The sequence below is a fragment of the Trichechus manatus genome, unplaced genomic scaffold, assembly GCF_000243295.1.
Source record: "Trichechus manatus latirostris isolate Lorelei unplaced genomic scaffold, TriManLat1.0 scaffold00027, whole genome shotgun sequence".
Lineage (NCBI taxonomy): Eukaryota > Metazoa > Chordata > Mammalia > Sirenia > Trichechidae > Trichechus > Trichechus manatus.
In genome coordinates, this window is record NW_004443963.1 from 17,886,371 (window position 1) to 17,949,749 (window position 63,379).

General features: G+C 48.4%; 3 protein-coding genes across 5 annotated transcripts; 2 read left to right on the forward strand and 1 right to left on the reverse strand.

Moving 5' to 3' along the window:
* The first annotated feature begins 20,294 nt into the window (after nucleotides 1-20,294).
* On the forward strand, nucleotides 20,295-37,769 carry MIEF1 (mitochondrial elongation factor 1). 2 transcript variants are annotated; one of them, XM_004373875.2, is made up of 6 exons: nucleotides 20,295-20,448; nucleotides 22,525-22,880; nucleotides 28,766-28,916; nucleotides 32,324-32,501; nucleotides 32,711-32,973; nucleotides 33,511-37,769. In XM_004373875.2, the coding sequence occupies exons 3-6, from the start codon at nucleotides 28,773-28,775 to the stop codon at nucleotides 34,315-34,317; spliced, it is 1,392 nt and encodes a 463-aa protein (XP_004373932.1). In that variant the 5' UTR covers nucleotides 20,295-20,448; nucleotides 22,525-22,880; nucleotides 28,766-28,772; the 3' UTR covers nucleotides 34,318-37,769. The 2 variants fall into 2 exon arrangements, 1 of the variants encoding a protein (XP_004373932.1); XR_002823660.1 differs by lacking the exons at nucleotides 20,295-20,448; nucleotides 28,766-28,916; nucleotides 32,711-32,973; nucleotides 33,511-37,769 and adding an exon at nucleotides 27,317-27,485 and having other exon boundaries at nucleotides 20,707-22,880; nucleotides 32,324-32,664.
* A 3,041-nt stretch (nucleotides 37,770-40,810) lies between these two features.
* ATF4 (activating transcription factor 4) lies at nucleotides 40,811-42,920 on the forward strand. 2 transcript variants are annotated; one of them, XM_004373876.2, is made up of 3 exons: nucleotides 40,811-40,997; nucleotides 41,593-41,910; nucleotides 42,008-42,920. In XM_004373876.2, exons 2-3 carry the CDS (start codon nucleotides 41,685-41,687, stop codon nucleotides 42,838-42,840), a joined length of 1,059 nt encoding a protein of 352 aa, XP_004373933.1. In that variant the 5' UTR covers nucleotides 40,811-40,997; nucleotides 41,593-41,684; the 3' UTR covers nucleotides 42,841-42,920. The 2 variants fall into 2 exon arrangements, with proteins under 2 accessions (XP_004373933.1, XP_012410298.1); XM_012554844.2 differs by lacking the exon at nucleotides 40,811-40,997 and having other exon boundaries at nucleotides 41,004-41,910.
* A 4,363-nt stretch (nucleotides 42,921-47,283) lies between these two features.
* RPS19BP1 (ribosomal protein S19 binding protein 1) lies at nucleotides 47,284-51,677 on the reverse strand. The gene is made up of 4 exons (XM_004373877.2): nucleotides 51,604-51,677; nucleotides 51,312-51,440; nucleotides 48,969-49,066; nucleotides 47,284-48,620 (listed from the first exon to the last, which is right to left on the reverse strand). The coding sequence occupies exons 1-4, from the start codon at nucleotides 51,653-51,655 to the stop codon at nucleotides 48,486-48,488; spliced, it is 414 nt and encodes a 137-aa protein (XP_004373934.1). The 5' UTR covers nucleotides 51,656-51,677; the 3' UTR covers nucleotides 47,284-48,485.
* Between the last annotated feature and the right edge of the window lie 11,702 nt (nucleotides 51,678-63,379).

Here is a 63,379-nt window from a genome sequence, read left to right on the forward strand (position 1 = left end):
AGAGGAGCAGGGACAGCAGTGTGGTGGCCTGAGCACTTTACAGCATCACTTTGATTGAACTATGATGCCTGAGAGCTGGGACTGCCCAGGTCTGAAAGCACAGGACCACTATGGGGGCAGGTAGCTGGGGGTGGAGGGGTGGGGTGGGCTGAATCCTACAGGACTGGGGCAGAATGGAGGGGATGCAGATACCCCATCTAGCCAGGAGACGGCGATGGTGACCCACTCGCCGTTTAGGATCACGCTTACAACCCGTCCATCATGTCCTAAGGGAATCAGACTCACTATAAAATACTTACAGATATTAGTTATTAAGTACTTATTTTGTATCAAATTCTGAGCTAACAGATTTCCCTTCGCATTGTTCCCATTTTACAGATGTGGAAAGCCAGGCTTAGACACATTAAATAAATAAGGCAGTGAATGGCAGAGTCAGAATTTGCCTAACATGCTGAGCTCTTAGCTGTCAAACTACACTCCTATCAGCACTCACTGGGGAGGGGAATGGCGATGGGGAGAAAGAGAGCAGGGGAGGTTTGGAGGGGAGGAGAGTGGAGATGACGATACCAATACTCAAGCATCATCCAGACACTAACCAAACCAGGCACAGTGCCGGTTCAGGGGACACAGAGGACAGTCACTGCCATCAGGAGGGTCACAGCCAGTGGGGAACACAGTTAAGCACAACCTCAGAATGGTGACCCACTGAGAAGGTTGTGAGGATGCTCAGAGCTTGGAACAGTGCCCGGAGCACAGTGAGAGCTGCATGTGTGTGAGTGATCATCATCACGACAACACCCTCGTCCTCCGTTTCCTTCTCTGTGACACACTGACTGCGTGCTCACACCTTCCTTCTTGAGACGCCTTCCTTTGACCTCTGTGACTTGGCTGTCTCCTGATCTCTTCTTCATCTCTCTCTGACATTCCTTTTTGGCCGCCTTCCTGGGCTCTCTTTTCTCCACGCACCCCTTCAACAAGAGGGCTCCCCAGGGCTTGGTCCTGCACACAGTGCGCTGCCTACAGTTCTTGGCTTTCGCCAGAGTTGGGCTGGCTCCCTGTTGCCACTTCTGTTGACTCTCATACTGAACCAGCCCCCATGGCCCTGTCTGTCTTGCCAGGCTACCTTTATGAAGACCACCCCCAACATGCATCACACCAGAACTTGGCCAGGACACTTTGCTTTCTAGAGGGTCATGCCCATCATGTATTGTCAGCCCATTGCCCTTCCGGACCAGTCCCTGGAGAACAACATCATGCTTGGTAAGGTAGAGGGTCAGCAAAAAGGAGGAAGATCCTCAACAAGACAGATTGACACAGTGGCTGCGACAATGGGCTCAAATGTAGCAATGATTGTGAGGATGGCACAGGACCAGGCAGTGTTTCATTCTGTTGTTCATAGAGTCGCTATGAGTCAGAACTGACTCAACAGCACTTTACAACAGATGCTCCACCATTTGGTTCTACAAGCATTGGCCAAGACCTAGGACACAGGCTAGGGGTGGGGAGAAGAAGACATAGCTTCCTTGAGAAGTGCAGGAGGCAGAGAATTTCCTAATTCAGTCGTTCCCGTTCACTGTGACCACTTTCTGGAACAGGAGGCCTGGAAGTGGACACTCAATTCTATAAAGCTCTTAAAGGGTCAGCTTGATCTCTAGCACTTAGAGTAATCTGACTAGGATGCTCCGGGAGGTGGTTTTGTTTTTGCAAATCGAGTTTGGTTCTCAGGAAGCCACCATGCAGTTAGGCACGGAGGCTTGCTTCCTGATGATTTGTCCTTCTGGTCTGCACCTGCCGACCCCACCAACCATGTTCATGCCACCCCTGTTGCCTTTCGTCTCAATCATACAGTCAATAGCTGACTGCCTACTGGCACCAGGCCCTAAGAAAGGGACAAGCCATATCTGCCCTTGAGGAGCTCAAAATCCACGGGGAGTAGGTCAGGGTCACTGCTGACATTGAGGGCTGGATGGTTCTTTGTTGTGGGGACTGTCCTGTGCATTGCAGGGTTTTAGCAGCATCCCTGACCCCTACCTCCTAGATGCAGTCGAACCCCACTCACACCAAGTGTGGCAGCGAAAAATGCCTCCAGACATGGCTAAGTGTCCCCTAGGGTGCTATATTGCCGTAGCTGGGAATCCCTGAAGTAGGAAGCTCACAACTGTTGAGCGTCTACGTGCATCCAGTTGTTCTGCACACAATTAGTCACTTCGTTTAATCCCATGAGGTAGTGGTTAATTGTCACTGGAGTATCAGTTTGTCCGTTGTGGAACTGAATGGTATTTGGAGGGGTTCTCCCATTTTCCAGCCTATGAGATTGGAAATGAGGAAGCTAGGACTCAGGGAGATTAAGGATGTAAATTGCTCAAAGGCACACAGCTATTCAAGGATAAGGCTGAGTTTTGGGTCCCGTGGTCTTCCACACTCTTCTCACTGTACTGCACTGCCCCCTAGTGGGAAAATGTGGCATGCCCGTGACCAGAATCCTGTCTGCTAGCTTGCTTTCTCTCCTTTCATCTCTTTTTTCTCATTCCATGCCACATAGGATCTGAGGCAACTTACACAAATACATCTCCATGTAATAAAAAGCAAATATGTAAGAATTAGAATCTTGGCAAATTATAAAAAGAAAAGAAAATCAAGCCTCGGAAACTAACACAAGATAATGAAGGTCAAAGCATTGAAGGAATGCAGAAGAAAAGGGTGTGACCTCATATTCCTTTTACCAGCTACCATTTGCTGTTGAGTCTCTTCTAACTCATGGTGACCCCATGTTTGTCAGAGTAGATCTGTGCACCACAGGGTTTTCAATGGCTGAATTTTTCTGAGGTAAATTGCCAGACCTTTCTTCCAAGGTGCCTGTGGGTGAACTCAGACCTACAACCTTTTGGTTAGCAGTTGAGCATGTTAACTCTTTGCACCACTGAAGGACTCTTTCCTTTTACAGATGAGGAAAGGCAGTTTCCAGAACTTGCGCAGCAAGTGGCCAAGCTTTGAGGGTAAACAACATAATGGAGGCACCTCTGGAGCATCTGTTATCCCTACACGGCAGGACTGTGTGTCTCTTCCTCACCTGTGTCCCCAGAACTTAGCCCAGAGCCCCACCACAATCACTAAATATACAAACTGTACTGCCAGGATGTGCATGTAGTAATCCACCCTTCCTAGGACAATCTGTCTCGCAGTCTCCAGCTTGTGTTAGTAGTAGGTAGATGTTGATCCTGCCCTACCAGTTTGCCCCCAAAACCCCTGCACCCTGGCAGACCCAGGGCAGCCAACCCTCTTAGTCTGGGTTTGCCTGTCCCCTTTGCCTCTCTGGGGACAGAGGCCCATCGCCCATGTGTCAGGAGGAGGCTTTGCCAGGCAGAATCATCAACACCCTTAGACATTACTGGGCCCAGTCCCAGAGATGGTTCTGAGTGTTGTCTCACTGATCTGATAAGAGGAGTCTACAGACCTCTTCCTGCTGGCTGCTCTCCCAGCCCAATTGAATTTCCTCCTCTGGCTATCTGACATGAGAAGGCGTTTGAAGCATTGGCTTTTCCACGGTAGATCCCAATGGTATTTAGAGAGGGTTCCTCCCATTTCCAGTCTCTGATGGGTCTGGGAGATTGCCAAGACACTCTAGAAAGGAAAGGCATTTTGCCAACATGAGGGCATTAGTGGGACACACGGTGACAAAGAAAGGGTCAAGAGTGATATGTACAAACCTCACGCTCATCACAGCTAAAACCACACTCAGCATCTTCCCAAGCTCTGAGTCTTCCAGAATCTATATTGTCTTAATCGCTGGTGTTGCCATTCACCCTGGACCCTGATCTGGAAATGCAGAAATCATCCCTCACTCGTCCTTCTCTCTCTTCTAGTCTCTCCCTGCTCAATCCATCCTCCATGTATGGCCACTGCCAACCCATGTCGGGTCTTTGTGCAAACTGAGAAGAGTGTCCTTTCCTCAAGACGTTTTATTTCCATCAACTGGCAAATTTTCATAATATGTTGATTTTGTTGGAATAAGACACTTGACTGCCATCTACTGAAGAACTGTCATAAGAAACATAAAATTCCATGAGGTCTATGATGTGAAAGTGCTCCTTGGTTGTGGCACCCTTGTGCAGTGTGCAATATGAACAACCACACCCAGCGACCTTACCTCTACATTCTACATAGAGATCCGTTCTATCACGCCACAAGTTTAAAATAGTCTGTGGCTCCCCATCATCTACAGGGCCAAGTTAAAGCTCCTGATGTAGCTCCAAGGAATTTCTGCTTCCCTACGCAGCCACATTTGGTATCACACTACCTTGCCCTGTCTCCTTGGACCAGAGTAGATACCAGATTTAAGGAGAGCTAGAAACCCACTTATAAGATAGACAGCGCTACCCATGACATGGGGCCCAGCTAGAAGAGGTAATCTGAGCCAATCAGAGGAAACACAGGAAGCTGGTTGGAGAGGGGCAGATAGAGCAAGTGCAGACAGAAGCAGCCATTAAAGAGACCAGCCTGTCCCCTTTGCCTCACTGGGGACAGAGGCCCATCACTCATGTATCAAGAGGAGGCTTTTCCAGGCAGAATCATCAACACCCTTAGACATTACTGAGCCTAGTCCAAGGGATGGTTCCGGGCAGTCCTTAAGACAAACACAACCTGAGCTGGCCAGAGTGGAGCTCTGATCCATGAACATGAACTCAAAGTAGTCCTATAAGAGCTGTGACATGGGGGAATTCATACTAACCCAGGAATCAGCAAAATCAATGTTGTCACAATACTTTGAAGACAGAGTCTTCAGATGCACACAGGAATTTGGTATATGATAGAGGTGGCATTTCATGGCATTGAGGGAAAGGATTATTTCATAACTTTCCACAGTCATTTGGAAAATAGGCTAATTTCAATCACTACCTCATCCTTACACCAAAGTGAATTCCAGCTGGTACACTAAAGATATTAAAAAACAAAACCACCAAACCCACTGCCGTTGAGTCAATTCTGACTCAACGGTGCCACATCTTTCCCCACAAAGCGACTGGTGGGTTCAATGGCCAACCTTTCAGTTAACAGCTGAGTACTTTAACCATTGTGCCACCAGAGCTCCACATTAAAGATACAAAATTTAAAAATGAATCTACATAGGTCACAAACTAAGTCTCAATAAATTTAAAAAGATTAAAATTATACCAGATATCTTCTCTGGTCCCAGTGGAATGAAACCAGAAACCAATAACAGAAAGAAAAATGGAAAATTCACAAAAATGTGGAAAGTGGACAACACACTATGAAGCAACCAATAGGTCAAAGAAGAAATAGAAGTCTGTCGAGCTCATAGGTGTCCTTAAGTCTGGTGCCTACTCTGGAAAATTAGAAAGTACTCAGAAACAGATGAAAACGAAAACATCACATACTAAAACTTCCAGGATGCAGCGAAGGCAATGTTTAGAGGGCAATTATAGCTATAAACGTTTGCATTAAAACGGAAGAAAGATCTCAAATCAATAACTCAATTTTATATCTTGAAGAACTAGAAAAAGAAGAGCAAATGAAGCGCAGAGCTACCAGAAGGAAGGAACTAATAAAGATTAGAGTGGAAATAATTAAGAGGATTGTTGTTTTTAGGTGCCGTTGAGTTGGCTCCAACTCATAGCAACACAGTGTACAACACAATGAAACACTGCCTGGTCCTGTACCATCCTCACAATTGTTGCTATGCTTGAGCCCATCATTGCAACTACTGTGACAATCCATATTATTGAGGGTCTTCCTGTCTTTCGCTGACCCTCTACTTTACCAATCATGTTCTTCTCTAAGGACCGGTCCCTCCTGATAACATGTCCAAAGGACATGAGACAAAGTCTTGCCATCCTCTCTTCCAAGGAGCATTCTGGCTGTACTTTTTCCGAGACAGATTTGTTCGCTCTTCTGGCAATCCATGGTATATTCAATATTCTTTGCCAACACCGTAATTCGAAGGCATCAATTCCTCTTCGGTCTTCCTTATTCATTATCCAGCTTTTGCATGCATATGAGGCAATTGAACATACCATGGTTTGGGTCAGGTGCACCTTAGTCCTCCAAGTGACATCTTTGCTTTTTAACACTTTAAAGAGGTCTTTTGCAGCAGATTTGCCCAGTGCAGTACATCCTTTGATTTCTTGACTGCTGCTTCCATGGCGTTAATTGTGGATCTGAGTAAGATTGTGGTTCCAAGTAAGATGAAATCCTTGACAAAATAGAGAATCAATGAAGCCAAAAGTTGCTTCTTTGAAAAGACCAATAAAATTGACAAACCATTAGCCAGACCGACAAAGAAAAAAGAGAAGACACAAGTAACCGAAATCAGAAATGAAAGGGTGGACATTTCTACCAACCTTAGAGAAATAAAAAAAAAGATTATAAAAGAATACTATGAACAATTGTATGTCAACATATTAGCAATCTATATGAAATGGATAAATTTCTATAAACATGCAAACTACCTAAATTAACTCAAGAAGAAAGAGAAAATCTCAACAGACCTGTAACAAGTGAAGATCAGAAATCAAAAACCTCCCAAAAAGAAAAGTCCAGGACCAGATGGCTTCATGGAGGAATTTTACCAACCATTTAAAGACTTAACACCAATGATTCCCAAACTTCCAAAAATAGAAGAGGAGGGAACACTTCCTAACTCATTCTATGAGGCCAGCATCACCAATACCAAAGCCAGACAAAGACAACACAAGAAAAGAAACTAAAGACCAATATCTTTTATGAATATAGATGCAAAAATCCTGGACAAAATGCTAGCAAACTGAGTCCAACAGCATATTAAAAGGATTACACAGCATAACTTAGAGATTTATCCCAGAAAGGCAAAGGTGGTTCAACATTAGAAAATCAATCAATGTAATGCACCACATTAATAGAATGAAGGAAAAGAACCACATGATCATCTCAATGGATGCAGAAAAAGCCTTTGACAAAATGCAACATCCTTTCGCGATAAAAACACTCGGTAATCTAGGAATAGAAGGGAAATTCCTCAACATGAGAAAGGGCATTTGTGAAAAACCAACAGCTAACATCACATTCAATGGAAAAGACCAAATGCCATCATTAAGACCCAGGAACAAAACAAGGATGCCTGCTCTCACCACTGCTATTCAACATTGTACTGGAAGTCCTAGCCACATCAATTAAGCAAGAAAAAGAAATAAAAGGCATCCAAATAGGAAAGGAAGCAGTAAAACTGTCCCTGTTTGCAGATGACATGGTTTTATATATAGAAAATTAAAAAAAAAAAATCTACCAGGAAGCTGCTAGAGCTAAAAAACAAATCTAACGAAGTTGCAGGGTACGAGATCAACACGCAAAAATCAGTTGTGTTTCTATACACCAGCAATGAACAATCTGAAAAGGAAATTAAGAAAACACTTCAGTTTACTATAGCATCTATCTTAGTTATCTAGTTTGCTATAATAAAAATACCACAAGTTGGGTGGCTCTAACAAACAGAAATTTATTTTCTTACCGTTTAGGAGGCTAGAAGTTCAAATTCAGGGCACCGGCTCTAGAAGAAAGCTTTCTTTCTGTGGGCTCTGGGGAAAGGTCCTTGTCTCTTCTCAGCTTCTGGGTAATGGTTTGGTTCCTTGGTGATCTTCATGTGGTGTTTGTCTATCTTCCCCCAACTGTGCTTCCTCACTTCCTTGCTTAATCTGCTCCTTTTATACTCAAAAAACATTGACTCGAGAAACTGTACACTAATACTGTCTCATTAACATAACAAAAACAACCCATTCCCAAATGGGATTATAAACACAGGCATAGAGGCTAGGATTTACAACACATATTTTTGGGGGACACAATTCAATCCATAACAGCATCTAAAAGAATAAAATACCTAGGAATAAATTTAACCAGGAAAGTGAAAGACTTGTACACCAAAAGCTATAAAACGTTGCTGAGAGAAATTAAAGAAGACCTTGTTGTTGTTAGGTGCCATCGAGTTGGTTCTGATTCATAGTGACCCTGTGTACAACAGAATGAAACACTGCCTGGTCCTGAGCCATTCTCATGATCCTTGTTGTACTTGAGCCCATTGTTGCAGCCACTGTGTCAATCCATCTTGTTGAGGGTCTTCCTCTTTTTCGATGACCTTCTACTTTACTAAATAAATAGAAAGACATCCCGTGTTCATTGATTAGAAGACAACGTTGTGAAGATGTCAGTACTACTCAAACTTATCTACAGGTTCAATGCAATCCATATCAAAATTCCAACAACTTTTTTTGGAGAAATGGAAAAGCTAATCCTCAAATTTATACGGAATTAAAAAACAACAACAACAACAAACAAACCCATTGCCATCAAATCAATTCCAACTCGTAGCAACCCTACAGGACAAAGTAGAATCGCCTCATAGGGATTCCAAGGAGCAGCTGGTGAGTTCAAACTACTGACCTTTTGCTTAGCAGCTGCAGCTCTTAACCACTGCGCCATTAGGGCTCCATGGAATTTCCGGGGGCCCCAAATAGACAAAACAATTTTGAAAAAAGAAGAACAAAGTTCTTCTAGGAAGACTCACATTTCCCAATTTCAAAATGTACTATAAGGTACAGTCGTTAAAACAGTCTGGTGAGTCATGAATACTAGGAAATGGAATGTGTGGCTAATTGCCTCCATGAACAACTGCCTCTTTTGCCATGAGACCAGAAGAACTGGATGGTGCCTGGCTACCGTTACTGAAGGTTTTGATCAAAGATTCTATAGAAGAATCCTGATCAAAAGAGGGAAAATGCAGAACAGGATTTCAAATTATCATGGACTCCAGACTTTCTAAAGTCATGAAGGCTGGGTGAACCCCTGAAAATATTACCCTGAGATAATCTTTAAACCTTACACCAAAAATATTCCCCAAAGTCTTCTTTAAATCAAACAATAGTTTAGCTTATCTAGTAAAGAATGTCTACCTTGAGCACTGTACTCTTTTAAGAACTATCTATATTAGATCGAATTGACAACAGCAACTAGAAAGATTAGATAGGAAATTTAGGGGGCAGTGAGTTTATGTTAATGGGGAGAAACAATTCGGAAAAGGAGGGTGAAAAGAAAAAAAATGTGGTACTGGTATAAGGATAGATGTATAGACCAATGGAATAAAATTGAGAGTCCATAAATAAGCTCATACAAGGTTATGAATTAAATTGTGTCCCCCAAAGACATGTGTTGTAAATCTTGACCCCGTACCTGTGGTTATAACCCCATTTGGGAATGAGAGTTCTTTGTTATGATAATGGACAGTATTAGCATAGGGTGTGTCTTAAGTCAATCTCTTTTGAGATATAAAACAGTAAGTAGATTAAGCAAGCAAGCAATCAGAGATGGGGAAAGTTAGATGCCAGGCCACATGGTATCTCCAAGGAACCCAGAAACAGAAACTGAAAAGGGAAGCTTTTCCCCTAGAGCCAGCACCCTGAATTCAGACTTCTAGCCTCCTAAACTGTGAAGATTACAGTCTTCAGTATGGATTACACTTCAACATAAAGAAAACAAAAAGTCTCACAACTGGAACAATAAGCAACATCATGATAAACGGAGAAAAGATTGAAGTTGTTAAGGATTTTTTACTTGGATCCACAATCAATGCCCATGGAAGCAGCAGTCAAGAAATCAAAGGACACATTGTATTGGGCAAATCTGCAAAAGATCTCCTTAAAGTGTTAAAAAGCAAAGATGTCACCTTGAGGACTAAGGTGCACCTGACCCAAGCCATGGTATTTTCAATTGCCTCACGTGCATGCAAAAGCTGGATAATGAATAAGGAAGACTGAAGAAGAATTGACGCCTTTGAATTATGGTGTTGGTTAAGAATATTAAATATACCATGGACTGCCACAAGAATGAATAAATCTGTCTTGAAGGAAATACAACCAGAATGCTCCTTAAAAGCAACGATGGTGAGACTTCCTCTCATGCACTTTGGACATGTTATCAGGAGGGACCAGTCCCTGGAGAAGAACATCATGCTTGATAAAGTAGAGGGTTAGCAAAGGAGAGGAAGACCCTCAACGAGATGGATTGACACGGTGGCTCCAACGCTGGGCTCAAGAATAGCAATGATTGTGAGGACGGTGCTGGATCAGGCAATGTTTCATTCTGTTGTACATAGGGTGGCTGTGAGTCGGAACTGACTCAACGGCACCTAACAACAACAACAAACTGTGAGAAAATAAGTTTCTGTTGTTAAAGCCACATACTTGAGGTATTTCTGTTATAGTAACAGTAGATAACTAAGACATACATCTATGGCCAATTGATTTTCAACAAAGGTGCCAAGTTCCTTCAGTGGGGAAAGAATAGTCACTTCACAAATGGTGCTGGGACAACTGTATTTCCACATGCAAAGGAATGAAGCTGGATCCATACTTCACACCATACACAAAAATTAACTCAAAATGGATCAGTGACCTAAATATAAGAGCTAAAATCATAAATCCTTTATAACAAAACATAAGGGTAAAGCTTCAGGATCTTGTTTTTGGCAATGGACACTTAGTTATGATACCAAAAGCATGAGCAACAAAAGAGGAAACAGATAAATTGAATTTCATCAAAATTGAAAACTTTTGTACATCAAGGAACATTATCAAGAAAGTCAAAAGATAGCCTATTGAATGGGAAAAAAAGTTTGGCAACTACATATCAGATATAAGGGTTTAATACCCAGAATATGTAAAGAACTCCCACAATTCAACAATTAAAAGACAAACAACCAAATTAAAAATGGGCAGAGGATTTGAATAGACATTTCTCTGAACAAGATAGACAAGATTTACAAAAAGATGCTCAACATCATTAGTCATTGTTGTGCCATCCTCACAATCGTTATGCTTGAGCCCATTGTTGCAGACACTGTGTCAATCCATCTCACTCGTTGAAAGTCTTCCTCTTTTTCAATGATCCTCTACCAAGCATGATGTCATTCTATAGGGACTGGTACCTCCTGATAATATGTTCAAAGTATGAGAGACAAAGTCTCGCCATCCTCACTTCTAATGAGCATTCTGGCTATACGTCTTCCAAGACAGATTTGTTTGTTCTTCTAGCAGTTCATAGTATATTCAATATTCTTCACCAACACCATAATTCAAAGGTGTCAGTTCTTCTTTGGTCTTCCTTATTCATTGTCAAGCTTTCACATGCATATGAGGCAATTGAAAATACCATGGCTTGGATCACGTACACCTTAGTCCTTAAAGTGACATTTTTGCTTTTTAACACTTTAAAGAAATCTTTTGCAGCAGATTGGCCAATGCAATGCATCACTTCATTTTTTAACTACTGCTTCCATGGGCCCTCATGAGTCTGTCAGTTTGTCATACTATGGGGGCTTGTGTGTTGCTGTGATGCCGAAAGCTATGCCACTGGTCAGTAGGGTCAGTAGCCATTACCAGCAGGGCCAGTAGACATTAGGGAGACTCAAATCAAAACCACAATGAGATAAACTTCACACCCACTAGAATGGCTATGATTTAAAAAAAGGAAAGTAACAGGTGTTGGGGAGGTTGTGGAGAAACTGAAACCCTCATCCATTGTTGGGAATGCAAAATGGTACAGCTGCTGTGGAAAACAGTTGGTGGTTCTTCAAAAAGTTAAACATAGAACTATTATATGACCTAGCAATCTCAATCCTAGGCTGTTGTTCTTAGGTGCCTTCAAGTTGGTTCTGACTCATAGAGACCCTGTGTACAATAGAACGAAACACTGCCTGGTCTTGCACCATACTCACAAACTTATTATGATTGAGCCCATTGTTGTAGCCACTGTGTCAATCCATCTCATTGAGGGTCTTCCTCTTTTTTGCTAACCCTCTACTTTACCAAGCATGATGTCCTTCTCCAGGGACTGATCCCTCCTGATAACATGTCCAAAGTATGTGAGATGTAGTCTCACCATCCTTGCTTCTAAGGAGCATTCTGGTTGTACTTCTTCCAAGACAGATTTGTTGGTTCTTTTGGCAGTCTTATTATATAGTTAACATTCTTTGCCAACACCATAATTCAAAGGTGTCAATTCTTCTTTGGTCTTCCTTATTCATTGCCCAGCTTTCACATGTATATGAGGTGATTGAAAACACCATGGCTTGGGTCAACAACACCTTAGTCCTCAAGATGACATCTTTGCTCTTTAACACTTACAAGGAGGTCTTTTGCAGCACATTTGCCTAATGCAATGTGTCATTTGATTTCTTGACTGCTGCTTCCATGGGCATTGATTGTGGATCCAAGTAAAAAATCCTTGACAACTTCAATCTTTTCTCCGTTTATCATGATGTTGCTTATTGGTCTAGTTGTGAGGATTTTTGTCTTCTTTATGTCGAAGTGTAATTCGTACTGAAGGCTGTAGTCTTTGATCTTCATCAATAAATGCTTCAAGTCCTCTTCACTTTCAGCAAGCAAGGTTGTGTCATCTGCATATCGCTGGTTGTTAATGAGTCTTCCTCCAATCCTGATGCCCTATTCTTCTTCATATAGTCCAGTTTCTTGGATTATTTTCTCAGCATACAGATTGAATTAGTATGGTGAAACAATACAATCCTGACGCTCATCTTTCCTGACTTTAAACCACGCAGTATCTGCTTGTTCTGTTCAAACAACTGCCTCTTGATCTATGTACAGCTTCCTCATGAGCACAATTAAGTGTTTTGGAATTCCATTCTAGGTACATACCTAAAAGAATTGAAAGCAGGAACGCAAACTGAAACTTGTATACCAGTGTTGATGGCAACACTATTCACAATAGCCCAACGGTGGAAACAACCTAAATGTCCATTAACAGATGAAACGTGGTATATGTGTACAATGAAATATTACTCAGCCATAAAGAGAAATGAAGTCCCTATGAGTGCAACAACATGAATGAACCTTGAAAACATTATGCTAAGTGCAATAAGTCAGTCACAAAAGGACAAATATTGTATGATCCCACTTACATGAAATAGGCAAATACATAGAGAATGAAGTTTATTAGTAGTTATCTGGGGTGGGAGGGAGGTGGGGGAAAGGAAAATCATTGCTTAGGGGGCATGGAATTTCTGTTAATGGTGGTGGGATGATTTGGAAAAGGACGGTGGTAATGGTTGCACAGCATGATGAACGTAATCAATGTCGCTGAATTGTACATGGAGAAATTGTTGAATTGGCAAATGTTTTGTTATACATACTTTCCCTACAATAATAATTTTTTAAAAAAACCTTAAACACACACACACAACTCTTCGTGGAGCAAGCAAAACATCTTTTGGTCCAGTCCAAAATGTAGGCCTCCAGTTTGCCTCTTGAGGAGGTAGAAACTATAATCAGACTGAGTGGTGACTCCCTCATCTGTAAAATGGGTACGTTGATACCCATCCCTCACAGGATTGCAGTAGGGCTCAAAGGAGATCAAGTACATAAAGGGTGTCTTAGTCATCTAGTGCTGCTATAACAGAAATACCAAATTCAGGGCATCAGCTCCAGAGAAAGGCTTTCTCTTTCTGTCGGCTCTGGAGAAAGGTCCTTGTGATGCATCAGTCTTCCCTTGATCTGGGAGCTTCTCTGCCCAGGAACCCCAGGTCCAAAGGACGTGCTCTACTCCTGGCACTGCTTTCTTAACGGTATGAGGTTCCCCTGTGTCTCTGCTCGCTTCTCTTTTATAAATCATAAGAGATTGGTTTAAGACACTATCTAATCTTGCAGACCTCATCAGTATAACTGCCGCTAAGCCATCTTATTACATCATAGTGATAGAGTTTACAACACAAGGAAATCACATCAGATTACAAAATGGTACACAATCACACAACACTGGGAATCATGACCCAGCCAAGTTGACAGATATTTTTTGGGGACACAATTCAATCCATGAAAAAGGGAATCTGACCAGCATTCATTTCCTGAGCAACTGCTTTGGGCTGGGCACTGGACTCAGCCTGCCCAACCTTCTTCTAAGTCGAGAAACCCATAGACATGCACAGGTAGGGAACGGAGGGGCTGGGACCTGGGCTCAAAGCTGCCTCGGCCAGCTACAAGCCCTCCCCCTCCTGCTGCCTGGCAAAGAGAGGGTATTCAGTGATCAAGCTACATTCCATTTGCCCTTTGCAACACCGCCTGGCACAACGTGGGCAGCACAGATTTCACAGAACGAGAGAACCTCACTCCTGTCCAGGGATATCAGATTTTAGTCTGGTAAATACAGGATCGATGGCATCTGATGACAGCAAACCCCATTGAGGGGAGGCAGCTCTCTCAGCCACAGTGATTTCCGGGTCCTTAGCCAGCTCACAGCAGATCCGGTTACAGCCAACTCTGCCATTACTCCTTTGGCCTGGACGATGAGTTGTCTGGTCCTCACTGCACCCTCTGGCTGGGGTGAGGGAGGGAAGACAGCTGGACTGAGCTTTCAATCTTGTCATCCAGTAGCAATTTCCCTCCAATTCAGTGCAACAGACATTTCCTGAGGGTCTCATTGTGTATGAGGTATCCTAGTGGGCAAGGTCCCTGGAGAAGGACATCATGCTTCGTAAAGCAGAGGGTCAGCGAAAAAGACGAAGACTCAGTGAGATGGATTGACACAGTAGCTGCAACAATGGGCTCAAGCATAACAACAATCATGAGGATGGCTCAGGACCGGGCAGTGTTTCATTCTGTTGTACATAGGGTCGCTATGAGTTGGAACCCACTCGACGGCACCTAACAACAACAACAAAAACTGGGCAAGGTAAAGGGGATGAGACCTAGATCTCAGGGGTAGCCTGGGTACCCTTCACTGCCACCCTAGGGACAAAGGGCACCTCCTACTCCCTCACTCTTCCCTCCCCTCCTCTGTGACATCACTCCCCTGAGGGTGCTCTATCCCTGGCATTTTCTACTGGCTCTTTTCTCCATAGGGTCCTGGTGGCACAGTGGTTAAAGTGATCGACTGCTAACCGAAAGGTCATCAGCTCCGCGGGAAAAAGATGTGGCAGTCTGTTTCTGTAGAGATTGACACCCTTGGAAACCCTATGGGGTCACTATGAGTCAGAATGTACTCGACAGCAGTGGGTTTTCGGGTTTTTCTTTTCTCCCACCTTTCAGGCTATGAACAAGCACTGGCCAACCCCAAACAAAACCACATACAACTCAAACAGCTTTCGTCTCTCTCTAGCTGTCCTTCAGGAGCCCTGATGGAGCAGTAAAGTGTTTGGCTGCCAACCTAAAGGTTCGCAATTCAAACCCTTGTAAACCCTGTGGGGTCAGTTCTACTCTGTCCTATAGGGTCGCTATGAATCGGAATCAACTCAAAGGCAACGGGTTAGCTGTCCTTCCGGGAATTTTGGGCCATGGTTCAAACCCACCCAGAGGCACCTTGGAAGAAAGTCTGGTGATCTGCTTCTGAAAGGTCAAAGTCTTGAAAACCCTATGGAGCAGTTCTGCTCTGCACACATGAGGTCGCCATGAGTCATAATTGAATCTACAGCAACTGATTTTGATTTAGCTGCCCTTCTATCTCACTGCTTCCCTTCCCAGCAAAATCACTGCCTCCCTTTTTAACTCGCATTGACTCTTCAAGGGCCTGGGTTTTGCCCTGCCTCTCCCACTGACTGAACTAAAGACCAGCTCCTAGTTGGGGAGTGGACAATATTGGAACCACTCCCTCCTTTCTTCCGCAGGCCTCCAAGGCACCCCTGTTTTCTGATCATTCCTCCCCAGTGTCCTTTGTCCAGGAGCCTTGGTGGCACAATGGTTAAGTGCTCGGCTGCTAATTAAAAGCCCGGCAGTTGAAACCCACCAGCTGCTCCACGGGAGAAAGATGTGGCAACCTGCTTCCATAAAGATTTACAGCCTAGGAGACCCTATGGGGCAGTTCTATAGGCAGTCCTACTCTTTTCTATAGGGTAACTATGAGTTGGATTTGACTCGATAGCAATGGGTTTGGTTTTTTGGTTTTGGTCCTGTGCTTTCTGGGCCTTAGATGTTGGGTCCCCATGCTCCCCCTTTTCTCCTCTTTCTCTATCCTCAACTGGAATAACTTCATCTGTCTCCTTGGATGGTTCAGAGCTCCAAACCTGAGTTCAAATCATAGCCCTACCACTTACAGCTCTTTAAGATCCCATTTCCTTAGATGTAATTGGGACAATAAGGAGCTGTGGTGGTGCAACTGTTGAATATTCGGCTGCTAACTGAAAGGTTGTCAGTTCGAACCCACCCAGCAGCTGCACAGGAGAAAGACCTGGCAATCTGTTTCCGTAAAGATTGCAGCCAAGAAAACCCTATGGGACAGTTCTACTCTGTCACATGGGGTCGCTATGAGTCGGAATCAAATTGATGGCACTCAACACAACAAATCGCGACAATGATAGTCCTTATCCTCACAGGATGGTGGTGAGGATCAGGTGCATTGGTGCATGTAAAGTGCTGGCCCAGCACTCGTCCGTCAGTTTGTCATACTGTGGTGGCTTGACTGTTGCTAAGATGTTGGTGGCTATGCCACTGGTATTCAAATACCAGCAGGGTCACCCATGGTGGACAGGTTTCAGCAGAGCTTCCAGGCTAAGACAGGAAGAAAGGCCTCATGTTCTACTTTCAAAAATCATCCATTGAAAATGTTATGACTCACAACAGCATACTGCCTGATGCGATGCCAAAGATGAGTCCCCTAGGTTAAAAGGCACTACACAACAATGGACTCAAACATACCAACAATCATGAAGGTGGCACAGGACCAGGCAATGTTTTGTTCCGTTATACATGGGGTCCCTGTGAGTTGCAGCCAACTAGATGGCAACTAACAACTCCCAGCACCTGTCTGTATATTTGTCTGTCTCTCCCCTCAACCCTGACCTTGATGAGGACAGGAACTGCATGTTTTATGTCTACATTCCCACCTCTAGCCCTGTCCATAGTAGGTGCTCAGTAAGTGCTCAAAGAGTGACTACCCGGCTAACACATTGGAAACAATATGCTGGCTCCCATCGGCCGTTTGGCAAAACTGTCTTGTTCGTTTAGCCCTCGGGCCCAGACCACTGGGGTTTTCTGAGACCAGAGGAGCCACAGCTTCAGGCTCCCCTGAGCTCCTGCCCTGGAACTGGTATCCTGGGTTTTCAAAGTTTATTTGTGGGCTAATATTCTCATGCACCCATCCATGCAAGAGTGACAGTGACATCCTATAATAATACAAGCCACCCCTTGCTATGTACTAACCGTATGTCAGGAGCCCTGTCAGCCCCTTACATGTCCTATCTCATTTAAAAAAAATTGTTGTAAATATATATATAACACAACATTTGCCAATTGTCCTATCTTATTTAATCCTCTGCAGCTATAAAGCAGTTCTATTATCACCCTCTCTAATTCACCGTAAACACCAAAATCCATTTCCAGCTCATGGCAACCCCATGTGTTACAGAGCAGAACTGAGCTCCCTAGGATTTTCTTGACTGCAGTCTTTGAGGAAGCAGATCACTGGGCCTTTCTTTCGAGGCACCACTGGGTGGTTTGAACCACCAACCTTTTGGTTTGTAGCTAAGCGCTTAACCGTTTGCACCACCCAGGGACCTAACCAAGGCACCCATTGCCGTCAAGTCGATTCCAACTCATAGCAAGCCTATAGGACAGAGTAGAACTGCCCCACAGGGTTTCCAAGGAGCAGCTGGTGGATTCAAACTGCTGACATTTTGGTTAGCAGCCGATCTCTTAACCACTGGGTTAAATCACTTGCCCAGGGTCACAGTGCTAGCAAGAGGCAGAGCTGGGATTTGCACTCCAGAACCCTCGCTCAACATCACCCCACATGACCCTTTCCAGTTAGACGGAACTTGACCCGCCTGACTCAGAGAAAATGGTCCCTTTCTTTCAGGCCCTCTATCTTTCTGGAACAGAGTAGAACTGCCCCCATTGGAAACCCTATGGGGGCAGTTCTACTCTGTCCTATAGGGTCGCTATGAGTTGGAATCAACTCGACGGCAATGGGTTTGGTTTTTTGGTTTTTATCTTTCTGGGAAGTGTGCACTCATCCATCCATTCAACAATTAAATGCCTACTACATGCTACTCACTGTCTGGGTGAACAATCGCTCTTGCCCTCCAGTCATGATCCCATAAGAAGCTGTTGCCATCATCCAGAGCTGAGACCAGGGGTTATGTCAAAACTGCAGCATCAATCCAAGAGATCCCAGGGTGCCCCTTGTCCTGTGAAGCCTGGCAGAGCCCTCAGATTTGGGGCAGTGCCCCTTGCCAGGAGTCTGCGGCTGATAAAGGCACCATAGATACACGTGGCCAGATACCCGCCCATACTGCCCCCCTCCATTGCCATGGGAGTATAGGGGCCAGGGAGGAGCCTTGTGAGTCTAGAAGTAACGAAAAGATCTGAAGAGTAGGAAGAGTCTGGGGGAAGTTGATCTGAAGGGCAGACCCCCCAGGGGACCTCCATCTCTTCCCGTCTCCTAAAAACAATATTTTATAGAACAGGAGGGTCAGGAGGGATATGAAAGGGCACCTGGTCCTCCAGCTGGAAGTGTGACCAATTAGACTTATTTGGGTCACCAAATTATTTCTTTAAAGAGCAAAGTAGGGCAGCCTGGAAGAGTGGCAATAGCACACTTTGGGAGTAAGACAGACTTGGATTCCACTGGGAGCTTCTCCACTGACTAGCTCAGGGTCCTAGAGAAATTCCCGAACCTCCCTCGGTCTTGGAGTCCTCACCTATAAAATCGGGATAATGACGCTTACCAAACAGGAGCGTTGGGATTAGACATAATACAGTGTTTGTAAAGTACACAGTTCAATGTGTGGTACACAGTAAGTGCTTAATCAAGGCGGCTCTAGGTACTGGTGCTGGTGTGAGTGTTGAGAGGGAGACAATTGCTGAACTTCATCCTTGTCTTGTCTCTTCCAAGCCAAGCCAGCCCTGGTGAGGCCAGAGGAATCATTTCGAAAGTCTGAGACTCCACACCCACTATTGATCTTAAGTCTTAAGCCTGTCAAGGCCCCCACACAGACCCTCTCTTTTCCAGAGGCGGCAGGGGTTCATGATCTTCCCTAAGTTCCTATCTCCCTCTAGTGGTGACCTCGTTGTTAGCAGCTATCCAGTCGGCCCAGAGTCATGGCTACCCCAAGCGCAAGGGAAGGAAATGCTGCCTGGTCCTAGGCCAACCCCATCAGCGGCTGCAGATCAGATATTGTGATCCCTAGGGACTTCATTGGCTGACTTTCTGAAGTAGATCGCCAGGCCTTTCTTCCTAGTCCATCTTAATCTGGACGCTCCAATGAAACCTGTTCAGCTTCATAGCAACACGCAAGCTTCCACTGACAGACGGATGGTGGCTGTGTGTAAGGTGCATTGAACCCCGGTCTCCCTCATGGAAGGCAAGATTTCTACCCCTGAACCACCACTGTCCTCTGTCCCAAACATTAGATTCTCAACTGGATACCACTGAAGCCTCACAATAACCCTGAGGGTGACAGAAACTAGGAAAGTTGCCAGGCAACAACAGCCCTTAAGTGATGATGGAGCTGCAACTGGCAGCCAGCTCAGCATGACTCCAAAGCCTGTTCTCCAGAAGACTCCGTTCCTTGGCTCACTCTGAGCTGGTACTGGGCACTGCGAGGACGAGGCTCCCGGATTCCGTGAAGACAGGGCCCCTGCCCGCAAATCCAGTGAGAAGACGGAGACGCAAATGAATAATTTAAAAACAGTGTCTGCAAAGGATAGGCACCAGTAAACTCGCTTTAATGCTGAGCAGGTCAAGAGCCATAATGGCGGTGCGTAGACATTAGAGTGCGTGGAAGAAGGAGGAGAGAAGGGATGTGGGAGGTGGTTTGAACGAAGGGTAGGAGTTTGCGAGGACCAAGGGGCCGGGGAAGAGGGAACAGCAGGGGAGGATGGAAGAAAAAAAAAAAAAAGACCTGAAAACATGGATTCGGAAGAGTTTTGAAAATCATGATAGGGAATAACGGTGTTAGAATTCCCTCAGCATCCCCATGGCCCCTGACGGGCTACGGGGGCCGGCAGCAGGTGAGGAACTACCCGGCACAGCAGCCTTGTTGGAGGGCGAGGCTGCCCCCCGCCCCCGCCCTCTCCGCTCTCTCAGGGAACCACCTCGGTGGCTGCAAAGTGACCCTGTCCTGGGCGGCCTTTCGCGGGGGCGGGGCCAGAATGGCTTTAGCAGGCTCGACTTTAGGCTGACGTCACGCACGTAGGCGGGGCTCAGGGCTGTGGGGGCGGAGTCTCTAAAGGGGCGTGGCCCGACGAGGCTCCGGCCCCGCCCCGAGAGAGAGAAGGAGGAGGGAAGACCAGAAGTCTTTCCGCCTCCGCCCGCCTCCATGCTTCCTTCGGTCCCGCCCCTCAGCTCCCTGGGCAAGGTCGTGTCCCGGAAGTGAAGGGGCCATGTTGGCAGGTGACCCTGGGAGAGGTACCCGGTGAGAGGCGAATCCTGAGGAGTGGTGGCGCGCGCGGTCCGCGGGTGAGTGAGGGGAATGAGGGCCGGCGGCGGCCGGGCGCCCAGGGGCTAGCCGCGCCTCCTTTCGGTGCCGCCGGCGGCCCTCCATCCAGCCCGGCCCCCCCGTCTGCCCGCTGTGGGGGTGGAGGAGAGTCTCACCCCAGCCCCCCCTCGGCTTTCCCCTGGGAGACGCCTCCGTGTCCCCATCCCGCCCCAGCCTCCCGGAGGCCTCTCCCGCCCCCCGAGTCGGATTGCCCAACCTCGGGGTCTTCGCAGCCCAGCTTGGCTCTGCCGCCCCGAGGGTCCGGGGAGGAACTGCACTGGCGGTGCTCAGCTGCCCACTCGCCGAGCGACCTTGTAGTAACAGCCCTCGTCGTGGCGATTTCCTTCTACCTCATAAAGCACTTTTCCTTTTCCTGGTGATTTTCTAGATTCATCTCTCCAACTATGGGAGCCTCTTAGGGCCGAGCGGAGCTGTCTTGTACAGTTGAGGAAAAAGGGAGAGGGACAGTGGCTTGTTAAAGCTCACACACGAAGTTAGCAAGGCCGGAGGCTAATGGCTGGCTGGCTGGCTGGCTGGCTGGCTGGCTGACTTTGGGCCCAAAGGCCAGATCTTCTTTCCAGTCAAATACCTCCCCCTCTCAGTCTCCTTTTTTTATTTCTTCAAGAGGGTAACCATTTCTCCACCTAGGGACGTTATGCGGATGCTCTCTTTCATTCAACAGAATTTTTTGAGCCCCTGATATGTCCCAGGCACGTGCAGGGCAAGTTTGTAGAGCACCCAGAAGTGCTTTGCACATGGTAAGAGCCCAGCAAATGGTAGCTGTCATCACAGAGGCAGAGAGTTGGGGTCAGGGGTGCACCCTTCTGTTTACAGCTATGTGCCTGTGGGCAAGTTACTTCCACTTAAAATGAGGTAATGATGATATTGGGGTTGTTGATAGAGAGACGGATCGTTACTTGGGAAGTGCTTAGAGCATGCATGGTATGTGTAAGCACTCAATAAATGTTCACTATTATTGCTGTAGGGGCGCTATGAGTCAGAATCGACTCGACGGCAATGGGTTTTGTTTTTGTTTATTGTTCTGAACCCTGACCTGACTACCTCATTAGCTCCTTGGTTTAAATGTGATAATGGATGACAAAGCACATTACAAATGACAACACTTGGCTTGTGTAAGGGTTTATTGTTACTGAAGGAAGGTGGTGGCATTTTATGTATAACTAAATCTAGTATTCATTGAGCACTTATATATCAGGCTAGGTAGCACCAAGAATAGCTGTCGCTGATAGAGTGCTTGGTAGATGCTCAGCACTGTTCTAAACACATTACATACATTAACTCGTTTAATCTTCACACTGGCCATATGGGGAAAATGTGATTATTATCCTCATTTTATAGACGAGTAACTGAGGCAAGCGCAGACAGGTTAAGAACCTTGCTCAAGGTAATGCAGCTCATAAGTATGGCTCAGAGTCCCTGTCTTCAGCCAGTCTGCTGGTAGTTGCCATCGAGTTGGTTCCGACTCATGGCATCCCCATGTGTACAGCAGAACTGCTCTGTAGAGTTTTCAAGGGTTTTGGAAGCAGATGGCCAGGCCCATCTTCCCAGGTGCCTCTGAGTGGGTTTCAGCCGCCCACCTTTTGGCCTTTGCGCCACCCAGGGCCTCCACTCTAGACCGTCCCTTATGGTGAAGTTCTATTACAGGAGTTATACAGGCATTATCTCATGCAGCTCTCAAAATACTTCTATGTGGTAGGTACTGTTACTATAATATTATCGTTATCTCCACTTTACAAGTGAAGAAACTGATGCTCAGAGGGATTGAGTAATTTGTATAGTCATATGGCAAGTAAGTGGCAGAGCCAGGATTCAAGCCCAGGCAGTCTAGCTTCTGAGCCCTGGCCCTTGGCCATAACCTGTGCTGTCCCAGGAGAGGGAGTTGGGAGGCTGGGGTCTAGTTCTTTTCCTGCCATTAACTCATAGTATGACTTAGGAGTTTCTGAAACGTAGATTGAGAACTGAACTGGATGTTCTCTAAAGGCCCTTCTGACTTTAATTCTGATTCTAGACTTCTGTTTCTTCCCCTCTGCTTATAGCTCGACGCCCAGCCCCTACCAGTCCCCCATGGCCCCATGGAGCCGAGAGGCGGTGCTGAGTCTCTACCGGACTCTGTTGCGCCGGGGCCGAGAGCTTCGCTACACTGATCGAGACTTCTATCTTGCCTCTATCCGCCGTGAGTTCCGGAAAAATCAGAAGCTAGAGGATCCTGAGGCCCGGGAGAGGCAGCTGGAGAAGGGCCTGTTCTTCCTCCACAGTAAACTGGGAGGGATTGTTTAGGATCATCTTCTTTCCCATCCTACCCCAGTTCCAAGGAAAAGAGGACAAAGGTGCCTTCTGTAGACACTCCAGCTCTCTGCCACCCCCACCTCACAGATGCATTAACAAGCCTCAGGTAGGTAGGCCCTTGTTCAGGTAGGTTTCATTTTTTCTGATGCAGGAGACCAGGAGAGGGAGAACCTTTCCTTTTAGTGACCTTCCTTTAGGCATTAGTAATCAATGAGCAAATACAGACATATTTAACAGAAGCAGATTCTCTTGTTGAGGAAGAAAAGGCCCGCCAGAACAGAATTGCTAACACCATTTTATTTCATACGACATTTTACATGTGAAAATGTTAGGAAAGACATTGGTTAAAACCACAGAGCTTAGCTACAAGCCAGCTCATCCTTCAGTGCAATCAGTTATCTTGTGTGTCAGATTATGTCCTCCAAAACATAACTGTATTCTGTTATAACACAGCCTAGAAAGCAAGCATGGTGTGCAGATTCCAGAGTTACAGTGCCTGAGTTCAAATCCTGGCCCCGCTACTGGTAGCTGTGGGATTTAGGGCAAGTCACTTAACCTTTCCGGGCTTCTGTTTCCTCATGTGTAAAATGGAGATAATAGTACTTACCTCTTAAGGTTATTATGAGAATTAAATGAGATAGTGTGTGTACAGCACTTGGAATGGTACTTGGCAAGTGGTGTGTTAGCTCTATTTACACGTAATGCCAGTGTTATCAAGGAGTCCCACTGTAACGTTATAGTTATAATTAATTCAGCAGCCGTTCCCAGAGGGCCTTCCTTGGACCTGGCTTTTCTCATAGGCTCTGGGGATAGAGATGAATGATACGGCCCATCAAGGAACTCAGTCTAATGGAATCATGGGAGGTCATTCCAGTGTGTTTGGCTGTATATTAGAGCATTGTATAAAGATTATAGAGATGGGGATGAGAACGGAATTCTGCCTTGGGCAGGCTGGTGGGGAGGGCTATAAAGAGGGCATTTGAGGTCTGCCTTGAATGCGAGAAAGAAGCTTGCCAGGCAGAGGGGCAAGAATAAACAAATGCCTGGAGGTGGAAAATGCATTTTGTAGTCTGGAAACTTAAGACTGGCATGGCTAGAATGGCACATCTGTAAGGCAAGTGGCTAGAGTTGAGGCTGAGGCCAGGTTTGAAGGACATTAAATCCCCTGCTAAGGAGACTGTATATGTGACAGTGGGGGGACATCACAGCCTTTAAGCAGGGAATGACGTGGCCACATTGGGTTTTAGAGGGATCATGCTGGTGGCAGTGTGGAAGATAGATTGGTGACAGGTACTAGAAGCAGTGGATCTGGCAAGATGAGATTGAGGGAGGTGGCTGCACACAAATGCAGCATGTACAACCTTGGGGGGACTTGGTGACCAGTTGGCTGAGGCAGGAGAAGCAGAGAAGGATGAATGATATTGTGAGGACTATGGCCTGCCTGCTGGGTGGAGGGTACTGTATATAACTCAGAGGGAAAGTGGGAGGAGGGGCCTTATGTAATGGCTTTTGGTTCCCCTCAGCCACTTACTCTGTTGGCAGACCTGCCTTTGGCAACGCAGAGCCCAGGGTGGGATGGGAGCCTGCCTGCACAGGGAAGGGTAGTGGACTGGGAGGGACATAGTGATTACTGAAGTCTTTTTATTCTTAATTTAACTGAGTTGGGCTACACATCGCCACCACCACCCCCTCAAAAACAAAACAAAAGTAACCTGCCATAGGGTTAATAGTTCACTTATGCAACAAATATTTATTATGTGTCAAGCACTGCTCACCCTGGGATGTAGCAGTGAAGGAAACAAAGTGTCCCCTAGAAGCAACCCTCTAGTGGTTAGTGTTGTTGTTGTTAGGTGCTGTCAAGTTGGTTCCCACTCATAGTGACCCTATGTACAACAGAGTGAAACACTGCCCGGTCCTGTGCCATCCTCACAATCGTTGTTATGCTTGAGCCCATTGTTGGCAGCCACTGTGCCAGTCCATCTCGTTGAGGGTCTTCCTGTCTTTCGCTGACCCTTTACCGAGCGTGATGTCCTTCTCCAGGGACTGGTCCCCCCTGGTTAGTAGGAGATGTGAATAGGTGGGGTTGCAAGCCACTTAGGAGCCCTTTAAACTAGTTATTCCCAGCAGCATGAGCTCTGGGTTCAAGTCCTGGCTGCACAACTTACTGACATGGTGAGCCTGGGCCAGTTACTTAACCTCTACTTCAGTTTCTTCATGTGTAAATTGGAGCTGATAATACTACTGGTCTCATGGGATTGGCATCAGGATAAAGGAAGTAATATGTGTAAAACGTCCAGCACAGCACCCAGCACATGGCACACACAGTATATATCTGCTGCTGTTCTCATGTGTAGTTAAGCCAGAGATGGTGGCTTTAAGTCACATGACTATTTCAAGTAAAATTCCTGGATAAATTGGAATTTTCATAGTTCAGTGCTGTCATCCTAGGAAGCCACAAGGCCGGAGACAGGTTAAATAACTCACCTGAAATGTTGGTAGAGCTGAAACTCTCCATCCTCAGCCCTGCCTACCAGGTCAGTGTTCCTTCTGGATTGACTGCCTGGCCCCTATCTCCTTGCCAGCTGGAATTCCTGCCTCCTAGATGGCTCCAAGATAGGACAGCAAGAAACCATTTGGAGGATGTACAGTGGATAAGCAGAAAAAGGCCTCGTCTCTCCCTGTTGGAGCTCATAGGTGCTTTCCTGTTCCAGGCCACCAGCTCTAGGACAACTATTGCACTAGAGGTGGAAGCGCTTTTAACACGCCTGCCCAACCTTCTGTTTTGATCTCAAGCCCAGATAGCATCAGTGTGAGTGTAGAGGCCATTCTTTAGCTCAGTCTCAAAGGGTGAAAGGTAACTCGGGACAGTCCAGATTGCCAACTGCCTTCTGGAAGCTGGTCTTTTGTCCTGTGGGTGGGAAGCTAAAGAAACTTAATGACAGCCCACATTTGTGTAGCACTTTAGAGTTTACAAACTGTTAACATACAGTATCTTAGTAGAGGGTTTTTCCTTACATCAACCCTATGATTTAGGCCATGCAGGGATCATTCTCGTCTCTTCAGAGCTAACCGTAACTCATTTGAGGTTACCCAGAGCTCAAAGGCAAGTACTCAGTCTCAGCATTTCCGACTCTAAAACCCACGTTCTCCTCCATCCTGCTGCACAACTACCTCCTTCTTACCAGCTATCAGAAGGCCCAGGGAGGCTCCTTCCAACTTCTGCTCAGTTCATTTTCAGGGATTACGTAGAGGGTAGGTGCAGCCAGGGGTTCTCCTTTTTGTATTATTCATCAGTAAAAGTTTTTTGTTTTTTTAAAATGAAACTAGAGTCATCATTATGTGTGGGGAAATGTGTGAAGTCCCATTTTTTCCTGATGGGCTTACTCTGCCTCAGCTGAGTTTGACGTGTCCCGTCTGTCTTCAGTGGCCACTGAAGGGAAGCTGACTAGCTTTTTTTGCCTGACCCCACCTATAAATACAGACCGTAACTCTTCTCCTTGGTCTTGCTTGCTCCGTGCAGTTGAAGTAGGGATGGACTTCATTTGCCCAAATAGTCTCTCATTGTGTCCCTAAACTTGAAGCCTCTGTTGACTATGAAAGGTGCCACCAAGGTTGTGAACTCTAGTTAGGGGGAAAATATTTTTGGACTTGTGACAATGACTCTTGGTTCACTCAGTTGCTGGAATAAGGGGAGTCAGAAATATTTTTCTTTTTTTATGTGTATGGGGGTTATAGACAGGAGACATGAGATATGAAATTAGCAATCCCCAGTTGTAACACAGATAGTCACCAATTGACGACATATTTGACTTGTGACGAACCTTACTTATGACCAGCTATCTGGTTTTTTTTTGTTTTTGGTACATCTTATTGTTAGTAATACGTACTACATACAATGTTAAAATATATATGTAATGTTTCCAATCTCTAAAGACAAATAATGATTGGATTTATAAAGATACTGATAATAAAAGGCAATAATAATGAAAACTAAAAAAAAGATATTTGACTTATGTCAGAACCAACTTACAGTAGAGTCATGGGAACAGAACCCCGTCATAAGTCGGGGACTCCCTGTATTAGGAAGAATGTTATTTTACACTGGAAGGTGTTCTCAGTGATTCTGTTTTTTGGTATCCTCCCTTTCTGGAGATACTGGGACCCTGAATGGTATACAGCTGTCTTTCCTTGTATCATTCCTGTGTATAGGACATGGAAGGTAGAAGAGTGTAGCAGTGTTGGGAGCAATATTCAGATCTGAACCACATTGCTGTCCTTTATCTGGGTCAGCCCAGGGTTCTGACTCCAGGGGAAATGGCGTATTTGGGGGTTACTGGCACTTCCATCAGGATGACTCCATTGTTGCCAAGGAGCAAGTATGTGCCTGCCTCTTGTGACTGCTGTATGGGAAGCCCAGTGGTGTCTGCGTTGGTGAAGAGGCCAGCTGCTTCTGTAGTGGGCCCACGAGCTCATTTTTGGTGACCACATTTTTAATCTTCCAGGTGCATTGATCAAATGCTTTTCTGTTTGTTTGTCTTACAGTTAACAGCCAAGTCTACCAGCGTCCTTTGTGCTGAATCTCACAGTGCCATCCTCACCTGAGCCTTTTGTAGTCCTGCTACACATTTGCCCCAAGAAACAAAGCATTTGTCAGGTGGGAGCAGCCACAGAAAGTCGTTTGCTTCTTTGGACCTTCCTCACATATGGACTGGTAATTATGTCTCCATGTGCAAGGTGTCTGGCCCGTGTTATTTTGAGTTGTTTTTTTTTTTTTTCCCTAGAAGATAGATAAAATAAGGACCAATTTGATTAGTTTAAGGTTAGGAACAATATAGGAGTCCCTGGGGAGTATAACAGTTAACGTGCTTGGCTGCTAACCAGAAGGTTGGAGGTTCAGGTCCACCCAGAGGCAGCTTGGAAGAAAGGCCTGGCAATCTACTTACAAAAAAATCAGCCACTGAAAACCCTATGGAGCACAGTAGTACTCTGTCACACCTGGGGTCGCCGTGAGTTGGAACCAACTCAGTAGCAACTGGTTTTAAGCAGTGTTTTTTTTAATACTGTACTTAGGTGAAGGTTTTTAGAACAAATAGTTTCTCATTAAATAGTCAGTATACATATCGTTTTATGACATTGGTTAATAACCCCACGACATGTCAACACTGTCCCTTCTCGACCTTGGAGGACCTTTCTTTTGGTGAAAATCTACATAGCCAAAGAGACACCATTTCAAAAATTGGTTTTAAGTAGAAAAAGCATCATACTAGTAGTTGGGAGTCCTGAGGTCTGGGGATGATGCTGCCATTCCTTTTCTCTGGGACCTCTGGCCAGTCACCTCCCTATATGTGAAGTGATGGAATGTCACCTCCCTATATGTGAAGTGATGGAATGGGATTAGATGAGCCTCAAGGCCCTTCTCAGATCTAACCAAAAGGAAATCTTTGTGAAGGGGTAGAGGGGGCTGTCTTGAGTGGTAGGCTACTTCACTCGAATGTGAGAAAGTGAGGTGGTTGTTGTGTGCCATCGAGTCGATTTCAACTCACAGTGACCCCATAGGACAGAGTAGAACTGCCCTGTAGGGTTTTCTAGGCTGTAATTTTTACTTCAGGTCTTTTGTTCTGCAGAGCCGCTGGTAGGTTCAAACTGCCAACCTTTTGGTTAGCAGCCAAGCACTTAACCAGTCTGCCACTAGGGCTCCTTCAAACAACAAGGTTAATACTTCTAGAATCTCAATAGATTAGTGGAGAGGTTTTCCCACAATAAGCATGATCAGCTCTCCCTTTCATCCAGATCATGGTGTCTCCCTCTAGACCCTAGAATATGGAGCATGCAGTGCCGGAGGCAAGAGGATTTGGGTTGCCAGAACTCCACTGAGTACCCTGAACTTGTTGGGGCTGGCCTGCTGGGAAAGGGAGGGGAACGGATGGGTTTTGAGTGACCACTACCTTTGACATCCCAGTGGTGATGGCTGTGCTCTGCCTTCATCCTCAGGTGAGCAATGGCAGGCGCTGGTGAGCGCAAAGGCAAGAAGGATGACAATGGCATCGGCACGGCCATCGATTTTGTGCTCTCCAATGCCCGGCTGGTGCTGGGGGTGGGTGGAGCGGCCATGCTGGGCATTGCCACGCTGGCGGTTAAGCGGGTAAGTGCAGACAGCCAGGGCCAGGGATGGGAGAGGTGGTGAGGCACCCTTGGCAAGGTAGAGCTTGGTTATTTGGCATTATTAGGTGAGAGTGTAAGAGAATTACAGTAATTCTACTTCTAGGACTCTGCCCTAAAGAAATTACTGGAGATACAAATAAAGAAGCTTATCCCAGTGAGTGAAAAACTGCAAATAACCAAAATATCCTTCCTGGAGTATTGCATCGCTTCTGACACCAACTGTGGGGCTGTAGTTCTCTCTCTGACCCTAGCCACCTAGAGCCAGGTCAGATCTCACAAGTTAAAAGGACACTGTCCTTCAGACTGCCAAATAGGAAGCCGCCAGCCGTGAGTTTGGGAGTCCACATGACATCCTCACTTCTGACCAAACCAAAAAAACCAAACCCATTGCCTTCAGTCGATTCCGACTCATAGCGACCTTACAGGACAGAGTAGAGCTACCCTATAGGGTTTCCAAGGAGTAGCTAGTGGATTTGAACTGCTGACCTTTTGGTTAGCGCCTGAACTCTTTAACCACTGCACCACCAGGGCTCCCACTTCTGACCAGCTGGCTATAAATTTGGGGTTTTCTTCTACCCCTTCAGGATGCCAGCTGCAAGCTCGGGAATCTCTCCTGAGCTCCGTAACTTCTGATATGCTGGTTACAAATTCGGGGTTTTCTTCTACTCCTTTAAGATGCCAGGTGCAAGTTCTGGAGTCCCCCTGGGCTTTCTCTCTCTGACCTGCTGGCTTCCACTACTCCTTTGGGTTCGATAATTCGCTGGAACAACTTAGGGAAGGTGCTGCATTTAACCGTTACAGCATTATTGTGGGAAAAAAGGATACAAATAAAGAGACACATAGGACAAGGTCTGGGAGGGTCTTCAGTGTGGAGCTTCCATGTCCCAAAGGATGCACTATCCTCTTAGACCATCAGCATCTTTCACCAACCAAGAAGGCCATGGAGTTTCTCTGCCAGAGCCTTTATTGACTTCATTACATAATCAAGATGGATTGTATCAGCCCCTCCATCCCCTGAGGTCAGCTGATATCAGGCCAAGTGGTGGTCTTTCTGGTCAGGCCCAGCCCCCACCCACTAGCACAAACCTTCAGGTATGGTTTAGATAACAAAGGCCCTTTAAATACTCAGGAACCAAGGACAAAGCCCAAATTACTTGAGGTAAAGTAATTCTACTTTATTTTTATTAACATTTGTCTTTGTCTACACATTTTATATTTAACTTGTTTATTATTCATTGTTGTATCCCCCTACTTGACTGAAAATTCCAAGAGGGCAGGGATTTTGGTCTATGGGTTACTGCTTTATTTTTAGCACCTAAAACAATGCCTGTTGTTGTTGTTACGTGCTGTCGAGTCGGTTCCAACTCATAGCCATCCTGTGTACAACAGAATGAAACACTGCCTGGTCCTTTGCCATCCTCATAATCATTGTTACGCTTGAGCCCATTGTTGCAGCCACTATGTCAATCCATCTCATTGACGGTCTTCCTCTTTCTTGCTGACCCTCTACCAAGCATGATGTCCTTCTCCAGGGACTGATCCCTCCTATCACATGTCCAAAGTATGTGAGACGGAGTCTTGCCATCCTTGCTTCTAAGGAGTATTCTGGCTGTACTTCTTCCAAGACAGATTTGTTTGTTCTTTGGCAGTCCATGGGATATTCAATATTCTTCGTCAACCCTCCAACTCAAAGACGACAGTTCTTCAGTCTTCCTTATTCATAGTCTAGCTTTCACATGCATATCAGGCGATTGAAAACACCATGGCTTGGGTCAGGCACACCTTAGTCCTCAAAGGGACATCTTTGCTTTTTAACACTTTAAAGAGATCTTTTGCAACAGATTTGCCCAATGCAATGCCTGGCACATAGTATTTGTTGAATAAGTGAATCAGTGTTTAACATTATGGTACGGTAGTCCCCTTTTATCTGTGTTGTCACTTTCCATAGTTTCAGTTACCCGTGGTCAACCGTGGTCCAAAAATATTAAATGGAAAATTCCAGAAATAAACAATTCCTAGGTTTTACATTGCGCACCATTCTGAGTAGCGTGATGAAGTCTTGCGCTGTCCTGCTCAGTCCTGTCCAGGAAGCGAATCATCCCTTTGTCCAGCATATCCACACTGTGTACGCCACGCACCTGTTTGTTCGTCACTTAGTAGCCGTCTCAGTTATGAGAGCCACAATCGAGGTATCCAGTGTTTGTGTTCAAGTAATTCTTATTTTACTTAATAACGGCCCCAAAGCACAAGAGTAGTGATGCTGGCAATTTGGATATGCCACAGAGAAGCCGTAAAGTGCTACCTTTAAGTGAAAAGTGAAAGTGTTCGACTTAATCAGGAAAGAAAAATCATATGCTGACGTTGCTGAGATCTAGGGTAAGAATGAATCTTCTGTCTGTGAAATTGTGAAGAAGGAAAAGAAATTCGTACTGGTTTTGCTGTCGCATCTCAAACTGCAAAAGTTAAAGCTACAGTGCATGATAAGTGCTTAGTTAAGATGGAGAAGGCATTGAATTTGTGGGTGGAAGACATGAACAGAAAATGTGTTCCAATTGATGGCAGTGTGTTGCACCAGAAAGCATTGAGGGTACACGAAGACTTCAGCAAGGGGTCCCCTGAAACGAGGGACACCAAGCTGTTTACTGCAAGTAAGGGATGGTTACAGTGCCTACATCATTCACCTCACTTCATCTCATCACGTAGGCATTGTATCATCACAGGAAGAAGAGTGAGTGCAGTACAATAAGGAATTCTTAGAGAGGCCACATTCGTATAACTTTTATTACAGTGTATTGTTTTAATTCTATTTTATTATTAGTATCATTGTTAATCTCTTACTGTGCCTGATTTATAAATTAAACTTCATTGTGTATGTATAGGAAAAAACGTAGTATATAGGGTTCGGTACTGTCCTTGGTTTCAGACATCCACTGGGGGTCTTGGATCGTATCCCCTGCAGATAAGGGGGGACTACTGTACATTCATAAGGTACAGTGTTGCATAGTCATAAAAATGTTGACGTATTCTTAGTGATATGGGGAAATGATCAAAATGATGTTAAATGAAAAAATCAGTTTCCAGAAGTATATCTAGAAAATGATCCTAATTACATAAATATGTATTTCCAGAAAGAAATATAGCACAGTATTAACAATAGTTCTCTTTGGGTTGTGGTGTTATGGATAAATTTGCTTCTCAGCTGTATTATTTAGTATTTCCTCAGTTTTTCTACACAGAACAAAGTATTGTATAATCTAGAAAAAAAACAAAGTTATTAAAAATCATTAGTTGCACTTGCCAGGGTAAAGCTTCTGGGAAGGAGGGAAGTTGGAAGGAAGTAGAGGACAGAAGGAAGGTGTATGTCTTGTGTCCTCTCTGCTCTTTCAGATGTATGACCGGGCAATCAGTGCCCCCACCAGCCCTACCCGCCTGAGTCATGCCAGGAAAAGGAGCTGGGAAGAGCCAAACTGGATGGGCTCCCCCCGACTGCTGAACAAGGACATGAAGACAGGCCTGAGCCGGTCCCTGCAGACCCTCCCTACGGACTCCTCGACCTTTGACACAGGTGAGAAAGGCAGTTACCCATTTTGGGACTCACCTTGGCCTTTCTGCGCTGCTCTTGCATTTGACAAACATTTCTTGAGCACCTATGTGCTGGGCACCATGCTCACACTTGCCGTTTGCACCAAGCCCTTCTCCTTTCTGGGGCTGAGGCGGCTGTGGACCGAGCAAGCATGGGAAGAGCTCACGTGCCTCTCTCTCTTGCTTTGGCAGATACATTCTGCCCACCCCGGCCCAAACCATTGACCAGGAAGGGCCAGGTAGACTTGAAGAAGTCACGGCTCCGCATGTCCCTGCAGGAGAAACTTCTTACTTACTACCGGAACCGGGCAGCCATCCCTGCCGGCGAGCAGGCTCGGGCCAAACAAGCTGCTGTGGACATATGTGCCGAACTCCGGGGCTTCCTGCGGGCCAAGTTGCCTGACATGCCACTTCGGGACATGTACCTGAGTGGCAGCCTCTACGATGACCTGCAGGTAACAAGGTGGTTCTCACCAAGGGTGGGCTGGGTACTGACTGAGATGCTCCTCAGTAATGCCACTGGTACGGAATGTCGGTGCCCTGGCCTCGTCAGAAAGACTGATGTCTTCAGCTTCTGAGGCTCGCACACAGTGTTTGGAGAGCCATGCTTGTCATTTTTTGCCCTTGTGTTTTCTTTAACCCTTTCTCATCTTTTCAGTCATACTTATCTCTTTTAAGAAGCTATAAGAGTTTCCTCCTTCCCATATTCTTGGCCCCGCCTGTCCTTTCTAGCTTTCTCTCCTCTTGAGTCTGCGCTCTGTGTTTCATGGCATGGGGGCAGTTGTGTGCACTTCTGTGCCCAGAGGTGAGGGGCCCTGGTGGGATGAGCCGTCTCTGGTGTCCTCACTCCATGTGAATTGATACAGTGGCATGAAAGATATCTGAGTTTCCTTTCTTATTGGAGTGAAGATGGTAGGACCTACATTTGAGGAAGCATGTCTCTTTAGTAGATTGAATCCCTCAAAACCTTTTTAATTCTTCTGCCCTGACAGGTGGTGACAGCCGACCACATCCAACTCATTGTGCCCCTTGTGCTGGAGCAGAACCTGTGGTCATGTATCCCTGGTGAGGACACCATCATGAACGTCCCTGGCTTCTTCCTGGTTCGTCGTGAGAACCCAGAATACTTTCCTCGTGGAAGCAGTTACTGGGACCGTTGTGTAGTAGGAGGCTACCTCTCCCCAAAGACAGTGGCAGACACGTTTGAGAAGGTAGTGGCTGGCTCCATCAACTGGCCGGCCATAGGGTCCCTCTTGGATTATGTGATCCGACCAGCACCACCCCCAGAGGCCCTGACGCTGGAAGTGCAGTATGAGCATGACAAGCATCTCGTGATTGACTTTCTGCCATCAGTGACACTTGGTGACACTGTCTTGGTTGCCAGACCACACCGACTAGCCCAATATGACAACCTGTGGCGGCTGAGCCTGCGTCCTGCTGAGACAGCACGCTTGCGGGCTTTGGACCAGGCTGACTCGGGCTGCCGATCTCTGTGCCTCAAAATCCTCAAGGCCATATGCAAGTCCACTCCGGCTCTGGGTCACCTCACTGCCAGCCAGCTCACCAACGTGATCCTCCATTTGGCCCAGGAGGAGGCTGACTGGTCTCCGGATGTGCTGGCCGACCGTTTCCTGGAGGCCTTGAGGGGACTTATCAGCTACTTAGAGGCTGGAGTCCTGCCCAGTGTCCTAAATCCCAAGGTGAACTTATTCACAGAGCTCACCCCTGAAGAAATAGACGAATTGGGATACACTCTCTATTGCTCATTGTCTGAGCCAGAGGTGCTGCTGCAGATGTAGAGCAGGTGAAGGCCAGAGTGGGTGTTGGGTGGTCAGGCCCTGGATTCTCTGTTAGAAAACACTTGGCTACATAGTTGGTGCCTCACAGGGTTCCTGGGTGCTTCCTGTCCTGCTGGTCATTGCCCTGGTCATGTCACGCTGAACAGAACGACATCTCTTCAGTTCCTGTTTTCTCACCCAACCCTTTCTATTTTTGCTACCAAACACTGTGCTTCCTACTCCTCCCCCCTCTCCCCCCCATCCCCCTGCTACATTTTCACAATGAATTGGAAGGCGGAACACTGACCTGTACTGTTGAGACAACTTGGTGTTTTGCATTTTGGCCCAGGGTCCTGCTTCTGTCCATCCTGCCTCTGCACTGGGGCCTGTTCCTTTTTCAGTGTCTTGTCTTTGCCATCCTTTCTTCTCTTTCACGCCTTCTGTTTTGCCTTTTTCCCTGGAGCACATCTTCTTAAGCTGCTGCTTCCAGCTGAGTGCCATTGAAGAGCTGTGGCTGCTTGTTTCCAAGTAGAACTCTAGAGTGAGTGCTAAGACAGTATTGAAAGTTTCTTGGGGTCACGCTAGCGCTTCGACCTGGAAAAGAAGCCCATTCCCCTCACCTCCTGACCAACTCATTCGTAAGTGCTAAGAACGTCATGGGAACACTGTTATTGACCCACACCGGAGTGAGGGCTCAAGATAAACTGGATGCAAAGTGATTGGAAGACTATTTCTTAAGGGCCATCAGTGAGAGTATGGCATGGGGCCACTGGAGGTGGTGTAGAGGGGCTGTGCCTCATGTCTGTGTCTCATCCACTGTGTCTCATCCCTGGCTGGTGCAGGCCAGTGCTGCTGTGTGCGGAGATCAGATGACAACAAGAAAGGAAGGAGGCTGCCAGGGCGGCACCACACCAAGTATGCTGTTCTTCACCCCTTCCTTGCCTTATGCCAATTAGGACAAGGCCTTTAAGGAATGCAGCCTTAGCAGTAGAGGTTGAAGGAGGTCAGCCAGAAGCTGCATGTCAGCTGGAGAATCCTGTCACCAGTTGAGGCTCAGTGACAATGTTTTGCCCCCAACAGGCCCTGCCTTTCTAGGATGTTGCCTTAGAGCAGAAACAGGCCCAACAGTCAGCCCTTTGTCCCCAGTGGATGTCACAGGAATGTGAAGGGGTGTTGGCTGAACTCTCCTGGCACCTCCAGAGGCCAAAGGGCAACCAAACACATGCAGGCCTCTTTCCCCATGTCCCGTCTCTCACTCACACCTGGGGAGATCCCATCTCTCACCCGCACCTGGGGAGGTCAGTGCTACCCAGGAAGAGCACCTGGAGAAAAACATATATAAGAGGGAGATGGGGACTTCTATGCTCCTTTTTATTTCCTGCTGCTAAAGTTGCACTATTTATTGTGATGTGAAAGTATCCTGAGAGTGGGAAGAAGCGTTGAATACACGATGTCAGTGCGTCCTGTTTTCTGGGTTGTTTTTTTTCCTGTTTGTGGCAAGAGGCTGATAAATTCTGTTTCTTATCTGCCCATCAGTATTTTGTCCTCCCATCAAGTATGCTCCCTCTGCATCAGTGAGATTCTGGTGAAGCTCTCTGCAGCTGTCTCATTCCTTCCCAACAACAGTGACATGAAATGACTTTAAATAGCTCTGAAGCCTCAGCTACCCTCTGAATTTAGGGTAGAGATTCTTGCGCCCTGTTTGTCATAGACTGGGAGGTTGAGAACTAGGGTTACTCTTGCTATTCTTCCTGCCTTTCTCCCATATATATGCAAGGGTGCTTTAAGGTGACTCAGTTGGTTGTCTGTATGAAGTATCGAGATAGAAAGATCGAGCTCAGAACCTTGAGAGACATGCTAGTGCAGAAATTTCCCACCCTGGCTGTTCATCAGAATCAAATGGGAGTTTAAAAAAAATACATGTGCCCAAGTGCTGCTGGGCAGACTGGTGCAGTGGGTGTGGGTGAAGCCTGGGCGTCAGTGGCTTCAGGCACCCACCAGGCATCTGTCACAGGGGAGGGCTGGTAGTGTTGCAGAAGCGGGGATTAGTCTTCATGGAGAGAGGATTTGGTATCCCTGCTGTGACTATTATAAAGTCTATAGTTTTCCCACTCGCCATAGAAAACATTGGAAGGAGAGCTCAAAACCGAAATGATTTTTAAGACAGTTCCAAACCGTCAAAGGCAAGTGTAATTGTGACTTTAGGAAGGGAAACAAGTTTACCTTCTCTCTTAAAGAACATCTCTGTGTTCTAACCATGTCGGTCACAAAATCAAACACCATAGTTTTGACGTTTTACAAGCAAGTACCAGTTAGAAGTCCTGAGAACTGCCACCAGCGGTGGGAAGGCTCTGTCCTGTCCTGGTGGGTTTGTTGATTGGGACTGGGCAAACCACTCTTTGCTGCCATTTTCCTCCTCATAAAAGGTGGAAGATAGTTTAAGTGCTTTGAGATTCTTGGATGGAAGAGGAGGACATCATTCTGCCTTGTTTGTTTGTTTAAACTTTAGTTAAGATGCAGTGGCTTTCCCTTCCTCGCTGCCTCTTTGTTCAGTAACTCCTACCTTTGCCTGAAGTAATAGCATCTGCTCCTGCTTCTCTGTCTGGAGGGTTTTTGTACCATTTAGGTTAGCAAACCACACACTGAGCCTCAGACTTGAAAAAGACACTTGTTATTGTCCTGAAAACCTAACAAAAGGTTTTTTTTTCGGTTTTTCCCTGTTGCCCCTTCCTAAAAAATGAGTTCAGAACAGTAATGTCTTTGTTTTTACAATTGGTTGGGACTGTTTTTTTTTTTTTTAATAAATTAACATCAAAGCTCATGTTTGGTAAACTTGCGTTTACACTCCAAATTAGCTGATTTTGCTCCCATATCCTCCACTCCAGTTGAGAGCTCAAGTGGTTTTGATGAGGAATCAGCTTTAAGATCAAAGGGCCCTGGAGAGTCTCTGCGGGTGATTTTCCAGTAGGGAATTTTGCATGTGTCTGGGTTGCTCTGCTCAGGTCCTTAGGACTAGGGCCCTGGCTGTGAACTTCTCAGAGGATTTGTTAGAGCTCTGCCCTTTCTTCCTGAAGTTCAAGGACAAGGGTAAGAGACATTTAGGCCAAGGCTGACCCTGCACCAGGCTGTAAGGCTGTAGCCCTGTTAGACACTGCTGGACTAACACAGTGACCAGAATACCAGGGGTTATTCTCAGGTAACTGCAGTCAGGATGGTGTTTACCTTTTCATTGTGACCACCTTGTAGACTTTAAACTCTTGGTCCTGAGACCAAGTCCACAACTTGCCTTCTAGTCACTTGTCTAGCCTTCAGTGGCAGTTGATATGTATATCTGGCTAATTTGGAGTCTGTCACCAGTCTTTCTGTCCTGTCTTGGCTAGGTCCATGTAGGAACAGCTTAGTCCTGAGACCCAGAGAACCACTATTCTTTTTCTCCTTGAGGGAGGAAATACAGCTGGGGAACATGATCCTTCCACAGCATGGGAAGAAGAAAATAAAACCATCCTTTCCAACAGCTTTGACTTTTTGTATGCGATAAGAAACACTTCCCTTTCGGAGTGGAACTGGGTCTCCATTGTCAGCAAGCATAAGCTTTGAAAGACTTGACCTGGGTCTCCATAATAGAATGGATGGGGCAGGCTGCACCTGGAGTCATTCTTCTGTGACCTCTGCAGTGCCAAAACTAGGGCAGTGTTCAGTGAATCAAAACCAAACCCGCTGCCGTTGAGTTGATTCCGGCTCATAGCAACCCAACAGGACAGAGAAAGACCTGCCTCAGAAAGTTTCCTAGGCTATAAATCTTTACAGAAGCAGACTGCCACATCTTTCTCCCATGGAGCAGCTGGTGGGTGCAAACCGCCAACCTTTGGGTTAGCAGCTGAGTGCTTTCACCACTGCCACGCCACTAGGGCTCCTTAATTCTCAGCCATCTGCGTGATCATCAGGCAGGAGGAACTGGCAAGTCTTGTGATAGAGCAAGAGGAGGACATGCCCCTAGGGGCCCTTAGTTACACTTTAGAAGACTTGTATAGTGGCTCAGGGGCTCTCACTGCCTTTTCCTGAAGGATTACACAGCTTCTGTGTATTTCAACACTCATGATTCCCCAAGGGGAAAGAACCACTCTTACATCCCAGCATCTAGTATGCCTTGCATATCTCAGATGTTTTGTAAATAGTAAAGAATAGTGAAGTCCCCGAGGAAGCAGGATGATATAATGGAGATAGGGGCAGGGGGACTGGGAGGTCAGGATCAGAAGACCTGAGTTCTAACAGTAAGAATAGTAACCATTTACTGAGCACTTACTGTGAACCAGGCACCATGCTAAGTGCTTTACATATATGATCTCATTTACAGACGAGGAAATTGAGGCTCACAGAGGTTAAGTCAGTTAGTCAAATGTCCCAGCTAATAAATGGTAGAGCCAGGATTGTTAGGTTTAGCCCCCAAATCTGTCTTCTAACCCCTAGTCTGGAGTCCCTGGGTGGTGCAAACGGTTAATGCACTTGGTTGCTAACTGAAAGATGGAGATTCAAGCCCACCCTGAGGTGCCTCAGAAAAAAAGTCTTTGAAATCACGCATTGGCACATCAGTTGACTTGATGGCCTACCCCATACTGCCTCTAGTAGGAGCTGTGTGGCTTTGGGCAAAATGCCTCATCCCATTAGGCCTCAGTTTACCACTGTAAAAAATTTGTTGGGCTACATTGAATACAAGTCAACAAATGGTCTGTAGTTCTCTAGGATAGTGCTTCCCATGTTTTTTTTTTTTTTTTTTTTTAACATCATAGCCCTGGTAGAAATGATAACTATATGGCGCACTGATGAATGGAGGAGGAATTAGGCCTCTGCCGAGCAGGGTCCGACTATGCAGGGGATTAAAGGATGGTGGCGAGGTTTCTCCGCGCACTCTACAGCTCCACTACAGAGAGCAAGCAAGTCGCTAGCCCTGACTGAGATGGCAGCATCCAGACATACCAAACCCCAGCAAGTGGACATAGTTCTCAAGCTTCTCACAGGGTCACTAGGATGACTTGGTGTGAAGTTGGTTATGCTTGGGAGTTAACAGAACTGGGAGTTAATTGAAACTATCCTAGACTGAGAGATGTCAGTAGAATAAAATCTGTGTTCTTAGGGGAGTTGAATCTACATAAACTGGAAGAAATTCCCGATAGACTGCATACTTTAATAGCATAGAAAACATAGTTTCGCAGAATGGATATTGTAAAAACACAGGTTGGGCTATAAAGTTACGCATCTTTCCTGGCACAAGGAGTTCGGGGTGAGGACTCCGCGCTGGGCCTTGATGGTAGCTGCGCATGGGTCAGGTCATGTCCGAACGGAGGTCCCAAGATTTAGCGCCCTCTCATCGCCCCTCTCAGCTGCGTGAGGGCCTGCACGTGGTGAATACACACATGTAATGACGTTTCCCTTTTGACTTAGTTTTATCTTAGGGCCAGGAGCGGGTCAGTAATTTATGTCCGCGGCCCCGGGTGCTCTCATCTCCCCTGAATTCATGTCATTGCCTCAAGGCATTTTTATTGGAAGTTAACATTTTTTGTTTGCCATTTTTCTTTGCTATAGTTACAAGACTCCCCGAGACTTCTGGAGGCAATTTTGTTAGCTATTAATAGCTATCTCTGGTGGACAGTCAGCCGCCCATGTGGGATCGCTCGGTTTAGATAAAGGCGTTGCACTAGGTAACTTCAGGGCTTTCCAAGTCGGAAGTGAACCCCATCTGTATAAACGTAAGAACAAAAGATGGGCGGAGGAATTCGGGGACCGAGAGTACGGCTTGGCGCTAGTTCGTGGCGTCAATGACGAAGGGAAGGGGCCGGGCCCTGAGGCCACTGTCTGGGGCGCACTAGAGCTGCCCGGAGACGGGAGCCGGCGCGGTCGTGGTTGCTGAGCGGCCCGGACTGAGAAGGGCACTCCAGCGGCCACATCTCAGAAAAAGGTCAGCGAAAGGCCGAGCCCGACGGCGGGAACCGCCGTGACGGCTCTGTCCCTTCCCGCGCAACCCTGGGCTAGGTCATCGAGCAGCCCGCCCACCTAGGACCCTGATCCAGTGGGAGCTCGAGACACGTATAACTCACCATGCCAGGGCCAATCAGCTCGACGCGCGCTCCCCGCCAGCATCTCGCGCGATAACCAGGCCGCCTCGGACTTCACAATAAAAACCTTATGTGAGATGAAAGGCCTCTCCCCGCCCCTCGTGCTGACGCCGGAAGCGAGGTGACCGAGAGATTCCTCCGCGCTCCCCGGAGCCGAGGGAGGTGTCTGATCTTAGAAGCCTTGTAAAGTAGTGCGCCTTTTCTTTTTGTGAGGCCTTGAAAATAACTGATTTTATTTTTACTATTACGCCCTGGACATAAAGGTCGTCGGTTGGAAAAGATAAGGGGGTCAGATAGGTGAACACTCGGAGGTAGGAGGTGAAGGTCACGTGACCACGGCGGAGGGACATGTCTGCGATCGGCATCACAGACGCGAAGTCTATAAAGGGCCGGCGTAGACAACGCGGCCATTTCTTCTCCGGTCATTAGATGTAGAGCACGTTCGCAGCACCGCGCCTTTTTCCCTCGCGCAGGGTCCGCAGCCGCCATGGCGTATTAGAGGCAGTAGTGCCTGCGGCAGCATTGGCCATTGCAGCGGCGGCAGCAGCACCAGGCTCTGCAGCGGCAACCACCAGCGGCTTAAGCCATGGCGTAAGTATTGGGGTGGGTCGCGCTGGCCGGGAGTCCTGGGCCGAGCGGAGTTGGCTGGGCTGGGTGCGGCTTTGAGGCCGGGCGGCGTCGCAGAGGGAGGAAGCCGTTTTACGAGGCGTCTGCGACGCGTAACCCGTTTGGGTGTCTCGGAGACGCTAGTGCTTCTAGGTCGGGAGGGCGTAGCCTGGCGCCACGGGGAGAAGCCCCCAGCAGCCTCGGCACCGTCTCGGTCCCCCGAGCCCATCGAGTGTCTTGGGCTGTCGTCCTGTGAAACGTGGCAAGCGCCAAGATGGCGGCAGGCAGGGCGTTGGCTGTAGCCGGTGGGGGCGGGGCCGCGGTGTCGTGGCCGTATTTGGGCGGGACAGAGCACCTTCCCCCGGTGGCTGGGTAAGGAATGGCCCAGCCTGCGTGGGCGTCCATTTTGTGCAGCCATAGCCGGGACGCAGCGAAGGTTGGCCCAGGGCCTGTGAGGCCACGTGTGTCCCATTCTCTAAAGCCAAGTGGATTTCTGTTTGGCCGTCTTGATTTAGGGTAAAAAGATGAAATTTCTAGACAAGTCAGCTTATGATGGGATTTTGTTCCTGGCTCCTTTCAGGCTTTTCACAGCATTCAGCAGCAGCGTTGCTGTAACCGACAAGGACACCTTCGAATCAAGCACATTCCTCGATTCCAGCAAAACCTCGCAACATGGCCGAGATGAGCTTCCTGAGCAGCGAGGTGTTAGTGGGGGACTTGATGTCCCCCTTCGACCAGTCGGGTTTGGGGGTTGAAGAAAGCCTAGGTCTCTTAGATGACTATCTGGAGGTGGCCAAGCACTTCAGATCATACGGGTTCTCCAGGGACAAGGCTAAGGCGGGCTCCTCCGAATGGCTGGCTGTGGACGGGTTGGTCGATGCCTCAGACAACGGCAAGGGTGAGTAGCCCTCCATCAGCCGGTGTGGTTTGGGTCCATCATGGTGGTGTCTGGTGTTCGGGGTGTGTTGATACCACCTCTTCACTGTCTTTTGCAGAGGATGCCTTCTTCGGAACAGATTGGATGGTGGAGAAAATGGATCTGAAGGAGTTTGATTTTGATGCCATATTGAGTTTAGATGACCTGGAAACCATGCCAGATGAGCTTTTGGCCACATTGGATGACAGCTGTGATCTCTTTGACCCCCTAGACCAGGAGACTAATAAGGAGCCCTCCCAGACAGTGAACCCAATTGGCCATCTCCCAGAAAGTTTATCACAAACCGACCAGGTTGCCCCCTTCACCTTCCTACAACCTCTTCCCCATTCCCTAGGGGTCCTGGCTTCCACTCCAGACCATTCCTTTAGTTTAGAACTTGGCAGTGAAGTGGATATTTCTGAAGGAGACAGGAAGGCAGACTCTCTTCCTTATGTTCCAGTGGTCCCTCAGTGCATAAAAGAGGAGGATACCCCCTCGGATAATGACAGTGGCATCTGCATGAGCCCTGAGTCCTATCCAGGATCTCCCCAGCACAGTCCCTCCACCTCCGGGGGCTCTCCAAATAGGAGCCTGCTCTCTCCAGCTGCCCTTGCTGGCTCTGCTCGCCCCAAACCTTATGACCCTCCTGGAGAGAAAGTGCTAGCAGCAAAAGTAAAGGGGGAGAAATTGGATAAGAAACTGAAAAAAATGGAGCAGAACAAGACAGCAGCCACAAGATACCGCCAGAAAAAGAGGGCGGAGCAGGAGGCCCTCACTGATGAGTGTAAGGAGCTAGAAAAGAAGAACGAGGCTCTGAAAGAGAGGGCAGATTCCCTGGCCAAGGAGATCCAGTATCTGAAAGACTTGATAGAAGAGGTCCGCAGGGCCAGGGGGAAGAAAAGGGTCCCCTAGTTAGGGTAGTCAGGAGTGGGTGCTTGTACATAGGCCTATGCTGAAGCTATGTTGTAATAAATTCTTTTGTAGTGAAAGTACTTCTGCAGGTGTTCCTGTGTTTGTGGTTTCTTGCCTAGTAAGTTCACTTAACATTCCCAGGAGTGGGTTCTGGCACTTCATGTGAGACCAGAGGTGGGGGAGATTTAAGCACTAAAAACCCAAAGTGATTGACCCTGCTGGGGGTATAGATCATGGGAGCTCGTGGCTTGCATTGGAACCCTAGTTTGGGGGAGAGGTGGGCTTTAGCCCAATGGCTGGCTGGGTGTTTTTCCCGAAAACTCCATGGGGTTCCTCTTAACAGGAACCTGCTGGGGAGATCAGCCTGAGGGCCTACAGGGTGTCTGCAAGGGTAGAACTACCTTATGTCCACCTGTTGACACAATCTTGGCTGTAAGTACCCAGATGAGGTCACAGCCCTTAAGCCTAGAACTCAAGGTGATTGTTTCACTTCTAAGCTTTGCCAGCTCTGTTAGAGGTCTCTTCCTGAAGAGAGTGCAGAGAAAAGGCTTTAGATTTCTGTATCAGGCATTTAAGGGCTGGAGATTGTCCCCACTGTTCCCATGCGGTGGAATAAAATGCCCACCAGGTTGGTCTTCTGAGAATGCTGCTGCTGGGCCAGCTGAGAGGCCTGACCTCCCCATCAAGAGCCGTCAGGATGAGCCTGAGAGGTCTCAAAAGGCAGCTCTTGGGAGCCACGCAGTCTCCTTCCAATCCTGGACTTCTGTGTGGCTGGGTGATACACAATGACTACTTTGTAAGACAAGGCAGATGAACAGTCAAATACAAAACAGCCCATCAAGTCCAGGCGGGGCGGGGCCGATCTGTGTGAAGGAGATTGAGATTGCTGGCAGAGCAGCGAGGGTGAAGGTAGGCAAATGCATCACCATCTCACCCAGTCCCCGCAACAACCAATGAGGCAGGCATGGTGATGACCCCATCTTTAAACAGGAAACATGATCCTGGGCACAGTGGTAGAGCCAGAATTTGAACCCATGGGTCTGTTTCCTGGGTCTGGCCTCTGTGTTGTCTCTTGGAAGGGCTTGGAGTCAAGGAGCCTGCAGGGCAGGGCAGCCATTCTGGCCCACGTTGCCGAGGCCCAGCAAGGAGTAATTGCGGAGAGCAATTCCAGAGAGCCAGATGTAATGAACACAACTGGAGGCAGCTCAAATGGGAATGGGTACCTGCAGGCACCAGAGGGGTGGACATCACATGGGAGCTTTGGACCTGGTGATGTTTAAGGTCTTTTCTTCCCAGAGAATTCCCCCACAATGCCATGGGTCCTGCCTGTTAGCCTGGGAGTAGGGAGCCACCCATGTAGGTGCTATGGGGAGGGGTGTGGCTAACAGCAGAGGTTCTAGAACCAGACCCTGGCTTCCCTACATTTTGGCTGTGTGACCTTGGGCAAGTTACTTAACCTTTTTCTGTGCCATGTCTCAAGGGGCTTAGATGCCGGGTTCCTTCCTTTCTCCCTGCTTTTCACAGCTGACTCAGGCCTCATCCTTCGGTTTAAAATCCTTATTGAGGAGCTCACCCTGATCACCGCATCTAAGCAGCTTAACTGTTATCCGCTAAGTAGATGGGAATTTGCTGATTTAAAAAAAAATAGCACGGAATCAGCTATAAAAAACGAAAAAATCAAACCCATTGCCGTCAAGTTGATTCCAATTCATAGCAACTCTATGGGACAGAGTTTCCAAGGAAGGTCTGGTGGATTTGAACTGCTGATCTTTTGGTTAGCAGCGGTAGCACTTAAACTCTACACCACCAGGGTTTCCAGAATCAGCTAAAGGCATTGATATCATGAAAACTGAGTTCTATGCTAAGTGCTTTTTTATAAGGATCACTTCATTCTCATTTTACAGATAAAACTAAGGCTCAGAGAGGTTCAGTAACTTGCCCAGTCAGTAGATGGTAAATTCAAACCTAGGCAGTCTGACTCCAGGGTGCACACTTATAATCGGGGGTGGGGTGGGGTGGCTCCAGAATTTCTTACAGGCAGGGCCCAGGGGCAGCCATCTAGTTGGAAGGGGGGCCCTGGAGGCTTGTCTTCAAGCTAGGTGTTACACCCCTAAGCATTGTAGCCTGCTTTGACCAAGGGGGAGCTGGCCCAGGCTGGGGGACATGGGGTGGGGGCAGGAAGAGGATACAGTTGAGGAGGGGAGGTGAGAGACAGCAGCCCTGGACGTGCTCCAGCCACCTTGACAAGGCCCACCCAGAATCATCCTGGGCCCGTGCAGGCTGGCCTTGGAAAGAGCAGTGGTCCACACCTCATGTGGCAGGCTGGAAACTGAGGCCGGGGCCTGAAGCTGGGATGCTGGGCCAGTCCTTTCCCAGACCCCTGCAGCTAAGGCCTCCCGGGACCCAAAAGCCAGGGAGGGGACAGGGCAGCAAAGGCACTGGCAGAGTCCTGTGGGCTCAGCCCTTGTCCACCTCCCTAACCTCCTCCTCCTCCTCTACAGTGCTCCAGCCGCAGTGGCCTTCTGCACCTTTCGGCAAGCTCATTCCTGCCCCGGGGCCTTTGCACTTGCTGTATCTGCTGCCTGTGAGATTTTCCCACAACTTCTCCCTCTCTACATGCAGGTCTCTAATGTCAGCCCACCTGAGACCTTCCAGGACTGCCCCTGCTAATGTCCCAGCCCCTCTGCTTTACATGGTTTGAAGTTTTACATAGCCCTTATTTCTAGTTAGAGAGCCCTGGTGGTGCAGTGGTTAAGTGCTCAGCTGCTAACTGAAGGGTTGGTAGTTCGAACCCACCAGTCACCCTGTAGGAGCAAGATGTGGCAATCTGCTTCTGTAAATATTTACAGTCTTGGAAACCCTGTGGGGCAGTTCTACTCTGTCCTATAGGGTTGCTATGAATTGGAATCGACTAGACAGCAACAAGTTTACCGATATTTCTACCTGAGCTTATTTATTTGTATACAGAACGTTTATTTCCTGTCTTCCACTCCCCAGCTACAATGTAAGTAAGCTCTATGACAGCAGACATTCGCAGACATGTGCTTATGCAGAGCATAGAAAAATTGGAGTTGCCCCCCCACACGGTCCCGGCTGAGACTGAACAAGGTGACGCTGTAGCTTCCTGTTTCAGCCCTGGTACTGTAAACAAGTATCTTTTGCATGGTCTATTTAGTGCCACGTGGTTGTTTTGCATTTATGTGCTCTTTGCTGGTGATTCTGCTGTTTAAAATGGCCCCCAAATGTAGTGCTGTCCAGTGTTCCTAAGCCCAAGAAGGCCGTGATTTGCTTCTCAAAGAAAGTATGTGCATGAGATAAGCTTCATTCAGGTGTGAGTTTTAGTGTTGCTGGCGTGAGTTCAAGGTGAATGAATCAGTAACACATAGGAAACGTGTTCTTAAATAGAAATACTGCTCCTTTAGTTGGGTAATCAGGAAAGGCCTCCCAAGAAGCAAGGCCTGCAGGCAGTGAGGGGTAAGCCCCAGCAAAAGCCAGAAGGACTTGGGTGGAGAGCGTAGCTTGGGGCAGGACACAGCTTGCCTGTGGCCTTGTAGCCCTGATAAGGACTTTAGTTTCCCCATCCAAGCCCCTTGCTGCCCCTCGTGGTGGCACATCCTCTCCAGGCCTGCACCGGCCTCCCTGTTAAAATACAGATTCCTGGACCGGAATCTCAGAGGCGACCACTAACATCTGTCATGCAGAGGGCTGTGGACACCTTCTCTCTGCTATTGTCACTTGGGCAGATGTCAGATTTACCGGGAACACTGACTAGCAAGGAAGTATCAGAGCACTGCTCCCTTACTAGCTTGGTGGGCGTAGCCAGACTGGGTGCCGCACCCTCTCCACATGGGAGTGGCTGGGTGATTATGTAACAGCAGGCGTCCTTGTTAGAAAGGGGCCCCTAGAGCTCCTTGGCTGGGGTCAGCCTGTTCTTGCAGGGAGCAGCTGTGCCAGCTGCTGCTTTTTTTTTTTTTTAATTTTATTGTGTTTTATTTTAGGTGAAAGTTTACTGCGCACATTAGTTTTTCATTCAAAAATTTATACACAGATCATTTTGTGACATTGGCTGCAATCCCTGCAATGTGTCATGAGTCAGCTTCTTGCTAAGCTGCTTAAACGATGAAGGAAAGGAGTCCCCAAGGATCTCTGGGTCTGCCTCTCCCCAGTGGGCTCAGTTCGGCAGGCAAGAAGGAATGTGGAGACATGAGCCCACACGTCCCCTGCTCTGGGCAAGCCCAGCAGAGGCAGCTTTGGGTCCGACTCTCCTCTCTCCATGCCTGCCCTGACCTTCCGGCTGGGCAGCAGAGCCTCCTACTGCTCAGCTGAGGCCACCTGGAGAGGCAGGTTTGGTGGCCACCCTCCTCTGTCCCCACTCAGGATGGAAAACCGGTTCCTGTGGTTCTCGCCCCTGGTAAAAAGGCAGTCTGGCTGATGCCTATAGGGGAGTGACAGCTAGATTGGTTGGGTGTGGACACCTCCAACCTTGGGAAGTGGGTGGGGGTGAAAAACTCCCTCCTCTTCAGATAAGTACAGGCCGCTCCCAACCTCTGCAGTGGGGCAACCACTCATCAGGAGACGCCATCGTGGTGCTGGCAGTCACTCCCCATTTGACCCATCCATCCTCTCTGGGAACTGCCGTGACCCAAGCAGCCCTTCAGGCTGGGGGCACTGCCTTGGGACTGCAGGGTCTTCTTCTCCATGGGGCCACACCAAATACCACCTCCACGGAGGTGCTCTCGGCCTCCGTGACTTACTGTCTTCTACAATGAACACCAGCTCTGGCCTTACCGTTCCTTCACTCACAATGCGTATGTTCAACAGACACCTGTCCCTTACCTCCCCTGACCCGTGCACTGTCTGCCCACGGGGGTGCAGTCACAGCTCCCAGCACCACCTTTCTGCCCAGGCACAAACCTGAGCAGGAAATCTCGTTTCTTAAGGCTACCTCTGAGACCCCTCCCTCATGTGGCACAGGTAAGAATAGAACTGCACCTGACCCCTCTTGGTCACTCTTATGCCCTGGGTGACGGCAGGCCTGGCAGAAATTCTCTGCTGATGACAACAGCAGACCCAACGCACCCTGGGGTGGGAGGGTTGAGAACGTGGTGGCAGCTTTCCTGGGTAAGACAGCTGCCTAGCTGGAGCTGGCCCAGCGGACTTGTGACCCAAAACTCTAAGATCCATGCTGGGAAGAAGGGGGAAGGGAGGGAAGGCTCTTGGGTGACACCCACAAGTCAGGCCAGAGTCACACACACGGCTGCTGGGTCTGCATTTATTAGCATCCAGGAGACCACCCAGCAGCCCTCCTCCTATTCCTGGGGTGTGGCCTGAGGGCCCAGGAACTGGCCGAGTTCCACAGCAAACAACCCTCCCTGAGCAAAAACAAAACAGTCAGAAATGTTCCCTTCTGGCAGGTGCAATGGCTCCTCCCATGCCTGCAGCAGTCAGTTCCAGGCTGAGTGTAAATCCTTTCCAGTGTTTTCCGGCTCACCAGCTCCGTCCCAGTCTCCACCTGGCTCCGCTCGGGGTCTTCCCCAAGCCAGGCTGGCCCTGCAGTGCCATCTGCTGGCCATGCCGCGCATGGCTAGGTCCTGGGGGAGGCTGGGCCACCCGTGTCTCCCCAACTGCTGTGCTCTCCTGGGGACCTAGCTGCCGAAGTACTCCTGCTGGAACTTCTGGAAGTCCTCCTCAGTGAACACAGTGCTCTCAGCCTTCTTATTCTTCTTCATCTTGGCCACAGGCCGGTCACAGGCCTTGCGGCCTCGGTTCTGGAGCAGAATCTGGGGACGGCACAGGAGTTAGACTTCCAGGACTGCCCCTGGAGCTGACAACCTGGCACAGCGGACCAAGTGCTGTCCCCCACGTGGCCTCACAGCCATCTGGGAGGCGGGCACAGCACTCCCACTTACAGAAGAGCAAACTGAGGCGCACAGAGGTCCCAGGTGAGAACGGTGAAGGGCAGGGCTCAGCCTCCTCCTCCCCTTCCCTGCTCTCTCCCCGTACGGGGAGCCCCCTGGGGTGGCCCAACTTCTGCCCTAGGTTCAGGCTGTGACCCCCATGGATCCCGAGGGAGCAGCCTCAGCCATGATCCCCCAGGTCCCTTCCCGTGGCCCATGCCCCCAGCCAACCTGCCGGGTGACAGCCTCAGCCACGGTGATTCTGGCACACGTCATGAACTTCAGGTTTGTTTTCAGGTGGTCCTGACATTCTCGCTTCTGGAATTCAGCTGTGGGGAGCAGGAGGGGGCATGGTTTCCCATTCACTCCCTGGAAGCCTTCTGGGTCCCCCTCCTGACATGCCCCCTGACCCCTCCTTCCATGGCCCTGACAAAGGCCCTATCATCTCTTCCCTAGATTGTTGCAACAGCCCTGGTGCTTCAAATCCACTCTCCACACACATCCTGTTGAAAGCCCCGCCCCCAGGCTCCCAGCTGCTCATGTAATTTATTCACTTATTCAACAAATATGTCCCAAGCACCTATGATGTGTCAGGCACCATTCTAAGTACTAGGCTTACGGCAGGAGACAGAACAGACAAAAATTCCTGCCCTATGGTGCTTACATTCTAGTGGGAAGAGAGATGGTCAACAAGATAAGACTATCTGAGAGGGTGATACATTTCATGGAGAAAAACAACGGTAGGAAACAGAAATGCACAATACCAGGAGTGGGGATTGCAATTTTAAAGCGGGGTGGGGGGTCTGAGAAGGCTTCACTAAAATGACATTTGACCAAAGACTCAAGGGAGGGAGCGTGTGGCTATCTGGAGAAAGGGCGTTCTAGACAGAGGACTAGTCAGGGCAAAGGCTTTGCAGCAGACACGTGACTAATGTGTCTGAAGAACCGACAACAGCTGGACAGGAGGGAGAAGCAGTGAGAGATGAAGGTGGAGCGGGGCCAGATCAAGCAGCGCCTCGTCTGCAGTGGTAAGAACTTGGGCTTTTACTCTGAGTATGATGGGGGCCACTGGAGCGTAGAAGGTAAAGCAGAGACAAGCCTGACTTAGAATTTTACAGCATCATTTTGGCTGCTGTGATGAGAACAAGATTGTGGGGGGTGGGGAGTAGAAGGAGGAAGACCAGCTAGGAAGCTTCTGCAATAATCTAAGAAGAGGAAGATGTAGCTCAGACCAAGGAGGCAGATAGATGCTTTCAGAACGGCCAATGGGGGTCACCACTCCTCTCAATTATGCACAATCCCTGTGCTGGACACCAGGGCCACAGACAAGCCCAAGGGAAGTGGTGCCTTCGAGGAACCCCTAGTTCAATGGAGGAGGCAGCCAAGTGAACACCAGTGATGGGTGGTGGGACAAGGGCTGGGATCGATGGGGGTGACTCTGCTCCTGCTTCACAGCAAACCTCATTGTGGCTCAAACGTGTCTCACGTTCCTGCCTTCACACCTTTACGCGTGCTGTGCCCCCGTGGCATTCACAATTCTTTTAACATATACTTGAACACCTTTTATGCGCCAGGCCTGAGGATTCAAAGACACACTAGGAGCTCACCAAGTCCTGCCACGTGTCAAAATACCTACCATCCTGCCTGCCCCAAGTCCTTACCTCTTATCAAGTGGCACCACATCCCCCAAGGCAGCACTGTACTAGAAATCCAGCTCCATTCTCTGTACCTCCCTCTTCCTCAACTGTCACAGCCAAAGCACCACTAAGTCCACCAACACTTCCTCTTTACCGTATCTGCCACCTGCTCAATTCTTTTGTTATCTCTGCTGCCTTCGCCACTTCCCAGGCCACAGTGCCTCCCACCTGAACGGAACAGGTAAAAGCATAGACTCAGCCTGGTTTCAAATCTGGCCCTACTATTGACCACCTGTATGATCAGGCCAAGCGTCTGTTTTCCCATTTGCAAAATGAGTAATAGTACCTGCTGTGAGACTTAAGGGAGGGACGCTTGTACAGGGGACTTGGCACACAGCAAGTATTAAAGGACTGTTTGTTAAATGCTTCATCCCTGACCACTCTCTCCTTGTTCGTGTATGTCACCTCCCCTGCCTTCTTTCTTCAAATTCTCAAGGGCAACAGCTCCTTTCTGACTCAGTACCTCTGCACATGCTGTTCCTGCAGAATACTCTTCCCTACTGGCTCACTCTCATATTCCTTCAGGTCTCATCCTAAATGTCCCTTCTCAAAAAAACCTGTTTTGATCTTTTATACGAAGTTCCCCTTTACACTCTCTCAGAGCACTGTGGTCTTTTACTTGGCAGACCCCATCATACTTGGCAATTATTTGCTGTTTTGGAGATACTTTGATGCATCTCTCCCCACTAGGATGTAGTCCACGAGGACCGATGTGTGTCGTTCACCTCCGTACTCCCAGGACCGCCCAGGGCCTGGCACACAGTAGGTATTCTAGAAATCCCTGTTGAACTTCTCAAGCCTTGCCCCAAGCGCCACCTCCTCTAGGGTGCCGACCCCAACCCCGGGGGCAGCACGTCCAGCCCCTTCCTGAACTCACCCAGCGCCGACTTGGGCACCTTTCCCTTGGCCGAGTTCCGCAGTTTTCGGGTCTGGGTCGCCTTTGCCTTCCGGGCCCGCTTCACCGAAGCCCGGCTCGGCTTGGCCTGGTTTGGCGCGGCCTGGGGGGCTGTAGGGGAAGACAGGAGCGGACTAGGGTCATAAGGGCAGGCAGCATACCCATCCCACTGGGGGAAGGGCCGTCCTTCCTCGTTGCGCAGTCCCGGGACTCCGGCCCTCAGCTCCCACCGCTCACCCGCCCGCGCCGGACGTCCCGAGCAAGCCCCCCTCACCCTCTGACTTCGCCAACAGCTCCAAGCCCCGCCGCAGCAAAGCAGCCGACATGCTTGCGCTCAGCTCCGCCCACACGCCTGACGCTATTTCCGCCTTGGCAGTTCTCACCGTCTCTCTGGAAACCCAGGCCTGAACAACAGGTTCCGGAGCAGGCAGGCGGAAGTGCCAACCTTCCTTAGGACGCATGCGTTAGGGGTTGCCCAATTTACTACGGAGAGGGAAGAGGGGCAGGGACTGGGGGGGGTGGAGCCAATACGCAGAAGGACACATTTGTTGTCCAATCCCAACCCGACTGTCATTTCGCGAGCCCGGAAGACGTCCACAGCTATCCCAGCCTGGTTGGTCAACCTTCTCAGGTCCGAAGTTCCGTACTGGGCGGGGCGAGCGTGGGGCGGGGTAGAATGGTAGCAAAAAACTCAAACCACTTGGAGTTGAACCGGACTCATAGTGACCATATAGGGCAGAGTAGAGCTGCCCCATAGGGTTTTCAAGGAGCAGCTGGTGGATTCCAACCATCCACCCTTTGGTTAGCAGCCAACTCTTAACCACTGAGCCATCAGCACCGTTCTCAATTGTTACCAAAAAGGAAACTGAGGCCTGGAGCTGGCGGGGTGACCTATAGGTCTCTGTCCTTCAAGGCCCAGCCCACGCGCCGCTCACAAGGAACGTGGCCCATTTGTCTTCCTTTACCCCAATCTTGATGGCTTATGTTTGCACAGTGACTGGGAGCTTACCAGTTAGTAATCTTTAAAGATTGCTGGCATTTAAATACAGTCACTGGCCACGTGGTGCGAACACCGATCTCTCAATACCTGGGCTGTCATCTCTTCAGCCCTTATCTCCACCTTTCTTCACCCTCATGCCTGTAGCTGCCTCTTTACTGCTCTCTCTGCCTCTGGACCCCTCTAATCCATCCTCCCACGGCAGCCAGAGCGACCTTTCCAAATCTGACTGCAGCACTCTCTGGCTGGAGAGCCTTCAGTAACTCCCTGTTGCTTTTAGAAAATAGACCATACTCCTCACCTCGGTGTAGTAGGCCCTGCGTGACCCTGACTTGGCCTTCTCTGGATGTGTGGGACTTTCCTCCGGACCTGCCTTTGTCCTAGTACGGGGGTGGGGAGGAGGGTGGCAAAAACCCTTTCAGGTCCCCTTGTGTCTACTGTATATCTATGCAGGCCTGGATTTTTTCCATATACTTCAACCAAGCTAACATATTGCACACATTGAGTGCAGAAGGAGACCTGAGACTCCAGCTGTCTACTATTAAGCCAGACCCATTAAAGAGTTTTGCAAAAACTGCAAAGCAATGTCAATCTTTCCCACTATTACTATTATTATTTTTTGGAAATACAATTATTTTTCATAAAATATTTATATTAACATACATTGGGTTTGTTATTATTTTAAATGAATTAATATTAAAAAAATTTCTCAATCTTAATTTCTAACATGGTAAATATCAATAGATGTAACTCATATACAAAAGCTCTTTGGGATCCTCATTTTTTAAGAATGTAAAGCAGTGGTAGACTTCACCAAAAGAGTACAAAAGACAACCTACAGACTGGGAAAAAATTTTTGGCTACAACAAATCCGATCAGCGTCTAATCTCTAAAATCTACAAGAGACTGCAAAACCTCAACAACAAAAAGACAAATAACCCAATTAAAAACCGGGCAAAGGATATGAACAGCACTTTGCCAAAGAAGACATTCAGGCAGCTAACAGACACAGCAAGAAATGCTCACGATCATTAGCCATTAGAAAAATGCAAATCTAAACTGCGATGAGATACCATCTCACCCCAACGAGGCTAGCATTAATCCAAAAACACAAAATAATGAATGTTGGAGAGGTTGTGGAGAGACTGGAACACTTATACACTGTTGGTGGGAAAGTAAAATGGTACAACCACTTTGGAAATTGATTTGGCACTTCCTTAAAAAGCTAGAAACAGAAGTACCATATGATCCAGCTATCCTACTCTTTGGAATATATCCTAGAGAAACAAGAGGCGTCCCATGAATAGGTACATGCACACCCATGTTCACTGCAGCACTGTTCACTATAGTAAAAAGATAGGAACAACCTAGGTGCCCATCAATGGATGAATGGATAAGCAAATTATGGTATATTCACACAATGGAATACTACCCAATGATAAAGAACAACGATGAATCCTTGAAACATCTCATAACATGGATGAATCTGGAAGGCATTATACTGAGTGAAATTAGTCAGTCACAAAAGGAAAAATATTGTATGAGACCACTATTATAAGAACTCCAGAAAAGGTTTAAACACAGAAGAAAACATTCTTTGATGGTTATGAGGGTGGGGGTGGGGAGAGGGGTATTCACTAACTAGATAGCAGATAAGAATTATCTTAGGTGAAGGGAAGGACAACACACACTACAGGGAAAGTCAGCACAACTGGACTAAACCAAAAGCTAAGAAGTTTCCTGAATACAACCAAACACTTCAAGGGATAGAGTAGCAGGGGCAGGGGTCTGGGGACCATGGTTTCAGGGGACATCTAGGTCAATTGGCATAACAAAGTTTATTATGAAAATGTTCTGCATCCCATTTTGGTGAGTGGCTTCTGGGGTCTTAAAAGCTAGTGAGCAGCCATCTAAGATGCATCAATTGGTCCCAACTCACCTGGAGCAAAGGAGAATTAAGAACACCAAAGATACAAGGAAAATACTAGTCCAGGAGACAGAAAGGGCCACATAAACCAGAGACTCCATCAGCCTGAGACCAGAAGAGCTAGATGGTGCCCGGCTACCACCAATGACTACCTTGACAGGGAACACAACAGAGAGTCCCTGATGGAGCAGGAGAAAAGTAGGGTGCAGCACTCAAATTCTAGTAAAAAGACCAGACTTAATGGTCTGAGACTGGCGAGACCCCAGAAGACATGGCCCCTGGACTCTCTGTTAGCTCAGGACTGAAACCATTCCCGAAGCCAACTCTTCAGACATAGATTAGACTGCGCTAGACATAAAATGATACTCGTGAAGTGAGTGCTTCTTAGCTCAAGTTAGATGCATGAGACTAAATGGGAAGCTCCTGTCCAGAGGTGAGATGAGAAGGCAAAAAGGGACAGGAGCTGGTTGAATGGACACAGGAAATCCAGGGTGGAAAGGAGGAGTGTGCCGTCACATTATAGGGAGAGCAACTAGGGTCACATAACAATGTGTGTATAAATTTTTGTATGAGAGACTAACTTGAACTGTAAACTTTCACTTAAAGCACAATAAAAAAACAAAGCAACAGTTCTGAGACCAGAAAGTCTGAGAACCTCTGGCCTAGAAATTACTCTTCTTGCAGTGGGGAGGGACCCTGACTTGTCTTCTGCTGCATCTGCAGCTCCTAGCCCAGCACCTGGCATGCAGGAGGCACTAAATAAATGAATGGTGAGTGGAGGGGAATGACTTAGTTCACTGAGTAAGCATGTCCTGGACACTGCAGAGTGTGGGGCACAGGGGTGACTCAGCTGGTACTTTCCCAAATGGGCCTCACCATCTAACCTTCAGGAGCCCTGCTGGTGCAGCAGTTAAGTGCTCAGCTGCTAACTGAAAGGCCAGTGGTTCGAACCAACCAGCTGCCCAGAGGCAGAAAGATACGGCAGTCTGCTTCCATAAAGATTACAGCCTTGGAAACCCTATAGGGCAGTTCTACTCTGTCCTATAGCGCAGCTATGAGTCAGAATTGAATTGATGGCAATGGGTATCTAACCTTCACTGGCTAGTCACTTAAACAGATACTAATAATAACAGCAAACACGATGTCAAGGTCCAGTTCTAAGTGTTTCACATTTGTTAACTCATTTTGCCCCCATGAGGTTTGAGGTAGGCACTACTGTTTTCCCCATTTTACAAATGAGGAAAGAGAGGCACAGACAGCCCAAGAAACCTGTGGAGGTCACATAGGCGGTGTTAGGGAATCAAGACAGCCTGTTCTGACAGTTTGTCTGCTGTGGGACAGCCGTGGGGAGCAGTGCTGTCACCAGGAAGCATTCACACCATGCGGGCTGGGGGAGGCCTCAGAGGAGGAGGAGGAGCTGACCATGTGGGGTGGGAGGAGTGTATGTGTGGGGGGAGTGGGAAGTGTGTTGGAGTGTCCTAGGCAGGAGGACCCCGTAATGAGTGCCTGACCCCTGTGAGTGGCCCCAGAGAAGAATTAAGGGATGCCATGGAGGACAGGGTGGCCTCAAGTTCCCCGGGCTTGATTTTGCCCTGAGGTCTGTGGGGGGCTCTGGATAGAGGGATTGGTTAGACATGCGCTTTTTTCCTTGCTTCTAAAATAGCCAGATGGTTTTCTATTTCATTATGCTTACTGCTTATTGTCCGTTTCTGCACCCATACCCCAGTGTAGGCTCTACAGAACACGGATGTTTGTTCTGTTCATTTTTATGTCCTCACTGCCTGAAGCAGAGCATAGCATATAGCAAGTGCTCCATAAATGCACAAATTGAATGGATGAAGGTTGAGTTTGGCATGCCAGTGGCAGCGAGGTGGCGACGTCCAGGAGGGGCGGGATGTGGGAGTCTGCCCCTCAGGGCGAAGGACCCAGCTCTATAGTATCCCCCGTCCCCCGCCCCCAATCTGGGCTGGTAAACACATGGCCCCAGGTGGAGGAATTCTTTGTATTCCCATGTCCCGGGGGACAGGGGCGCCCGGAGGCCGAGTGGATTCCCGCAGCATCCCGGGCACCTCGCAGGACAGTAGGCGGAGACGCTCAGCCAATCTCGGGCGAAGGAATCTGTGGTTCCGGCGGCGCCGGGCGACCACCTCATGCACTAGGTGGCGCCGCAGGACAGCTTTCCAGTGCGGCGCGTTTGGGTGATACCGTCGGCTGTGGCTCAGGTTGGGGTGTCCGATTAGAAGTGTGGGATCCGAACGCCTGCTTTTAAGACAGCCCCGCGTGGCCTGGGCTTCCTACTATCCCTGCCCCGCAGCCTTCCATGCCCGGGGCTAGACACCTCTCCTGGGCCTGGCTTGACGGTGGGACACGTGGGTGGGGAAGCTGAGGCAGAGCCACTAAGCTGGGCTGCCCAAGGGGGAGGTGAAGTCTCCTTCCCGACAGATGTGCAGGCAGCAGCTGGCGCTCACCGTTGGGAAGGCTACAGGGGGCTGTGCGATCCTTGCCACTAACTTGAGAGCAAGCCTCTCGGTTTCCTCATCTGTGAAATGGGGTTCATAGGCTGGGTGTGAGGAGCCAGGAAGCGAAAAGTGTAAAGCGTGCTCTGGTTCTCTGGACTCCCACCCTGGAGGAGAAGATGGGCAGGGGTAGCCGCTGTTGGTCCTGGGTGAGTCATTCAGCAGCCCGCATCTAGGCACCTACGACGTGCCAGGTCTGTGCTGGGCCCAGATGGGACAGGCTTGGGAGGGGCGTCTGCCTCCTGCTGGGGTTCTGTCCCCCTGGGGAGGGTCTTGAGGCCTCACAGGTTGGTTCGCATCCTGGCTGCAGACCTTAGACGAGCTACCTTATCTCTCTGAGCCCCAGTTTTCTCATGTGTTGGCAGAAGCACCAGATCCCTGCTTGCCTCTGGCCACTTGCCTGGGAGCCCCTCGTGTCTGCTCAGCTGTGGCCCTCAGCCATCCCAGGATGTTGCCGCCCTCCTGGTCCCTGTCGCCCACATGCTCCATCCCTGTCTCCTCCTCCCTTAGTGGACCCAGCTTAACCTCACCGGACCTCAGGGGTGAAATCTCATCTCAGAGAGTGGAAATGTCTTCTGCAAGGTCACACAGCATTTCAAGAGCAAAGTCAGGTCTACAACCTAGGTCTGAGTTCCAGGCACAAGCATGAGGGTGAGTGTGTGTATATGAGCATGTGTGTGTGTGTGTGTGTGTGTGAGAGACCATGTGTGTGTGTGGCCTTTTTGAATTGTATGTATGGGGACACCTGGAGTCTTGTAGTTGGCTTTTGCTTCTCTCTTCATCTTTCTGTGTCTCTCTCTTCTCTTCTTGTACCTATCTCTGATTCTTGTCTTTCCTGCGTGTCTGTCTCCTCCTGCTCTCTGTCTCTGGCTCTGGAGTCCGCCTGCCTCCCTCTGTCCTTCTCTCCGCTTCCCTTCCTCAGCCACCCTGGCCCCTAGGCTCCTCAGCCTCTCTTCACCTTCAAATTGAAAACCCAAATGGAATTTCCAATTGCCTTTTCCTGCTGCCGGTGATTGGCATCTCCGTGTGTCTGCGGTGCTCTCCCTTCCCTCGGCCACCTTACCGTGCATTACTGGCAGCCCTCTCTCCCCTCACCTCCGACTCATCCATTAGTGGCTTTGAAGTACATTTACAGGAGAGCTCAAGGAAATCCATTTTTGCACTGTCTGCTTCTAAATTGAGGGGGAGTGGGCTCCTTCTGGGCACCTAGTCTCAGCTCCTCACGTGTTGTGGGGTCTCTAGGGCTTTGTCTCTCTCCAGGTTGGGCTTTCTCCTCTAAAAGGTGATGCTTAGATATCATTTCCTCCTGGCCACCCCCTGCCCCTTACCACATTCCTCACCATGCTCCTGGCCTTCATTCTTCTTTAGTTTCCTTGATCAAAGTTCTCCTGGGGTTGTGGAGGGGACTACGGGATCTTTCAGGGAGATGTTGAGAGATGGGCAAGGCTAGGCGGCTCAGTGGATGGGGCAGACAGCCCTGGACTGGACATGGGTCCCCTGGGTTCAACAGGGACTCAGCTCACAAGGCTGTGTGCCCACGAGCAAACCGCCTTCCCTCTCTGGGCCTCAGTTTCCTGCTCCGTAATTTGGGCTTTGAGAAGTGCTGCCCAGCCCTCCTCCCAGGGCTGAGGGTGGTGGTGCTGGGGCTCCTGGATCCTGAGCATGGGTGATGGGACTGTGGGGCATGGGCTCTGGAGCCAGGCTGGCAGGTTCACATCTGGACTTTACTAGCTGTGTGAACTTGGGCAAGTCATGTAACCTCTCTGTGCCTCTGTTTCCTCATGTAATAACAGTCCTCTACTTGACGGCACACAATGACAACAAGCTGGCAGGGTTACTGTGAGGCCTGAGCGCAAAGCACTTGGAGCAGCGTGGGGCACAGACTAAGTGTCTGAGTTCTCTAGTGCTGTTATAACAGAAGTACCACAAGTGGTGGCTTTAGCAAACAGAAATGTGTTTTCTCGTATTTTAGGAGACTGGAAGTCTGAATTCAGGGTGCCAGCTCTAGGGGAAGATTCTCTCTGTTGGCTCTGGGGGAAGGTCCTTGTTCCTTGGTTCCCTGGTGATCTTCATGTGGTGTGGTAACTATCGTCCCCCTGTGCTGCTTCTCTGTGCCTAATCGGCTCTTTATATCTCAGGAGAGATTGATGCAAGACACAAGGGGTGAGCTTGGAAGACTATCTCATTGTCATAACAAAGGAAACCCATTCCCAAATGGGATTATAACCACAGGGATTAAAAAAAAAAAACCCTCATTGCCATTGAATCAATTCCAACTCATAGCAACCCTATAGGCCAGAGTATAACTGCCCCATAGGATCTCCAAGGCTGTAATCTTTATGGAAGCAGATTGCCACGTCTTTCTCCCGCGGAGCGGCTGGTGGGTTCGAACTGACCTTTCAGTTAGCAGCTGAGCACTTAGCCACTGCGTCACCCAGGGCTCCTTTAACCACAGGTTTAGATAGGGGTTAGAATTTACAATACATATTTTTGGGGGACACAGTTCGATCCATAACAGTAAGTGCTGTAAGTTTATAAATAAATGAGTGCAGACGGGCCACATTCGCAGAGGGACCTGAGTTCATGTGGCCCTGGGTCTCCTTGCTCTGAGACTCCACACAGAGTAAGGTCTCCAAGCCTGGAGTCAGCCGTCTGGGTTCGAATACAGCCTTTCCACTTACGGGGGCTGTGTGGCCCTAGGTAGTCACGTCATGGCTCCATGGGTGGCTGGAGGTGCCTCCCCCCAGCTGTGGTAGAAGGGGGCAGTGAGAGGGTACAGGGAATGTGCTCAGCGCAGAGTTGGCACTTAATCTTCTATCTATTCATTCAGCATACGTGCTGGGTGAGTGCCACCAGCCAGCCCACAGGGAGAGGGGACTCTGGTGAATGAGGGCCACTGTCCCAACCTGGCTGTGTCACCCACTCAGCAAGTGTTTGTGGGGTTCAAGGTGGTGCTCCTACAGAACTGCAGGCCCCAGGGACAGCAGCCCCAGCCAGAGGTTAGGGCAGAGGCAAAGGGACTCCTTTTCAACCACCCAAAAATGTAAACTTGTTGGCATGATTGATTTTAAAAACTTCAAAAAGGCATAGCGAGTCCCTTGGTGACAAAAACCGTTCAGCACTGGACTCTAAGGTTGGCGGTTCGAACTTAGCTGGATGCATCTCAGAAGACAGGCCTGGCGAGCTGCCTCTGAAAGGTCACAGCTTAGAAAACCCCATGGAGCAGTTCTACTCTGCACACATGGGATCACCAGGAGTCAGAATGGACGGCAACTAACAACAACAAAGACATAGGAAGAAGCCGCTGGAAATTCTCCGTAGGGACTTAGGTAGTCAGACAGTGCCCTGGGTGGGGGTCAAAGTTGTTGTGTGAACTTGGGCTTCTTGTCTCAGGCCTGGGTTCTCTCTGGGGTAAGATGGGGAGGGGGACGCTCCCAGGGCCACCTTGAGAGGTTGCAGGGGGAAGAAGAGGTGAGCTCGGAAGACTCAGGGGAGGACTTGGGGGCCCTCAGCAAGCACCGATCGCTTCCTCCAGTCAACTTGTGCCCAGACTTTGGGGACTGGCCTCACTGTGGGTCCTTTCCTGCTCTGAGCCTCAGTGTCCCCGTCTGTGCTGTGGGCAGGAGTGTGGTGGTGGAGAGGGTCACAGGGCAGGGCTTTGGGAGGGAGGGTTGGGAGTGGGTTGGATCTGGAGCCTCACTGGGCTCTGGGGTGGAGGGTTCTGGTTCCCGAGAGGGTGGGGGTGGGGAGAGTTCCATCCTTTCCAGCCCAAGCCCTTTAATTCTAATTACATCTTCATTAAAATGCAAATTTCCAACAAACACCAGAATGGAGGCCCTGTTGTCATGGCAACTGGAGTCCAGGAGTGGGGAGAGGGGAGCAGGCCTCCATCTCCTGATCCTTCCAGACCAGACTTGGGCCTGCTTGGAAGCCCCCAACCGCTACCCCCGCCTGGGACTCTGAGCACCTCACCCATAGCTTGGGAAGCTCCTGCCCTGAGGCCGGGCCTTCAGGGAAAGGGAGCTGGGCAGCCTTACACAAGTCATTTCCCCTCTTTGGCCTCAACTTCCCCATCTTCAGATTGGGGATAATGTAGCCTCTCTTGCACGGTTGTCCTGGGGATCCAGTGAATTAATGTGTAAGCCATGAGGCGAAGGGGGTCTGCCCCCACAAATGCAGTTCCTAGGTCCTCAATGAAGCCAGGGCCTCAGCTCCTCCCTGTGTGGGGTCAAGGCCACTTCCTGCCTTGGCGTTCTGGTCTCTGCTCCATCTGTGGACAAGGAGTCAGAAGATGATGTGGGAGTGACCTTCAAGGCCTATGTAGGCTCAATTCTGCAAGTCGGAATTTCCCTCACACTCATTCTAAAGCCATTTAACTTTATGCTGTTCTTTCCTTGTAAGGGGAATGTGGATGTCTAAAAAATGGAGGACATCCATCTGCCCTCAGGAGATCTGAAAAGGAGGATTATAAGAAGGAACTTCAGGAAGGGAAAAGAGAGCTGGTAAGAGAAAGAAGAAGGGATGACTATACGGAGAAAGCAGTTGGTTCCCTTTTTGCCTGTGCTGCTAGGAAGCTCAGAATGAAATGTATTATTCAACTGTAATAAATGTAACTTATTATATTATTGTATTACATTATTTTATTATTTAACTCTAATAAATGCTCGTTTCAACCTTCTAGTATATCTAGCTCACTCTTGTTCCCTAAATGATTTCTGATCTTTTGCTTTATTTTACTTTTTAAGAAATCCTCTTTGTAAGAAGCTGTGAGTATAATTATAAATCAGCAATTATGACACAGAGAGAGCTAGCAAGCATGAGCTGTTTTGTGCAACCCTTTCAGCCCCTAAGCCTCTGTGCCATTATAGTCTTATGCTAAGTGCAGGGAGGGGAAAAGTAGGACTGAAGGGGAAGGATGGATGTAAAAAGTGTCTGCTGATTGATTCTGAGTTCTTAATGCTAAGCTGGTAAGAATGCATCCCAGCAAAACAAGGATGGAGCTGAGTGGGCTGGTTTTTGAGGGACCTATTACTGAACAAGAAGAGGGCTCAACTCCCAGAAGGGGCCTGAAAAGGTGCATCTAGCTCCCTTAGATCATCAGTACAGTGCTGGTGGTTTACACCACTTCCTCTACCTCTGCCCCGCTGCCCTTGCAGCCAGGTGGGGTGTGGACTGAGTTCCGGCCAATGCAATGTTGGGGAAGAGCTGGCGCCACTCTAGGTCTGGCCTGACCTGTCAAGCATCCCGTGGGATTCTCCAGCTCACGTCCCTTGCTGCCATGACCTTGGAGCTCTGTGGCTGGATGATATGACTGCAAGATGGTAGGGCAGTACCCAACCCAGCCAGGCTGAGACATATACTGGCAATAAACTATTGTTAAATTAAGCTTCTGAGATTTCAGGGTCTATTTGTTATGGCAGCACAGCCTATCATATCCTGACTAATACACCTGCCATTTCTCCTCCTGATAGCCCCTCTTCTCCCCAAGAGGCCTCACTGGGGATCTGGGTCCACCTGTGTCAGATAAGAGGAGTGAGGTGTGGACGAGGAGCAGGCTGCAGGCGCAGAGCTTCGTCCAGGCGTCGGAGTCCTATGCCTGCTCAGTGGTGGAAACTCCAGGCCTGAAGGCTTAGCTTTCAAGAACAAGAAGGACCAAGAAGTCTGAGGTTGGGCCATGGCCCCTCCCGTGGCCATCGCTGTGGTCTTCTCTGTGTCTTGGCCCTTCTATGTCTTTAGTCAGGACCTGGGGCTTGAGGCCTACTGGGTGTGCTTCGCCTCAGCCACAGAGGAGGGTCCTGAGGTCCTGAGGCAGCTCAGAGGGGGACCCGGGGAGGAACAAAGGACGGGGGCCTCATCCAGCCCTGCCATGTCCTTCTTGGCAGCCCAAGAAGGTTACCGCTCTCAGGGCCCCCTTTGCCAACCCACACAGACAGAGCTGAGGGTGCTGGAGACAGGCTTCATGGGTGGTGGGGACATCCCTGGCTGGGCGCAGCCTGAAATGCTGCAGCTGGGTGATGAGCACTGGACCAGAGGGGAATTGTAGGGTCTCCGAGGAGAAAGGAGACTTAGAGGTTGTGCCAATGAGCCCCACAGACCCAAGGACTCCCAATAAGGGCAGTTCATCCCGCTGCACCCCACCTGGTTCAACCCAGTAAATACTTGCCAAGTCTCTGCTTTCGTGGCACCCCGTGTGGGACTTAGGAGACACAGAGAAGAATCACTGTGTCCCCATCATCAAGGAGTCTGATCAGGGACACAGCAGCTGACAGTGACCCCTGGCTTGGTGTGATAAAGGCCAGCAGGGCCAGAGGAGGAGAAGAGGGGAGGGAGGAAGGGCAATTCTTGGAGGCCTTAACATCAGGAGCCCAGTCAAAAAAAAAACTTCGCTCACTTGTTCAACAGTTGTATTAGTTTCCTAGGGCTGCTGTAACAAAATGCCATAAACTGGGTGGCTTATGAGAACAGAAATGTATTGTTCACAGTTCTGGAGGCTAGAAGTCCAATCAGCATGTCAGCCTGGCCATACTTTTTTTTTTTATATTTTATTGTACTTCAGGTGAAGGCTTACAGAACAAATAGTTTCTCATGAAACAGTAGTACGCATGTTGTT

Bases quoted from the DNA above. Each gene is read 5' to 3' on its own strand.
- MIEF1 (XM_004373875.2), top strand. From the start codon at position 28,773: ATGGCAGGCGCTGGTGAGCGCAAAGGCAAGAAGGATGACAATGGCATC. The intron at 28,917-32,323 runs GTAAGTGCAGAC...CTGCTCTTTCAG, and splicing joins CCACGCTGGCGGTTAAGCGG to ATGTATGACCGGGCAATCAG. The intron at 32,974-33,510 runs GTAACAAGGTGG...CTGCCCTGACAG, and splicing joins GCCTCTACGATGACCTGCAG to GTGGTGACAGCCGACCACAT.
- ATF4 (XM_004373876.2), top strand. From the start codon at position 41,685: ATGGCCGAGATGAGCTTCCTGAGCAGCGAGGTGTTAGTGGGGGACTTG. The intron at 41,911-42,007 runs GTGAGTAGCCCT...TGTCTTTTGCAG, and splicing joins TGCCTCAGACAACGGCAAGG to AGGATGCCTTCTTCGGAACA.
- RPS19BP1 (XM_004373877.2), bottom strand. From the start codon at position 51,655: ATGTCGGCTGCTTTGCTGCGGCGGGGCTTGGAGCTGTTGGCGAAGTCA. The intron at 51,441-51,603 runs GTGAGGGGGGCT...CTTCCCCTACAG, and splicing joins GCTGTTGGCGAAGTCAGAGG to CCCCCCAGGCCGCGCCAAAC. The intron at 49,067-51,311 runs GTGAGTTCAGGA...TGCTCCCCACAG, and splicing joins GGTGCCCAAGTCGGCGCTGG to CTGAATTCCAGAAGCGAGAA.